Here is a 67,590-nt window from a genome sequence, read left to right as displayed (position 1 = left end):
GCTGGGTATTCATTGGCTTCACACTTTGGGGCCCATTCTTTAGGATTTCTTCAAGTTATCCATGACATTTTGGCAGGATGATCATCAGGTAACCTTGCTGGGCAATCTAGGGAGGTCAAGACATCCGTGTTCTCATAGTATGAATGGTCGCGAACTACTCATTGAATTGCTACAGGAATTTGCAGATTTATTTGAGGAACCTTCGGGTCTTCCCCCAGCTCGCACTTATGACCATCGCATAAACCTTATTCCTGGTATAACAGTAGTAGCCATCCGTCCCTATCGCTACCCGCAGTTTCTCAAAGATGAAATTGAGAGGCAATGTGTAGCAATGCTAACTCAATGCATTATCCGTAAGAGTACCTCAAAATTTTCTTCACTCGTCCTCCTTGTTAAGAAAGCAGACAATTCATGGAGATTCTGTGTTGATTATAAGGCCCTTAAGAGCAAAACCATCAAAGATAAATTTCAAATCCCAGTCGTGGATGAGCTTTTTGACGAGCTCAAAGGCACATGTTTCTTTACCAAATTGGATGTGCGCAGTGGGTATTTCCAAGTCCTAATGCATTGGGATGACGTCAAGAAGACTACTTTTAGGACTCATCATGGTCACTTTGAGTTCTTGGTCATGGCTTTAGGCCTCACTAATGCACCATCTACATTTCAGGCCCTCATGAATGATATATTGGTACCTCTTCTTCGTTCCTTTGTGTTGGTTTTCTTCGATGACATATTAATTTATAGTACTTCATGGGTCGAACACTTGCAACACATTCGTGTTGTCCTCACTGTCCTTCGTCATCATAAGCTGGATTTGAAACAATCTAAGTGCATCTTTGGGTCCCCATCAATCACTTACCTCAGCCATATAGTCTCCACAGAGGGTATCACCATGGATCCCGGCAAGGTTGTTGCTGTGGCCGAGTGGTAGCCCCCCCCCCCCCTACTGTTTGAGCACTGCACGAATTTCTCGGGTTATTCGGATGTTATCAAAAATTTATTCCTACTTATGGTTTAATCGCTCCACCTCTCACCAAGTTGTTGAAAAAATAGGCATTTTCTAGGTCCATCGAAGCTCAAGACACTTTTCTTGTATTGAAACAAGCCCTCATGTCAACCTCTTTCTTGCAGCTCCCTAATTTCTCCAAACCTTTTTTATCGTTAATTGTGATTCTTCAGGTACAGGGTTTGGTGTTGTTCTTCACCAAGTAGGTCCATTGCTTTCTTCAGCAAGGCTGTTGCCCCCTCAACATGCTAAAATTTCAACCTATGAACGCGAATCAATTAGTTTGGTTCAAGCGGTCCATCATTGATACCCTTATGTTTAGGATCATCCTTTCATTATTCGCACAGATCATTATAGCTTACAAATTTTACTGGCTCGGTGCCTCTCAACAATTCCTTAGCATACATCGGTTAATAAAATATTCGGTTATGATTTTGAAGTGGAATTTCGATTGGGCAAACAAAATGTAGTAGCTAATGTCTTATCTCGCTTTCAAGATTTGCCTAATGTTTGTTCAAATTTTTTTAATTTTTTTTAAAAGGAGAAAGACCTCAGCTTATATTGAAAATCAAAAAGAGTTCAGAACCAGAATACAAGGAGCAAAAGAAACAAAATGCAGGGGCACCAGCACAACACAAGAGTACAGGCGCAAAAGAAGACCATAACCAGAAAAGCAGCTGGGAGGGTCAAGACGCCAAAAGATGCAAACCTTGTGAGTCGATCTATCTCTTGTCGTTCTCAGAATAGCTAGAGAAACAGATGCATGAAGGACAGTGGAGAAGGGTAGGGCTTCCTGGGAATACTACTCCTACGAGACCAGCATTAGCGGATGAGCCAAGTGTAATAAATACGGCGAACAATTAATCAAGCATCTTAAATGGAACTGGCTCTTATCCCTTTCATGTAAAAGAATGCAGCTGCGGACACAACTAATCATGGGGCTGATGGCATTTTGTGTTATTCCTAATGAGGGAGAGAGATTTTCCTGTTCTTTATAGGAAGAATGACGGCTCCACACTCCATTTCTTCCACCAATTGGGACCCTCCTCCTGCTCAGACCCTATACAGTGCCTTTCCAATCCTATGAAAGCGACTGAAACCAAAAGAGCTCCCAAAATTCTCGTTAGCTTGTATATTCTACTCATTCATTTCAGTAGCATATACGTGAAGTCATCTACTACATGAACATTCCATCGGCGCATTGACTCATACAACGATGTTAGCAGTATAAAATGGCATGAAGCAGTGTTGTTACCGGTAAAGCAGAGTACGCATGAAAAACCTGCATGTATATGCAGAGAACCTGCATACCAGCCCTTCAATATTTGTGTTTGGTATATATAATATTACTGGCTTGTAGCATGCAACCTTGTATGAACTCTCCATGCATGTTTTGAGATGGCACTAGGATCGTATCTAATACTGTGTCATACACAGACAGCTACAGCGTCGAGCTAGATCAAGGATCTGTCTACTTTCGTCTGTCTGCAAAAATTCGTCGAAGTAGTTAATCTAACTCTTCCCTGCTACCCGGCCGTTTTCTTGTGTAGGATTACACAGGAACACCCACTAGCCCTGGGTGATGTGCAGGCTAGCCATGCATTTCTATAACCAGCAAGCATAATGCTGGTCTCCATCCTTACTTTTTTTTGCTGATTGATCGACGACGAGTGTGCTCCTTTCCCCATACAGAGATGGCTCATGCATGGGCACTGCACTGGCTACTAGTAATTAGGTATGTTAATAGTTCCCTGAGAGCCATTTTCAGCAGAGCTGGCGATTAACGACGCCCGCTGCTGCCACATCATGTCCACTGTGGATTATGCTTAGGACCACAAGTTCGGCTGATCATATGAAAACAACTCAATCCTGTCATGGGGTACTGAGAAAAGGAATATATACATTAGTTAATTTTGTTTGCTCCATCGATCGAGCTGATGAACCGAGCTAGTAGCTAGGTAGCCAGCTGCCAGCTAGCCGGGTCTGCACGCATGGATGGATGCATGGAGGTCGTGGCGTCGTGCTGTTGGTGCGGCACCAGCAGGCAGTGACGTGCGAGGCCGCCGTGGCAGCAGCAGCGGCAGCGGCAGCGGCAATGATTGATCGACTCTACTCCTACTCGTCAGCATATATTCCCTCGGTGACAGCGACCCCCGCTCGCCGCGCACAGATCATCTCGGCGTGGCTGCGGCTGCGCTTCGTACGCGCGCTGGCGGTGGGGGTGGCTTGGCGGGGTGGGAAAACGGTTGTCTGCAAGTAAGCTCCGGTGGCTTGGCGGGCTAGCTGGACACTGACCCCCGGCCGCGCGCAGGCGCAAACACACACATGCACCGTACTCCACACGCGCGTGCGTACGCGCGTCGGACTCTTGCTCCCCGCTCCCTCTCCCTCGTCCGTACGTGCCAAGGCATCCGTGTCCCGTTCCGGATGGGTCATAAATGCCACGTACGCCGCCCACGGGCGATGGATCCATCCACCGGTCGCTTGGAAGACTCAGCTCGCCTCCATCGCCATCAGTTTCCGGCCGCGTCACCGTATTTTCACTTCTCTTCCCGTCCCTCAGCCCCTCAGCGAGCTCCCGCGCGCGTGTCTCGAGGCCTCCCGTCCCGGCACCGGCCGCGCGCTGCGGTGCATGCCTGGCCCAGCAAGGAACCGACCGTGCATCGCCATTGATTTGACTATAGATCATGCTGCTAGAACCATTGCTTATCGGAACAAGAAGATACTATGCACTGTTCCTGGATTGCAATATCACACATGTGATGCAGGATACACGGACACGACGTACATAGGTGGTACTGCTGCCAAAGAGCGGAGATCTAGGGCTCGGATCCGATTCGATCCCATCCCATCCCGGGGGTCCCTGTCCCAGCTTTTCCCCCTGTATTAAATGCGATTTTGCTTTTAAGGAACTCCTAAACTGACACAGCCTTGACGCGAATTAACTGCCGAAGAAAGGCCGGGGAAACGAAACGATCGAGAGGACAACGACGCCAACTGGGATTAAATGGCCGAGGGTGACGGCGCCCGCGGCCGCGCCGATCCACCGGCGCAGCAGCGCGCGGGCGCTCTCGCCGGATCCATTGATGCGTCCGGCCCCAACGCAATCAAGGCGCTGTCGTCCGAGATCCAAATCCGGCGCGGCGCCTCGTCAAGCGAGACAGGGACTGCGCGCCGCGCGGCGATCACACTTGGCCGCGCGTTACTTGGCGCTGCATTAAAATAAACCAAGTGATGAACACTCACAGAGAAGAGTTAAGAGCTATAGCAGCTAGCCTGCAAGATCACACTAGATTGCTGGATAGATACTAGTGGTGTACGTACTAACAATGGTTCACGGGTCGAGTTGTGTTGTGAGGCACCAACAACCGAGCAAGATCACAGTTCGGATAAGGCCAATGCCGTCTCTCATGCACGTAGATGCGGCCAATGCAATGGTGATGGTAGCATCAGTTCGTCACCAGGCGAGCTGCCGGCGTGCAGCGCAACGGGACATACAGTGTACTGTGCAGTACCTGTTTATGACACAGAAATGCGGCAGCAGCTGAGAGCTCGGTTTCAGGAGGGAATTGGGCCAAAGTACAGTCAGGCCTGTTTCGGCGTCACAGGAACAACGGTGGTTCAACTACCTTACAATAATGCTGACAGCAACTCGCAATGGAGAGCGCATCATATCGATCAACAGCGAAGAAGCTGGAAGACGATGCGCTCCTTGGTCCAGCGACAACTACTCCAGCCTTCAAATCAGAATCGCCAATCCTGTCGCACACTGATCCGGCCTTAAAACGTCCAAAAACACTGTGTCCTTCACTTTGGCTGATTTAGTACCAGCCATGAGATCAGTTACAAGCTGAGCCTGAAGAAAAGAATATGTATTTGAAAATTCAGATTCTTTAACAAGTTCTGCATATATAAGCTAATTAACAACTAACAATTACATACAGTAGCAAGTTGTAGTAATTTTTTTTGTTTGTTACAACGAGTTAGACGGAAGAAACTAGCCACCATGCATGTATGCAGTCCATCTCAAGGAGCAGTGCTCACTTCCAGATTGGGAAGCACAATTCTCCACTTCCTGGTGAGTGGACCGCTACAGTGTCGTCAGTAGCGAACTTCAGGGACGAGCACAAATAAAGCTGTCCATTTCTCCGGATAGGATAGCTAGCACAAGCATCCTACTGAGAACGAATGATTTCTGATGCAACTGTTGCAGGTTGAAGATAACTAAAAGGGGAGTGCATGCAGGTGAGATGAGCTCTGGGGAGAAAGAGACCAGAGGGAATATATATAAAGGTAGATTCTCTAAGGTACACCATCTTTCCTGGGAGCTGTTGGTTTTTTTTATCCAATGGCTAGGATGATATATTATTTTGTAGGGGTAAGAGGTGACTTTGACCTTCTAAAGGTTAGTGCAGTAATTGCACCTATTGCTCCACGTTAATGGGACAGGATCATATGGAAACAATCGGCACATAAATGGAATGGTAGTCATTATAGCTTTTTTTTTTAGGAATTGTCATTATTATTAAATATTGCCCTTTAAGAAACTTCCTTTCTAGTAAAAAATTATGCATGAACGACATTAAATCGTGAGACTGGATGTGATACGACTTGTACAAACAAAAATAAAAAAGTACATAATTTAGTTCAAAATTCACTTAATATGCACACCAAATCATTATTATGCTGGAAAGTTTAAGATACTTCTAAAAATAAATTTGATAGACCATGTGATCTAAACGTATATCACTTCCCACTACTTATTTTGTAATTTGAATATATGACTTTGCTCCAACCTATTCCAAAATTTTAATTTAGATATACAGATACTAATTTAGGAATATGTATAATCTCGAATTCCAAATTAGGATGGAAAGAAATCCCAAACTTAAAAAGGTATCTGTTACACACATTTCTTTTGAGAATATGAACTGATTTGCGCATGATCCAGATCCAAACATCAATTTCAACATTTTTTATCGTACGTGGTTGCTATGGAAGATTCACGCCATTACTACTTCACATGTATTTGATTGACTGCTGATTTCCTTACTACTTGCATTACATATGGTCAAAACTACCCTCTATCAATCAACGGTTTAGATTAAAATTTCCTCTCGCCTCTCAAAGAGGTAAGAGGAGCACCGTAAAAGAGCCCATATCTGAAAGGACACGAGCCCACTGTTTTCTGAAAGTTCCTGAAACTTGCAATCTGAAGTGGGTGGCACTTGGGCACCCCACTTTCAGAGCGCAAATGTGATGCGAATACATCGGATGTGTTTGCAAGCAAATGCCTAAGAATGGACAAAAGATTCTGTTCTATAGAGGAATGAGGAATGAAGATATCTACGCCTCAGTGGGCTGCACCAAGATGGTGCGTTGTCAGTATTGGCAATGGAGAAGATAATCCGGCAGGGAGTTACTCACCTGGGGAAAGTTTCTCTCTTGTCAGCAAACATGTTGCTTGTCATCGACATCCGTACATGCTCATCATGCAAGGCAAGATCGTGCAAGTAGTTGCCTGTCAACTGAAATAAAAAAGTGGATGATCTTTATCGAAACTAGCGTTTTGTTTACACTTCTGTTCTGTCCAGATCAAGAAGCCCCTACGTTACGAGCTGGCTGGTTTTGATGCAAGTTCTGTCGACGGGAACCGAAGAATAAGGACATCCCCGTGAGTACTCCTGAAACACACAAATGTACGAACGACTGAAATTAGTGCGCAAAAGGGTTGCTACAAAGGCCTGTAGACAAAAGAGATTGAGAAAATTGCTAGAGTCAGTTACAAGTCTCAGCCAATGTAAAGCTGTTGCTCCTGCACGGGCGGTGAAATGAGCCATGAAATGTTTCTTGTTTTTTCCTTAAAAAAGAGCTTTATTAAATCTTACCGTTAGATTGGACATTTGCTTCTGGAAACCTCCCGAGCTCCCGAGCGGAGGAGTCAGAGGCAAAGAAGGTGATCTAGAGGCGATTCGACTGGCCCTCTCTCCTCCGACAGCCTCTCGTCGTCGGAGCTGAAGGGTGGTTGCCCCCCTGGTGTTTAGGTTAGTACTAGAGCAGTTTAGTAGCTGTTTAGGATGTAGATTAGTTGTTTTATGCCTGTAGTTTAGTGTAGGGTTTGGTTCCGAGAAGTGTCACCAGTGGTGAAGTCTCGTCGGGGTTTGGTTTCCTGCTGGCTGGTGGCCATGGCAGGCTTTTGTCAAGGTTTGGTGTTTGTGTTGTTTAGGTGCGCTTCTGTCGGAGTGCTGGTGTTGCAGCTGGTGCTGATGGTGGTTTTGGTTTTCGGGTCGTCGACTTGGGTGTCGACGACCACGGAGGATGCTGTTGGATGCTCATCGATGGTGGAGTTCACACCGAGGTTGAAGCTGGTAGCGTCGATTCTCCTCTTGTCTGACAAGGTAATTGTCGATGATCATTGTGCGGAGGTCGTGCGTTCAGCGTTTCTAAGGCCCATCTTTGGCGAGTTGTCTCATGTGGTGAAAAAAAATTACGCTTCCTTGTCGGTCGACGGAACGGCTCTCATCTTCATCTTTGGTGTGCTTCGTCCACCGCTGGCGAGGCGATATAATATGCGGGTGTTTCGGTAGAAGGTGAGTCAAAAATCTAGGTTGTGTAACCGGTGGTCTATAAAGTTCGTGTTATATCAATGAAAGTCATCCCGGTTACTCTAAAAAAATCTCTTATAGTTAGATCAATCTGGTACAATTTTACAAGAGTTTACTCTCACCTTTGCATAAGAACAATGCACGGTCGTGGAATTTAGTTCATATAATCTATCTAGGGGTCAATTTTGGAACACCATTGCCACCAGTTGGTGACTTGAACGGTTGAACCATATGGGCTAGTTGTGCTTTACAGTTTCAGATTGCTTTCGGTAAAAAAAAAAGTTTCAGATTGCAGACTGATGCCGGTGGAGTGATCAGATGTCCACCATATCGCGGTTGCGGAAAATAAAGATGGCAAGTAGGTACGCTAACACGTTTTGGAGGATGACTGGATGACGGATGAGGAGGCCTAGCTAGATTGGGTTCGTGAACGAGTGAATAATTTGTCATCGCGAATGGGGTGACCGGATGGATACCTTGCCAACAACGAGCGAGGCGGTGCAGCAGCTGGATGTGCTGCGTCGAGCTGTACAGGGAAATTCCCCGGCGTCTGGACGTTAGCGGGCGGCGGCGGCCGAGGAGAGCCGCGGCGCGGGCAATGAGCTCGTCCGCTCCGTTCGGCGGAGGCAGAGGCGTGCGGAACCGACAGCTGCACGGGCCCAAGAGCTGGGAGGGTGGAAGGTGATTTTATTCGATTAGTAATAAGCAAAGTACAATCACAAACTTGAAAAGCCACAGCAATACAAATACAATTCCTAATCAGCATCATCCCGAATCTTCTCCGAACACCGCTGCAAAGCTGGATCGAAGGAGCCGCTAATTAAAGACCATTAGATTTTTTGAGCCAGCGACGCAAAGCGCTACACCGCTGAACGAACTGCTTGCTGCTGGAGGAGGGTTGGGGCTCCTGGAAGACTGACCACATGGCCGCTCGGCCCACCCGCCGGCCCGCTACGGAAGTTGGAAGAGTTGCCGCCTTGCCGGGAAGCCGGCGGGGTGGAAGCGACGCTGAGCGGCCCACATGGTAGGCCCAGCTGTCCAAGATTCCACGCGAGAGTTGGGCAGCAATTGTCATGCGACGAACGGCCTGTAAAGGTGAAGGACAAGAAGGGCCTATTTGCCCAGTGTACTGTTTCACCAGTCTCCTCTCAGATGTTTAGGTGACAAGGCCACGAGCTATGATGGCGATGGAGGAGACGCCATAACTATAATTCTTCTCAATATGTATGGGAAGAAATTACCAGTATACATCCGTTTTGAAATAAAAAAATTGCAAATATATGTATTTTTAAATGTAAATTTTGCAAATATATACAAAAAATTACGAGTATACACTTGATAACACGTGCTAAACATACAGACGGGCCTTTTGTATCCTCCGCCTGGCTGGTTGTGCCACTCTACGTTACACGAGCATCTAAAAACAATCGGAAGACCCGGCCCAAAACAATGTAAAAGAAGAACAGAAAAGAGAAAAAGGCCCAAATCTCTCCAATCTCCAGAGAACCAAACAAAAACCAAATTCAAATTTGAAGAAAGACTTCCTCCATATATACTAGGCCAGTCGAGCTCGAACCCCAACGGCGCGCGAGCAGCGAAGCGGAGCAGGTAGTAATGCCAGCCACACCACACAGAGACTTCCTCCACCTCAGTAGCCGTTGCGGTCGTCCTCCGCCACCGGCGCCGCCGCCGTGTCCGAGGCGGGGCCGCACCCTGCGCCACCGGACGACGACTTCGACCGCCCACCCGACGCCCGCGGCTTCCTCCGCCGCTGTTTCGGCGCTGCATCCCCCTCGCCGCCCTCCGCCTCCGCTTTCCCCACCCGCTGATCGCGCCGCAACCCCTCGCCCGCGCAGTCGCGCCGCTTCGCCTCGCTGCCCCGCGACCCCTTCCCCTTCGTCCGCCGCGGCCGCTCCGCCTGCTCCGCCCTTCCGCCTGCTCCTCCTCCACCGGCCTGCGACGGCTGCTCCTCTCCGCACCCTCCCGCTCCTCCCCCTCCTCCCCCTGGCTGCGAGGGCTCCGGCTCGCCGCCTCTGGGCGCCCCTGGCGTAGCCTTGAACTCGTTCATCTGCAACAAGCGGATCGGAGCCGTTAGATGAAGATTTGGCGGCTGAGGAGCACGCGAATGGCGCGCTCGGAGTGGAAGCGATTACCCAGCTGGGCGCTGTGACGGAGGCGTTATCCCAGCCGATGTGCGCGACGTGCTTGACGTCCGTCGGGTTCCCGATCTGCATCTCCGGCTCCTTAGCATCTGCAACACCCAACAGGCAAGTTACACATCTTACAACACCATCCTATTTCATGAGTATTGCATTGTGTTTTGCATTGATTTGAAGTATGCTATATTGCTATGAGCACCATTGAGGTGGGTGACTGGTGTTCCTTGTGGATGGTATTAGAAATTCGCATCTCCTATTAATCAGGCGACTTAGAAATTAGATTTTGAAATGGCATTTTTAGTGTAGAATCCTTGTGCTTACCGAAAATTTGCGAGATGTATCGGAGGCCCTTGAGAAGCCCCTTCATCTTAGCAGGTTCCACAGGCGGCTGCCCGCCCGCGGTGCCCCCAGAGGAATCCACCACTTAAGTATTTGCGTTCCACACCTCTTGAACTAGCCTTCAAAAAGTATATCAAATCGTAAGGATGAACAGTTCCCTGTATAGTTTGAACTGTGAAGAACACGTTCGTTCAATTTTTTTTAAAAAAAAAGGTTCGTTCAAAAACTGTGAAGAACACGGTATGGTGTAATTGTCAGAAGTTTGTTTGTAAAAATCTTCGCAAACAACATTCGGGAACAAATCTTAGAAGTGATCAATTGTTACCCTGAATGTTCTGTGTAGAATAGAGCCATGCAACGAGGCTAATCATTACAAACACACCAGATGATCTACCAGAGAATTATCATCCGAATGAATCAGACTCACATACCTATGGAAGGGAACAATTTGCAGGGAGCGACAAAGTCCAATCTGACAGAATTTCATCTTCCTGGTTGCATCCTCATTGTGGTTGCGAGAATTCTCTTGACCTCCTATTCCTGCATGATCTGACACAAATTAGCTGAATTCCAGTCCCCTCCAGAGCTCCAAGAGAGGCAGGCCTAGATTTCCTCCTAGTTGGAGAAATGGAAGGGCAGAAAGTTTGTTGCATTGACACTATTTATAGTGTACTATTTTTGGTGAAGGTTCCCTTGTTTTCAGTTCATCTCGACGTAGTCCTGTTTGAGAGGCCCTGGTTCTGTTTACTGGTCTGCAACGCAAATGGTGGGAATAGGTAGTACAGAAGAATCAGGAGGGGTCTGTTAGGTGGAAAGCCCTGCAGGCTCTTGTTTTACCATTTTGCATGTATCTCAAGTTACAACTGTTAAAAGCCTCATTGATAGTTTTTGCTGAAAATTTATTACTCAATTGCACGAAAACAATACCTGTTATCAATTGGATGCACTGCACCAAGGTGATCTAGGCTTGCTGCTCGCAGAGGCCCATGGTCCCTGCTGATAAACACAAATGGGAACGAACTAGATAAACCATTTCTGTGAACGTTTTGGTATTTACATAGGTAATACAATAATTCTATGGTTCTTCATTTTCCAATGTTCTCATTTGACATCAAGACCGTAGGGACCTGACTAAAATTTTCAGCGTAGCTTCAGCCCAACTGATTGTCGTTTCACTTGCTGATTTCTAGTTCACTAGTCCATACACTTGGAAGCTACAGAATCAGGCGAAGTTTCGACTAAAAAAATGCAAATATAGATCTGTAAAAGGAAATAATCGTGGTTGCACACTGGCTGGAACCCAACAATTCAGAAACCAAATACACCCACAGACAGTGACTCATCTTCAAAGTACAACATATTGTTCAATCAAGGTGAACAAAATCTGTTGCGCAGTTGCAGTATGAAAACGACTGCGGCTAGCAAAAAGAATCACGACGAATTTATTTCAGTATAAAGATTTTGTACCGTATCTTTACAAGATTGGCGTTCTTTCTTTCCTTTCCTTTTTTTTTCTTTTGCAAATGCAATATTACAATTGGGTCAAAGAAATACAGAATACACCTATAAAGAATGAAAATTTTCGGTGATACAGCTGCTTCTCCAATCCACAAAAAAAGCCCAACCGAAGCTGTACATGATGCTATGACGCTTTTACCTGCAATCAGGAAAGTACAAAGTTATTTTAATTTCGACTTTTGAGCGTGTAATGTCTAAGTTTTATGAATTAAAAGAGGACTCACTATGTTTAGGTACTTCTCATGAATCTGCAGTGCTCCTCTGCATGCCTTTTTTGCATCCAGACTACCAGTGATGTCGTTTAAGATCTGATGCATATAAAAACATAAATTTCAATCATCATCATCACGAGAGAGAGAGAGAGGGGGGGGGGGGGGGGGTAAGGGAGGGAGGGAGACCTTGACAACATCGTCTAGACCTTTTGCCTCACTCAGTAACAGCTTGTTTTTAGCCTCTAGAACACTAGCTACAACAAAGACGGATAGGGGGATCTCATCTTTCTTAGTTGCTTGCAATTTTTTCCGTTCAAACTTTCCACACTGTCTTAGGACATTTTCATCCTTTGTGTTCGTGCTAGATGTGCCAGTGTCACTCTCCAACATTGAGAAGAGACTTGGATTGTACTCCATAGACCACATGAGCTGCAAATCATGAGTATCTTTGTAAATACATTATGCTTGATTTGGATATTGGTAGATGTCATTATGCTTGATTTGGATATTAGTGATGTCTAGATTGAATTTTTAAGAAAGCTACCTTACTGTATAGGCAATTAAAATATCTAGAATTTTGTTGCAAAATTTTGTCCTGGCAGCTTACCTCCCAAAGGTACATTGTGTCTACAAAAGAGAACTCCCTACGGAAAAGAACCATCAGCATACGGAAGGCAAATAAGTATTCCCCTCCATCAAGATTCTCTGCATAAATAATCATTTTATCAGGGCGTACAAACATGCACCTTTATTGTGCCATAAAACAAAATTTAGATATTGCTTTCTGTGAGCTGTTCAGTAAACATGTAGCTCCATATGACTGTACCTAAATGCTCATGTAGCTTTGGATCAACAGCTTTCATTATGGATGACAAGGTGGTCAGCTGAGATCGAACTCCAATGGAAGTAGAAGTACTCTTGAAATTTCCTCTCTGCATATTCCAGAAACATTAAATAAGACAGATACCACATGCAACCAGGTAGACCATAGTTTTTCCCAAGTATTAGGTTGATATCAATATCAAATAGCTATGTGGCATGGTTTTATCCCCCATGTCTTTTATTGACATCTATATCACATAAATGTTGTTAGGTGCAGGAATTACTGTTCGCGCGCACTGTTCACATATGTGAACAATAACCACGGTGCTGTAGCGCGTGGTCAGTTTGTTAGTTTGAATCAGGTTCACTTTACGAGATAAGATAGAGTTTGGTTAGTTTAAATCAGGAGAGAATTAGAGATAAGATTAAGAGATAGAGTTGGATATAACCTAGAGATAAGATTAGAGATAGAGTTAGTTTGAATGGAGTCTTTGTATGCCGGCTGTATATACACGGCGCCAGCTGTGATTAATGAATGAAGAAAGAGAGATCAAGCTAGTTTCCAGTCCCCTTCTCCTATGTCTCCCTCAATATTCTAAGTCTCTTCAATCTATAGTCCAATCCCTCCTCTAGCAGTCGACGTCTCCTAGCTATTCGGCGGGTGTTTACCCTAACACATGTCCTTGCCAATTCTTTGGCCAAAATTCCAGATGACCAATTCCGAGATCCAACACAAAATGGTAGGGCAAAGTTTGGAACAAACCAAATTACGCCCATAGGCTCTACACAGCAATGCAAAACCAACACATTACAAACATGATGAAAGATTATGCCAAGTTGAAGTCATTAAAACTCTAGTAGTTCCTAGATTTAGTTTACACAAAAAATGGTTCCTTTTAGTTTGTCATACCATTAAACATTTGTGCTAAGTGAAAATCAGCCAATTAGGTGAGCTAAAAATAACAAATAGAAACCTCAAACTCAGAGTTCACACCCACAAGGTTCTTATATTATGCAAGCACGTATGTGAAAAAGAATTACTACCATGCTAATTGGTGTACCATACAGCGACTATCTTGACTTTTTGTGTTAACTGCAAGGTTGAACTGCAGTTCTGTACAGAGTCTTTATAACTTTACAATTATATAATACTATATCATATATACAGAAGTTTCAATCAAAATTTTATTCTAAAATACATATCTTAGCAGAAGGTGATCAAGGAAGGATCTGTACATTTGTTCAAGGAAGGATCTGTACATTTGTTCAGTGAATAAAAAAGGTTAAGTATCTATGGGTGCTTACCACCCTGCGCATCAGACGTTCAAAGCACCAAAAAGCATCTGCTTCATGTTCCAGAAGGATTGATATTGGTGAACAAAGATCACTCATTCCTGCTTATACATTAGAGGACGTAACAAATTTGCACAGCGTGGCGTTTAGCAAACTAACATGGTAAAGCCTTTTCTTTTCTTTTAACTAAGACTGGATTAACAAAAATATCTGTTTCAACAACTCACCCTGACAATAACCAATGTCCTTATCAATCCATGAGTACACTGCAAGAATGTCCCACAGCCTTGCCAAATTTTCTTGTCTCTCATAATAAACTAGTTGACGATCAGTACGATTAACATCAAGACCTATAATTGAATAATGTAAAAAAATCAGATAAATGGAAATTAAAGATGCCATTTTTTTCTTTTATATAAATGATAGATATAGCAGATGCTGAAACAGAGACAACAGTGCTTACCAATTTGATGCAGAGTAAGCTTCCATTGAATAACTTCTTTTGGGAGTGGTGCACCATTGGTTTGCTGTTCAGAGCCCACCAAAGAAAGCCGTGCCCCTCCATTTGAATTAGGGTCTTCGACAGGCTGGCCATCTTCTGTTATTACAGGCATAGTAACTACCCTTCCACTACCAACTGTTGTGTCCATTTCTCGGCACTTAGTTTTTAGTTTCTCATACTCTAACCTATCAAAACACGCAAACCGATGAGTATATTCCTTATCTCGTCCATATGATGTGTGAATAACTTCTTTATAAGATACATAAAGCAATGCTGAACTTCCTGTGAGAATAAAATAGTGTGCCATGGTGCAGAATAGCATATGCCAGAGTTTTAATATTTCATAACCCAGTCTTTCAACTTGCAACAACAACAACAAAGCCTTTTAATCCCAAGCAAGTTGAGATAGGCTAGAGATGAAACCCAACCAAGAGCCACCAACAAAGAGAATATAAAAAGTAAAAGAGCCACCAACGGCCTTGATAGAAATAAAATTGTTCCAATGTGTATAGCCTTTTTCACACTACTTTCAGTTTCCTAAAAATCTCTGTATCTCAAAACCACTTAAAAATTATTTGAACAGTTCCATCATACTGTTAGTAAGCACGTGAAAGCATATGTTTAAACTATTTAGGGTCTGCTTAAACTACCATATTGTATCAACCTTGCAGCAAAAGGGACTACAGAAAAAAGGGCAATGCCTTTTCTAGGCTATATAGAAATAATGTGCTGCAATGAAAACTTGCATTTTATATTGAGACATAAAAAAGAACAAACATGATCAAAGAAAAAAATTGTGCAAATGCAGAAAAACCTTCGCTGCTGTCGCAATTGGTTCCGTTGTTCAGTAGTACTTTTAGGGTCATAACATCCCAACAAAAACTCCCAAACTTCTCCTTTGATGGTTGGGTGGACGCCCTGTTTGCACAACCAAAATAAAGAACATATAATGGCTGAATGAATCTGAGTCACAACACGTAGTATCAATTTCTGGTATAAAAAAAAACATGTGGTAGCAATAAAGGCCATAAAAGGGACACCATGCTGCAAGATCATCATTGAGAAGACGAAGAAGAAATGTATAAAGGACTGCATTTAGCCTATTCGAATGCGTGGAGTAGCAATGCCTTTTCTTGGAGAGGTAATGAGGTATAGTTAAATAACTAGAATAAGAAACAATGGATGGGAAATTGAGCATGATAAGAACAAATTTACCAAGGAGACTGCGAAAAGGTTACTGCGATTAGAATACACAGAGTAGCCTCTTGTAGAGGTCAGAGGGTATTGATAAGGTTGTTTCGTAAAAGAGGGTGTAGCCGTGTAGGTAAGGTTGCTTTTGCTTAAAGCGTTAAACAACTATGATCTAGATTTTTTCCATCAAATCTTTTGTTAACTTACAAGGACAAGTTAAGCAAGTCAAAATATTAAAGTGCATTCAATAGAAATTCCTAAACTTCATTTTGTGTGAACAATTCTTGACCATATATACAGCTGGGAAGAAGTGTCCTGAATAAGAGTTTTATACTTTTTGTATGCTACTTACACAAAAATACATGCAATTTCTCAGTGTGAGATATACATATCACTGAAATAGGCTCTTGGTCACGAATCTGGAGAAAATATAGCTTACCCCACGTTGTACTCTTTTGAGCATTCCAGCTATGTCCAGGCAACCTCCCTCATTGAGGAGCAGTTTCCATCTCTTTGGACTTAACGTCAGGCCAGGCTGCCAATAGGGACAGAAAACAAAAATGCAACGAATAATTCAGTCAATGCACCTCATGATCAGTACATGGCATCCACTAATATCTCTAATCAGCATTCCTCGATGACTCCGCCCAGCAATTCGATTTGAGATTAAAGGTAAAAGAGAAAGTTTTTTTATTGAAAATATCAATCTTTGAGATTTGATATTCATCCAGAATCCATCGATTGGCCTTAGGCTTCTGTTATGCTCACTAGTTCTTACTCATTCACTTGCATTTGCACCTTCAATCTGACTGAATACTCACGCATCATCTCACTAGATTAATTCATCATTTGAGTCTAGCTATCTCACAGTTTCACTTCATTCAGTAAGACTACCAGTCCATAATTAGATCTCACCTACTAAACATGGAAACGGGAGAGCAGGAGGTCAAAAAATTAGATTAGATTTAAGAATCAGGAGAATCACGTACCCGGGGCTTGAAGCGCGTCTTGGGGGCGTCTGCGCGGCACTCGGGGCGGATGGGGTAGACGGTGTCCGGATCGATCAGCATCTCCGGATCGTTGTAGCAGCACGCCATGAACATCATCTTGTTCATCTTGATTGCCCAAATGGAACTGCCAGATGGAATCAAGAATCCAGTTGCTGGTCAGCCGGAACAAGTGAAGCTCCTCGCGCTCGCGTAGGAAGAATCGCAGCCAAGAACGATTTGGGAAATGTTATCCCTCTCCTCCTTTCCCTCTCGATGTGTGCGTGTTCTCAGAGAGAGAGAGAGAGAGAGAGAAGGTATAACGGCTAAATTTGGCCTGGGCAGGGAGGAGGATGAGAGAGGGAGGGGGCAAGACGAGAGAGGAGAGAGACAGAGAAGCACAGATGCTTAGTTTTACCAGCTTGACAGAATGTGTCGTGAGCTTTCTAAGAAGGTAACTTCGATGGATGGACTCAGTTAGTCGTATCTCTTTTCCTATCGGTCCTCCCAATGGAATTGTTCCAACTCAGTAGAGAGGGCTCGTTCGTATTGTTCTTGGTCAGCTTTCCTGTTGGCAGATGGGAGAGTTTACTGTTAAGGCTGCACCATTTAGAGATTTTGTTAGTTTCTTCGTTTGCAAATCGTTGGTCGGTTCGTTAGAGGGGAAATCCGGAGTTTGTTTATCTTTTATTTCCCCCATTAAATAGTAGGCACAACTACTTCTTGATTCTGGAATATCTGCTCCTTTTATTCTAAATAGGATATTTGGCGACGTGCGTGCCAGATTAGTGTAGCTACGCGGCGGCACCTTCAGTTTTACTAACAGAAATATATTGTATGATCCAATAAGCAATAAGGCCATTACCACAAAGAAATAACACGATATAAAATAGATCTCAGTAGACCAATGTCATTACAAGCTTCAGTACGGGCCAATAAGACCCAGTGTATTGTGTATAGAAATGTAGCGTAGTATCACATGATCATGGTATACTTATCCTGCCAAGCCTAAAGAAAATGATTAACCGTTGTCCAACTGACAACTAATAGACCGCCGGCTATTCTGGCACAAATTTTGCATGCCCCAGACACCCCAAAGAAGAGCTGCATTCCATTCCAGCAAATCGCAGCAACCAATCTGGAAGGCTGTACAGGATAGGGTTTGACTTAAACTATGGAAGCCAATAACTCGAATGTTAGTATATCGTTCATACATGCTGAGCGACCTGATCCAGATACCGGCACAATGTTATAAGGAGGAACCCCATCAATTTGTAACGAACTATTGTTTTCTGCGAGCACGGTGAAGGCCACAGAAAACGCATGGGACATCACATCCGCTGCCACTGAGTGCTCTACCGAATAGTAGAACCTCAACATCTGCAGATTTTTTTTTCAGCAATGTTGATTAGGAAAAACAAGTGAAGCTGCAATGTAATTAGAGCACACAGACGTACCTTTATGCTGTCCCAGGAAAATTTGTTATCCACCAGGATCTTTGCGAGCTGGAAAACACAAAATCTAGCAAGAACTTTCAAATGCTCCTCACTGTAGTCTAGCTGTTTGGCTGTGGAACAGATCTTTGATGCGATCTCGCTTGTGATCGAGACCACAGCAGAACAAATTCTCCCACCAATTATGTGGATCTGGCAGCATGAGTCATGCAAGTCAGAGTATTGTGCACCCCAGTCACTCCAAGCTTTGCTCAGTGCTGGCTGCGGCACTCCACTCTCCATCTCTCTGGTTGCAACTTCGTCATTATTGGTGGGGACATACAATATAGGTTTTATCTCCACAAGTGCTCTGAAAAACGTGAAAAAAATTCCTTCTTATGAAGTTCAGAATAACATTTTATTGCATATTTAAAATATGTCAGTCAAAACTACATCGCTTTCTTGCCGATATATAAAAGGGAAGATATACATACCCTTTTGGGAGATCTGGTGCAAATACATATAGAACAGTGGGATATGATCCAGTTTTTGAGCAATCCAAGCGAGTAATGTAAGAACTTTGCAGTGTTTGTTCGACTTCTTCCCTCTCATCGGATGTCAAGTGTGAAGAGCAGTACACCAGAAAGTGTATTGCTGAATAATAGATAGAGCAGCTAAAGGCACTAGCCACAGCTTCACTATTTTGTAATGCTAATTCTAGTTCAGCCATTGGACCACCAGGACAGAGCTTCATCGTAGGGGGGTCAAGCCCCAGCTGACCAGCCATATAAAGAATCTCTCCATAAAGTGTTGCCTAAAAGAAAGTAGAGGAAACATATTATGTTGCAGCATTAACATCTGCCAAAAAAATCTGGAGGATATAGGTTCAATTGACCAGCAACTAATCTACATGCAGCACCTTATATATTGTGAAACGACCATCCCCAAGAGAATGACTGATATCGCAAATCAGCAGGAATGAATGTAAAATTGTAGAAAAACGAACAACTTAAAACATGAATTCATGGCATTATCAATGAGTGTATCTTGCACCTGGCTGTAAGGTCCAATGCAGCTAGGAGCCCAACAGGAGATGCTTTGCACGTGTAGAACTCTCTTGACCAGCTCATTTGAAACTAGAACTTCCACATATGCTTTGCCCAACCCAGCCTGAACTAGTGGCAATTCAATTGTACTGCGAGAAGGTACACCCAGGTAGCATTTCTTTTCTGTAATGAAGCTGACATAAACTTCATTGGCCAATCCAAATTCCTTCATGCTTGAAATGTAGAGGTGAACATATAAAACGTTCACCCAACCTAACCCTTCTTCCTTGAGCTGATTATCAATTCTGCTCAAAACTGCTACAAGGTCTTCCTTCAGGCCTACTGATGCAATAGAACATTAAATGGATGTTTCACAAAGTGAGAAACATGGAACGTAATGAAGTATTCCTGTCAGGTGGAATAAAGAACAGATCAATTTTACGCGGAATGATGTAGAATGAGAGAATGCACCTTCTGAAGCATTAGAAGGATCCTGAATCCAACAGCCAATGGAAAGCAAATTTTTCCCTGTCTTTGAAATGCATAGGTCTATATTTGTGTAAGCATCAACAGTTGGTGCTGGACTCAAGGTTTGTTTTTCTTCCACATCAGTGTGCGCAATACCTTCATCTACTTCATACAATAAACTAGAACTCTCTTGGGAATCAGCACTAACCCTGATTCTATCAGATGAATCTGGCTTGTGCTCAAGATGAAACGCTAGTGGATGAAGAATTCCAACGGAAGCGATAGAGTCAGCAGAGTGGAGTATCACTTCAGAATCATCAAGAATAATTCTAGCATTCTGTAGACATATACATGTTATGGACTTATGGTAAAAGAAATTTGACAGTTGACAGTTGATAACAAAAAAACTTTAATGCATGTATTACAAAGTTAAATAAATGCCTTTAAAATTTGATGAATGTGTTTAGAGTATAGATAGTAAAAACATGTCATGCAACATGATTTGATGGTCAGAATCAGCTCAGCATTCTAAAACAAGTGGCGTCCGGTTTTCAGTTAGCTACTCAAACTTACACGAAACAGAGGGCAGTCAAGTGTTAGTGTTTCATATTCTCCACCTTCACCACAGACATTGATTCCATAACTCCTAATAGGGCATAAAAAACAGAGAAATTAAAATCTGCTTACAGATGCAAGCAAGAATTAAGTATTACTTAGAACAATCATGAGATCAAACTTAAAAGATCATGACAGTAAACATGCAGAGAGGACTTAACCGAGAACTAGGATCTATTGTATGGAAACTACTCAGTCATTGATCACTACAGGAAACTAAAAAAACTAGACCAACCTGGGAGGAATTAGGTGGCTTTTTATTAAGAAGAAATAGGCACCCAAATTCACGTTGAAGAGAACAAGAATTTAGGTGGTTTAGGCATACATCCACACCCTCAACTAACTGGCTCAGATCCTCACTACAGGAAACTAGTACCTTCGCTTAACCAAGGCATAAGTTCTTTTTCTTACCAGAACCAAGGCATATGTTTTGACAAGGGACAAAAACCAGCTACTTCTGACATGAATTCTCTTAAGTCTAGGAAAAGACTACAGCACAAATATGGTAGGCACCAGGCGGCGAGACACATACTCATTCATTTGGAGCAGATGACACTTAAGTTCAGCCAGTTCTTTACCTAAGTGAGAAGAAGGTTTCAGCCCCATAGCAGCAACCTACAGAGCTCAAGAAACCAGACATTAATTGTGAATCTGTTGTTACAAAGAGATAGGTACTTGAGTGCAAGAAGAGTTAAATTTATTATACATACGAGACTATGAGTACACTATGTACCTTAACTGTTATTGCCACGATTCCCCTTCTCATCTGTAAGCATTAAAGTCCAGAGCAACAATTACAATGTGAGTGAACTTTTTTGTGTGTGTGTGTGTGTGTGCAAGTTGAGACAATTAAAGAAAGAAAACGTGAACTTCCAAGCTACCATTTCCTCTAGGAGCAAAGTCTGATCCTGCTTCCACAAATACGCCAGCGAGACCAGGCCCAGCCTTGAGCAAACACTCTCAACCCGAAGCCTCTGGTAATCAGATGCGATGGCACCCGAGGACACTGCACTGATGGATGGAATTTGTCGTTTAACCTCGCTCAAGAGAGCAAACATATCCTCTACTTCATCTCCTGCGGTAACATTATATTTAAGACCCTGGTCCCTACAAGCAATAGTCGGATCAATGAAATTGTGTCATCTGCAAAACATACATCAATCATATGGCACGATCTTTGCTGAGACAGCTTGCCTTGTGGATCCGCGAATGCGCCTCCGAAAGAGAGGCAGACCCATGCATTTCGCGTAGCTCACCACAATCTGGTGCCCAACCTACAGCATCCCCGATCACAGCAGCACACACGGCAATCAGCTAATAGCTACCAGCAACTAATGGCCAAACTAAATAGCGCCAGAAACAGCAGTCCCCGGTGAGGGGGTGAAGAGATGGAGGCCTGGAGCATACAGTTTGGTACATGTAGCTGTCGAGCTCGTCGACGGCGTCGTCGAGGGGGATGAGATTAGCCAAAGCAACAACCTGCGAGCAACAGCAAAGCTCAACAAGGACTCGTCGATAAGATACGAATGAAGTGGGGTGAGAATCGGTCGATGGATGGAGCTGCGTAGACTTGCCTTGTGGCCGTAATCCAGGCATCGCATCATGGCGAAGCAGCTATCCTTGCCGCCGCTCACCAGCGCCACCACCTCCATCGCCGCCTCCGCCTCCACCTAGCACCTCTCTCTCTCTCTAGGGTTAGGTGAGAGTCCCTTCCCCGGTCGCCGGCTGCGGAGATGGGTTCGCTACCTTCGCTCCTCTGTGCGGCTGTGCCTGCGGCGGCCCCTGCGCCAGTTCGCAATGCCTGACAGCTTCATGGGCTCAGGCAGGCCATACACGCTCGTCTGCGGCCCATCGTCGCTAGCGTATGGCCCAGGGGTGTAGAGGCAACAATGGCTGAGGCAACGATGGCGAGCTCCGCCGTGGGAACCAGCGCACGATTTGCAGAGTGGCCCTGTTGGTTGTTAATCCATCCAATTGCAGCTCTGCCAGCTGCAAGCATCGCACGGCAAATTTGTTGGGAGGGGGCTGCAACTGAAGTTCTCACTTTTACTCTCTCCTGAGCATTTTGCTTTGGTTCTTCCCTATAGTTCTTTCCCAACCAAAATCACTGCCTTAATTCCTGCTTGGTAACCCCCCTCTGTTGTATCCATGGTTAAAAAACCGATAGTAACCGAGCAAAAATCGCTATAACCGACCATCTCAATTCGGTTCGGTTTCAGAAACCGAACGGTAACCGAATTTAAATTCAAAAAATTCAAAAAAAAATCTTTAAAAAAAACTAGACATAATTCTAAGACCTTCTGTGAAAAAATATTTCAAAAATAATATCGTTTGCATCATATTCTATAGGGAGGAAGTTTAAAAAAATGAAAAAAAATTGAAAAGTGCGGCTCAGTTATTAACTCATGTTAAGGAAATATTTAACATGCAAACACATATTTTTCTTGTGTAAAACGTATCTTAAGAGGATCTTTAAAATTGATTTCACTTTATTTAGAATTTTATTAATTTCTCTATGATTTTTACAAAGTTCACAAGCATAAAGTGAATATGTTAAGAAACAACACTGTAATTAACTTTTTCATATCTACTATTATTTTTACTACGTCAATCATAGTATAAATAAACTAATAAAAGAGGTTTCACTAATTTTTTAGGTGTGATGGGTCAGTTATGAATTAATCTAGTTGCAACACATTTACACAATCCTGCATGTTACAATAAGTAATTCATGAGTTCATGTATTTTTAAAAGACATAGGATCATGTAAGAAGACTAAAAAATTAGTTTCATGATTTTTGGATTAGCAAAGAGTAAACTATGCATTTAACTTGGTTTAACAAATACATTTTCTCACAGAAAATTTTGAACTTTTTTATGAGTATAAATACTTTTATCATGTAGATTATGTTACAAAGAAATCAACAAAATTCGTTTCATTTGATTTGAAACTCAGATGAATTAGTTATTGATTTTACAAGATTAAGATAATTTTTAGTTTTTTTGTTAAACTTCACTTAAAATCGAGAAACCGTTTGATAAATCGAGAAAACCGAACGGTTATCGATAATACGGAAAATTTGAGAAAATCGCTCGATAAATCGCAAAAATCGCTCAGTAACCGGTCCCCGAGCGGCTAAAATCGCGATTTTTTCCCCAAATTTCAAAATTTGCCAAATAAATTTTATCCGATTTTTTTTTTAATTTTCGACCGGTTACCGTGGTAATCACGACTTTTCGGTTACCGAGCTCTGGTCGGTAAGCCGAACCATGGTTGTATCTTCCGGAAAAGAGAAGAAAATAAGGCAAGTAATCCGGGCATATCTGCGGATTTTGCTCGCTCTCCAGAGAAGTTGGTTCGAATCTTATGATGTGCCATAGGCTATTGAGCTTAGGAATGAAAAAAGAAGCCTTCGCCCTTCGGCATCACATAATAGGTCGTGCAATCCCGTGAGACCTTGCATGTCATTTTGTCACAACTGCCGGCATGCCATGACACCGTGACAACATGCAAGCAAAGAGAGAGATTGATACATGAAGTCCCCCTTTATCAACTTGTGTCGAATAAGCAGGTTCAGAGGCCAACAAGAAACGCACGAGTACTAAGTCCAGCAAAGGACGAAGAAACATAAATATGTGAATCTTGAGTTCTTGACCCCTAAATTAATCATCACAAAGCTAGGACTTGGCCCTAACGCAACAGCAACACACGCATTAACAAGAAATTATTGCTATCTATGAAGCAATGATACAACAGGCTGGAGCACTACGAAATTATGGGATGCTCCGGTGGGACTGTTGACAAATAGGTGATATCCTGTCATTTACAGAGTTGCAAACAGCGTTGTTGCCTTTCGCATTCAGATACCTTCTTCTTCCCTTTATTTCCTTTTACCACCGCCAAGGGACAGTAGCTCCAGGCTGCGGTGGAGGGGGTCATCACGGGAACCTCTCGCAACAGCTGCCCGCGAAAGGGAGGTGGCCCTTGACTCGCCTGCTGATGGATTAACTCTCTGGGTGCTAGATGGACGACTGCCGCTGTTGCTAGAGAACAACCTGCTTGTCCGGTTATACTGCTGCTCACTTGGTTCCGTTGTTAAGGCTGGCCTGCTGCTTGATGCGGTAGCTCTCCGTGATGCACTTCCTGTACGAGAGGATGTCCGAGGTCTCTCCACAGTCCTTTCCCCAGACCGGTCTGTGCTATGCATCTGAGAAAATGAGTCGTGCACAGTTCAGTTCATGAGAAGTGAGGGACTACATAGGGAGAAAATAAAGGCACTACCGGCAGTGAATCTCCTCAAGTTTCATAGATCGTGCCTAAAGGGAAGGAGAGTTAACTTACAATTTCCTTCAATGACATTGATACAGTCTCTCGTGGTCGCTGTGCATAATTGTCACTCTGATTCACAGAACCGGTAGGATTCCTTCTACCGGATGCTTCACCTGTTCAAAAAGGTGCTTCCATATTGTAACATGTGCGTGATTTGTGTGATAGCTTTGTTATAAAAATAAAATGAGCAGAAGGTCAAACCTGGGGCCTTCTCGACCTTATCGACAGAAGGTCCTCCAGCGACTCCAGTTCTTTCACTTGCCTTAACAAAACAAAAGGATGGAATAAATCCTACAAACTACAGAATATGTATCAAACAGAAACAGCAAAGATTGCATACCCTCATCCGCGTATTAGAGCTTATCTGGGGGTATTTCAAAATGGTCCAGTCAAATACATAATCAAATTGGTATCCTGCATCAGTAATGCCATTAGGAATGGGGAATGCGGCATGCCCTTTGTAGAGGACAACACTAAGGAAGATGGCAAAAGAAGAACAAGTACAAAAGAAACATTATTTCCAAAAGCATACCTTCCCGAATAAAGAGATCACGGAACAGTCTTTTTAGATAAGAATAATCTGGCTTGTCTTCAAACCGCAACGAACGGCAGTAGTGGAAGTACGATATAAACTCTGACGGGTATGATTTGCAGAGTACCTAACCCATAATGAATGGCATATGAATGTCTGTTTACTGCAGTTTTTCGCACTAAATGGACTATTGAGTGTTTATTTATAAGTTACCTCTACAGGAGTAAGCATCTTTTTCTCACTTATTTTGTCATACTTCTGCTTCTTGGTGCCTGCTTTCAGCCCCTGCCATGGTAAGCTGTTCGACACCAAACGATCAATGACACGTTAATACTATTTGCAGAATCATGTGTGCGACCATTATAGCAGATGGTGAAAAGATGGATGACATAAACTAACCTGCCCCTAAGGAAGTACATAAGGACATAACCGAGAGATTCTAAATCATCTCTCCTGCTTTGCTCTGCATTTAAGTAAAATCTTAGATTAGGAAAAAATCTACTTGATTAATCAGCCAAACAATGTGAAAAACTCACCAACGCCAAGGTGGGTATTGACACTTGCATATCGTGCAGTTCCAGTGAGGTTCTTGTTCTCTCTGCGTATTGAAATGAGCATCACATCATCATAAAACTACAAGTACAGTGTACTGAGACCATTATCATTGCGCATACAAGTTCATACATTTTTCTGGAAAATCAGGGAAATATATCGCATATGCATTAGTTTGTAATAGTGGTCATTAACTCAGATGAGCAATTTTGACGAACCTGTAGGGGATGTGCTTGTGAGTCTGAAGGTCTCTATACTTCTTTGCAAGTCCATAGTCTATTATATATACCTGCATGGGATGCCAGTAAGTTCAACACTAATTGGACCAAGAATTCTCTTGTTCCAAAAAACGTTTTTTTCTCAATCAGAAGATATTTAGCTATATAGCTACGGGACTATATAGCCTTTAGATAAACAAATGAATGATTCGTGTTGCGGAAGCAATACTGCCCAGACTATGTTTCGCTATTGTAGCATCTTTTGGGCCTTCACAAGAAAAAATAATCATACAAAGAACTAATGGCATTAAAGCAACATAATCAGGAAGATCCCAAAGGTGCAGCACAAGAGAAGCATTTAAGAGGCAAAATGCATATGGTTCACACAAAGAGCTGAACAGTAAGAACTAAGTGCAGATATAAAAACAAACCTGATTAGCTTTCCTACCAAGCCCCATAAGGAAATTATCAGGCTTTATATCACGGTGAAGAAATCCCTTTTGATGCATGTACTCAACTCGATTAATCTGGAACAGAAATCAACAACTTATAAGGTAAGACAGCCATGACAAAATCGATATCGGTAACTGAGAAGATGTAATTTAACGTATGAATGGAAAAGTTTCAAAACAAAGCGATGGTGTTCTCACCATCTGATCAGCGAGCATGAGCACAGTCTTCAACGAGAACTTTCTACTGCAATAGTTGAACAAGTCCTCAAGGCTGGGCCCGAGAAGATCAATTACCATCACGTTATACTCCCCCTCAACACCGAACCACTTCAAGTGTGGAATGCCAGCTGTAACCAAGGGGCGAAAGAAAGGCCAACTCAACTCATCGTCGTAGTAGCAGCTAATCACGAAGTACCATTCCATAATTCTAACAGCATGGATAGGCTCTATGACATTAACTTACTTCCTCCTTGGAGAAGCATGTATAGCTTCGACTCATAATGAAGCTGCGGGTGCTTTGTCTTCACATTTTCCTGTCAAATCAAAGCAACACTAATGGCAAAAGTTTCCACCAACCCAAACAACTAACCGTATTGACAAAGCACCAAGGGTCCATCATCCGACAGACATTTCACTGCATTCTACTCGTGTGATCTTATCATAAACTTAACTAGCCGACGCAGCAAAAATCATCAAACTATACTAAAAGGTGCATAGCAAAGCAGAGAGAATTAAGTACCAATTTGACGGCGACCTCCTCTCCAGTCTGCACATTCACAGCTACGAGCGAGAGAAAACAAGGACAGCATCAAAGTTAGCATATTTCTCCATTAAACGCACAACCAAAAAAAAGGTTTTTTTTCAAGATAATAAAAGGGAGTGGATAGAGAACTCACCGAGGAAGAGCTCTCCGAACGATCCGCTCCCGATCTTCTTGCCGAGCTTGAACTTGCCGCCGACCACATGATCCATATCCTCACGACAAGAATCGATTAGTCTCCCCTAATCCGACGAGATCCGAACACGCCGAGGCGGAACGGCACCGGGCCGAGCCGAATCGAATCGGGATTCGGGGCAGACGGGACTCAGCGAGACCAGATCCAGACAGAGCAGCAAGAAATCCGGGCGGCGCTTAACTCCAATCGAACGAACAAGGGAACAGGAAGAACGAATAGGAATGAATCTAAATCGAGCAAAACGGGCGAACGAATTAACAGCGGGGTGCGGATCCAGAGAAACAGGTACAAAAAAATTCCTTTCTCCAAGTGAAATTTCTGGTCGGCGAATTCGCCGGGAGACGGAGATGGAGACGGGGGAGAGAGAGAGAAGGAAGCGGCGGATAGAGTGGAAGAGGAGAGAACAAGATGAAGACGGATGAGACCTGGAAGGGAAAAGAGGGGGGAGCGGATGATGATGATTAAGAAATAGCAACAGCCGGTTAAAGAAACTGATTAACGGGGAGCAGGTTCGCGCAAGTTAATTGACAGGTGCGGCCATCTTGTTCTGTTGCTCTTTTTCTTTTTCCAGCCCTTTATTTTTTTTATTTTTTACTCGCACTCATTGAGCAGTTTTTTTTTTCTATACCACTTGCCCCTAGAATGGAGAAATACATCTTGTTCGTTTGCTTCAAGAATGAGGTAGAAAAAGGAAACTGCTGCTAAAAAGACATTTTGCATGTAAACATTTTTCGCGAGGTAAAATCCCATGGGACACTTTTGCGTTTGACGGTTTCCTGAAAGGAACATACCCGCATTGTCAATGCCAGGTTTTTCGTAAGTATTTTTTTTTAATAGTATTAATGAATGCTTAAACGGTTAAATAATGAAGGAATGAAAACAAAATATCAAGAATTGAGCAAGCTCGACTAAATAAAATTAGGGGAGAAGTCTTATGTTATATATGGTAATGGTCTTATCTGCAGTACACGAATTATATCTCGAACTTTCATATATACTCTCTAAAATGCTTAAAATTACATGTATACTCTCTAAAACGGTTATTCTCTTTTAAACTTTTCATTAACAGGTTTGGACATATTGTCTATTAATGATCATTAAAGTTGTGCAAGCATTGCTTCAAAATATGTAAATCGATTCATCCATCAAGAAACAGTTGCTTTCACCAAAATAACAATCGAAAATGCGGAACACACGAGTTTGTGGAATCCAACTTCAATGATCATCTTGAAACCCAACTTAGTGGTTATTACATAATTTTTTTATGTTACAAAGAAAAACACATCTTCATATAAATGGCACCATACCGTTCTAATTTATCTTACGTCTCTTCACAAGAGCATAAACAATTTCAACGATAGTAAAGCAATTATATATAGAGAGAGAGGGAGAGAGAGACGATTGTTAGGAATTGAGTGCATGCCGTTGAGCTAACTTAAATTAGAAAAACCAACCGTTGACAGATTCCCATTTCTTATATGACAGCTATCTTGTGCTTTTAGTTTTATTTTCCAAAACGTGTTGTCCATGTCCACTACTGGTGTCCAATCCTCTGCCTTTATCAAGGGATCGAGCTCGGTTGAGCAAGACTATGAATCTTTTAATTCATAGTCTGATTAGAATTTTATGCATGGTTTTTTACAGAAAACCATATGACCGACAATTGCATATTGCAATACGTACGGTTGGAAAATAGTACCACGTTAAACTTTTTTGACTTCAACCAATCTCAATTAACCTCAAGACAATAAACAATCAATAAGGGTAGTTGCGACCACGGTGGGTCTCATCTATCGAAGATAGTCATAGGATATAAGTGTAAAATCTTATATTTACATGGTTTATATCAATATAATAACTGTAATATTTCTTGAAGATATTTAAAAAATATTTTAACATAAGGGTAACAATGTAATGTAAACTTATGAAATTGAAAGAACTGGTATAATAACTATAACATCTCTTGAGGATATTTAAAGAATATTCTAATACAGAAGTAACAATGTAATGTAAACTTATGGAACTAAGAGATTTATGACTACAAATATTCAGTCCCTTTGGTGTAATGGGAGGATGAATTTTAGTTCCATCGTGTACTTATTTACTGTGCTGTGATCCTGATTTACACGGTCACCACACGCACAGTTTGTTTCTATCTGCCGGGTGGGTAATGTGCATTGTTTGCTGATTGAATCGAGGGACAAAAGTTGTTTGTAGCAAGTATAAATGCTCAAAATATTTCCTCTTTCTGTAAAAGAGGAAAAGGGACCCCTACCAGGCAACTACTACTAGTACTAGACTAAAGAAATAAGATGAAATGACGTGGCCATTTTTTTCTTCATAAAATGGTAGTCACTGCAAGTGGTAGCAGTGTCCATCTCTTTTCCAGCCTTTACCGGTAAAACGCAGCCTCGTGGTGGGGCCCAGCTGGTTAGGTAGGGGCCGACACGTTCCGCGCGCTTCCCCCGCAGCTCCGCAATTCCGCATGCGCGGTTGCCCGCACGGGAATATCTGAGCGGTCGGACCACAGAAGCCGTCCATCCGCATGATCCTACGGATCAGATCGAGTACGGACGCCACATCAGTTGGGGCGCTGTTCCCGGTGGGCTCACAGCAGAGCAGCGTTTGGGTAATGTCCGCGACATCTGGGCCGTCCGTGCCTGTGGACTCGCGGCCTCCGTAACGGACGGACGGTTCAGGACGGCGCTGGGACCGGAGAGTTGACCGTTGACGTGACGTGGCCTGTAAAAAAGCAGCGGCGACTCTGCACGGAAACTGGGATGGCAAAATGACCCAGCACGGCAATGGTAACTTCCACGAAAAAACCGTTCTTCTCGTTGTTGTTCTGCTCTGCTTTATCTACACGCGAAATCAAAGCATTTTCCTCGTGACATTTGGACAAAGGAATCAAAGAACCTGCACTTACACAGAGCCGTTCGAATCCGATGCAAAGGTACCATGTGACTTTCTCAGCAACACTAAGCAACTAATGAACGTCATTAGAAGTTAGTTTTGCATAGAAAGTCGTTACATATTCCTCCAAAACAATAACTGATTATTCAAGAATAACTGCATTGGATTATGAGATGTTTCCTAAGTGCAAGCGTAAGTTGAAATTATCTGCGAAGTGCTGCACTGATTTCGGCAATCAGTAAACAGGCCGGTGAGGCGGTGATCAGGTCAATGGTTGTCAGCATGAGATGGATGCAGGCGCGAAGTACTGCCCAGATGGGCACCAGCCAGGCATGGACGGCAGTACGGCAAAATCGACAGAGACAACGCCTCCATGTCGACTTGTTTCCGTGTCATCGTGTGGAACACATTTTAGATAAGATTAACAAGGATAAACAGAAACCAGGCCGGCGGTGGAGCCACGACCAGACAATCAAGGCGGCGCCCGGGACTCACGCGGCATCATTCCAGCGGGACTCACGCACATGTAATGGAGTCAAAGAAAAGCATCAAAGCGTTGGTAGCTGTTAGGCAAAGTTGACCAGGTAACAATGACAGGGTTACTTGAAAAGTATAATTTATGCAACCCACAGACCTACACAGTTATCCGATTACTACATACAAAATGCCAGCATCAGAAAACAGCTACAATCCGCTGGATGCTCGAAGAAATTGATGCTATACGGCGCCGATTCCTCTGGGCTGGTTCCGAGGCGTCGGTAAGGGGCAAGTGCGCGGTCGCATGGGGCTCGGTTTGCAGGCCTTTGAAGTATGGCGGCCTCGGCGTCCTTGACCTCAAGCTCGCTGGTTTCGCTCTACGCCTTCGTTGGCTTTGGCCACAAAAGATCGACTCAGATCGCGCCTGGTCCGCGCTGCAGGTGCAAGTGGAGCCGGAGGTTCGTGCCTTTTTCAATGCTTCTGTCTCGGTACGACTTGGAAATGGAGGGCGTGCTCTCTATCCAAGCGCTTGCGCCAGCGCTGTTCCCTCTGGTCATCAGCCGCGTTGCCCACGGCCGGACGGTTGCTCAAGCCCTACATGATCAACAGTGGACTCGCGACATTCAAGGGGCTCTTTCGATGCAGGCCCTGCTTGAGTACGTCGTCCTCTGGTCGCGTCTCACTTAGGTGCATCTGAATGAGCATAGGGAGGATGTTTTTGTTTGGCGTTGGACGGCGGACGGTCGATATTCGGCACGATCTGCCTATGATGCTCTTCACCTTGGTGCTGTCCTCTTCCAAGGTGCTGATCCAATTTGAAAATCCTGGGCACCTCTAAAAGTTAAGTCTTTCATCTGGCTTGCGTCTAGTCAACGCATCTGGACGGCGGACCAAGAATGAGACACGGGTCTTGATGCACATTCTTTGTGCTGGCTCTGCGATCAGGCTTCCGAGACTACGGATCGTATCTTAGGCCCTATTTGTTTCCACTTAAAATTATAATAAACAGTTTATAGATAGTGGATTATAATAAGTTAAATTATGATAAGTTTGAGGAAAATAAGCTGTGAGCTGTTTGACAATTTAGATTATTGGAGTCTGGATTGTTAGCAAAAGTCTACAATGACCTCAATAGGGAGCGGATGATTCGGGTGTGGGGTGGGAGGAGTGGCATTGATAGGTAATTTCCTCTAAATTCAATAGGCAGTATAGTAAAAAGTCGAAATAAGCTGAAATAAGCTTCTCCTTCACAGCTTACGAGATTATTATAATCTGGACTTCAGCTTATAATAATCTGAACAAATAATCTATTTGTTTGTTTCCACTTAAAAGTGGAAACAAACAGGGCCTTAGTCAAGTGCTCCTTCGCCAAGTCCATTTGGTGAGAATCCCTTTTGTGGGCTCGACGTCCGTGCAATTTCCTTCAAGATTCATCTTGGCAAAAGTGGTGAACGCATATCTCCTCCTTGCAGCCAACGGCGATGAGGAAAGGAACTAATAGTCTCGTTATGCTCGTTGCTCACCTATGAAAGGAGCGTAATGCCAAACTCTTCGACTGTCGCACCTCTTCGGTGCCTGAGGTGATTGACCGCATCAAGGCGGAGGTGGATCTTTGGATCGCGACAGGAGCTCGTCACTTAGGTCGTTTATTTTGTGAGTAATCTATTTTGTATAGCGGCTTCGTGTCCGCAGGGCGGGAGTGACCTCCTGTGCAGTAACTGTATTCATAACTTTTCTTCTCCTCCTTAATACAATGATACACACTCCTCCTGCGCATTCACGAAAAAAAAAACAGCTACACATTACTTCTGAATACATCAAGCATCCTTAGACAGACAGGGGCTGAATTCTTGTAGCACAAGATTATCTGAAAGCAGTACAGTAACGAACGTGGTGAGCACCCGTTGCTCATCAACACAGGAGCAAGCTAACTTTATTCTACAGATTTATTTATTGCTGTATACAAGGGTGTGAAGCAGAAATGACGATAAATTTCACAACTATACGACTAAATGGCACAGAACTAGGTGTAAAGGGGCACGATCATCAACGGTAGTAGGCCATGTGGCGCGACGAACGGAAAGGGGAAGCATCCAACGGTGAGGAGCGTCTGGGCTGTGTCTCAGAACGTGGAGGTTCCTTCTTTGGGAGTTTGGTCTCAGATCGGAGCCAGGACTCAACTACTGACAGCAAGTTTTTGGCACTCTTCAGCTCTTCAATGTCCGAGTATTTTGCAGATTTTCTCAATTCGCCTTCCTGGATGTATGCAACGTCAGTAGCCCATGTCTCCAGTCCATCGAATATATGAGTGGCGTACACAATGGTGGCTTCTCTCTGTGATGAACATCCCATGTTATGCAACGAGGAAGGCATGACAAACAAGATAGTACAAACTAAAACTGTACCTGTTCACACTCTTCCTTAAAGAAGTCAAGGAGATCCATTCTGGTCACAACATCCAGATCAACGGTGATTTCATCAAGTAGGAGCACCTGCAATGGTTTCAGATGTCTTAATGCCAAGACAAACTTGTGTATATAGGGTGTGTATCGATCTCTGGCTAGGAAAGATCTTGCCTTGCTTGGCCAGGTTTTGCATTTGGAACTGCTAAAAATTCTTAGCTTTTAGGGGCAAGGTAGCGTGCATGGGCTAGAAAAATCTTGCCCAGCGAGGCGAGCCAAAACGGCTCACTCTCATCCGCAAGAGCCACGGCTGGCTTAGGGATCGATGCATAACTGCCTCCATAGCTCGACGGAACCAAACACCACAATACAGCAAGCCTGGGTTACCTCAAACAGCTAGTTTGCCCAGCCAAGCTAAGCTAGACTAGGCTAAAGATCCAAACACACCCATAGTAACCCAAAGTTAAACCACGTGAGCACCTCTCACCAAACAAATGTCCAAACGATCACCAATGAGAAATTAATATGAAATACCTAATATTGAGATTTGCCCTCTCTATTATCATACAAACGTGGGGGAACTTCCCATATGCTCACCCAAACATCTCCCGTACACAATAACTTGGATTCCAATACTACCTTCGTACATATTCTATCTCTTTTTCTTTGGCATGAACAACACAGCTATCTAATCAGGCTCACTCAGTAGTGCCCATAGCATGTATAAGCATTCAAGAATACAAAGCAAAAAAAAAAAAAAAAGAACTATTACTACTTTGTCAGAGATTAACAAAAAACTTATGCCTGAGTGTTCCCTTTAAATGATAATTCCTCGATTCTGGTTCTTCTATCCTACCACATAAGCTCGCATTCAACATTAACTTAAGTATCATGCTGTGTAAATGACAGAATCCGCACAAAAATATGAACAAAATATCACCTTGTATGGATGAAGAAGACCCATGCAGATTTGTACCCTGCGGCGCTGTCCATCTGAAACTTTATGCATGCGCCATTGCAGATCAATGTCCAGCAGATCAATTAGCTTCTCTCGCCTAACAGGATCAACCCCGTCAACTGCTCATATTTCAGGGTAGATAAGAAAGACATGATTACATGTACTCGCACCAGCATCGAATGCAAAAAGACTTTCTACTAACAGTAATGCTGAGTTTAGTGCCTATCTTTTAGCTGCAGGCCTTATTAAACTAGGGAAAAGTAAACCACGAATGTGGAAGAAGCGTTTATTTAATCGAAAACCCATGCCAGCAGGAGGTCATGTACAAGAGATGATTGAAGCAATCAGGAATTTCAATTCAAGGATAATGGAGTATGTGAGACACATGATTACTTCTGTCGATAAGTATGGGATGTGTTGAAGTGATGTGTTGAAATGATGAGCATTATTGTGTGATAGAATACCTCCAAAAATCATGTGCTCAGCAGAGAAGTCACCTTGCAGTGGAACATCACCCTGAGAAAGTTGCTTGCATGTGAGACACAGAGAAATTGCTCTAAGAAATCATGCACTTGGACAACATGATCTGTCAACGTGCAAACCTTTGGTTACTATGCATTCATGATTATCAAACTCGGCATAGAACAGCAATTGCCTATATCAACTTTTAACCAATGAAGTAGGTAAACAGGAATCTTCTAGGGATTTATCTTTTAAATGGCAAAAAATCTATGTGGCAAAATCCCATTTGCAAAGAAGAGCACACTTACTCAAACATTGATCATAAAGGAATCAGAACCAGCATGAACTGTGTATCTAATTTCTAAAGCAAGTAATCAGCAAGGGAACTTACAGCTGAACCAATAGTCCGACTCCAAGAACCACCCAAGTATGAAAGGTCACCATTGCACACGAGCTGTGTATCATGAAAAGCTGAACCATTGAGAACACGGACAACATCCCTTCCTCCAACCATATGCTTTCCTGCAAGAATCTTCAAGAGTGTGGTCTTGCCTGTGTATTGGCATAAGTCGGCGTATAAGGTGATGTACAGAAAAATACTCAGAAAAAGTGAGAACTGAACCATATCAGAACCACAAAGCACTGCATATAATATTATAATCTAAAAGATCGTGTCATTGCACACATCACACAAGATTTATCTGAAAAAGATAAGGAATTCTCCCCTTTGGTGAGGACAATATACCAGAGCCACACAATTAATGAGACAAGCTCTAGCAGTAGTAATGGATCCCCAATTAAAAGTTCTTTTACAGCTTTAGATCTCCATGGGAAAGGAAAGGAAGGCAAGATGGCACACCTTGATGCAATGCACACGAGTCGTATGGTGAAAACAACGTGCAGGTAGCACTAAATAGATCATATAAATATGTCACTACTCTGTACTCCGATTCACTTATTTTCAGCAACTATAGTATAATTAGCTATATTGTGTATGCCATTGTCATTCAGATTGTGCAGCACAAGTTTGAGACAATGTTGCCTTCAAGATCACAAAAACAGACTGTAATTCAACAATTTCAAAGATACCACTATGAACAGAACCATTTCCTTCGTCAGGCTATCAGAGGGTTCACTGAATGAGGAGCTCGGGGTTCCCCATCGTGAACCAAATTACACGCCAGCTACTTCAAGGCATCATGAAAAATTGAGGCACTGGAAAGTAGTAGTTCGCAATAGGAGCCTACATCGCAAACATAACCCACTAATCACACATCATCACGAAACTCCTGCATACTTGACAGACAAAATTTATCAAACAGGAGGTAGATGATATTTTGATGGCCAATCCCAAGTTCCCAAAACACGCCTATCGATGAGAAGAACCGTGGCTGATGGCAGGGATTAGGGTTAGGTATTACCTGATCCATTGGCGCCGACGAGGAGGCAGCGGGAGCCGGGGGCGATGCGGAGGTTGAAGCGCGCGAAGAGCGGCGGCTGCCCGTCGTAGCCGAACTGGAGGGCGCTCACCTCGATGCCACTCCTCCGCCACCCTTCGTCTCCGTTTCCCTCGCCGCCGGCCATCTCCCCCGCCGCCGGTTGGTGATCCAAACAACCCCCGCACTCTCTCTGGATCGATCGATCGATCTCTTCTTCTCGCTTTCCTTTTATGGAGGCTTTCGGAGTTGTTGGGAACGTTTGGTTACTGGCTGTGTGCTCGCCGCGTCAGCTCCTACCCTTTTATATTATATATTTTTTAAATCCGCCTCGGTTGATCATCCGGAAATTGAAAATATACATGATCATTTTGAAATTTTGTAACTATGTAATTATCGCATTTTCAACAGACGGTATGTTTAAAAATAAATAAAAATGCAGTGTTTCAATACTCTTAATATTCTAAATATTTTTAAAATAGTTATAAAAATTCTAAAAATATAAAAATAAAAGACAAAAGAGTTATCTTTTTTGTTTTTTTATTTCTCATTGTACATTGTAAAAAAAGATAAAGTACTACAATTTTTTAAAAAAAATTTAATGATCATTTCGATAATATTTTGAATTTTAAGTATAGAGTGGAGAATTTCAAAATAAAAACATATATTTGCAACTTTTGGATTTATAAAATACAAAAGTAAAAAAAATCTGTCAGGTCCCTTAGCATTCAGCATAGCCCACGATACCAACCTACTGGTGTCAGTGATATGGGATCCAGGGGTTTTCGAGTCCCGAGGCTAGGACAGCGTAGTGCCACATGGTGTTTTCCCTCGAGGACCATCTCCCTGAGGGCCCAAGGAAAGTAAGGTCTGGGGGTGAGTGCTTGGAGACAAGAACAGTTGGTCATCGAGTACTCAGAGAGCCCCGAGGACTCAAGAGAAACCAGGTCCAGGAGTAGGTGCTCGGGGCCAAGAACAGTTGGTCCCCGAGTACCTAGAGAGCCTTAAGGACCCGAGGAAAATAAGGTTCGAGAGTGGGCACTCGGAGCCAAGAACAGTTGGTCCCCGAGCACCCAGAGAGCCCCATGCCGGTGGACCCCGCAGGGACTCCACGATGAGGTGTCGGTCGATGGGAGGTCCGATGCCGTATTTAATGGGGAGCATGGACGGTCACATCCAGCCACTTTTCCCCCACTCCTACCGTACTGAATACGCCAGTCCCTGCCGCCGTCTGGTAGGAAGGCGTGGACATAATTAATGCGATAGATCACATCGCATGTCCCCTCGCGGGACCCATGAAGAAAGGCGGTTTGAAAATATCTTTGATGGGCACGAGGCTTATCACCTTGTCACATCGGACCACGGTGGATCTTCTCTGCCCAAACGAGTATGAGAGAGTACTCAGAGGCTGATCGGTGGGCGCCCCTATGCCTGCTAAAGTTAGAATGCGAAGACCAATGAAACCATCTGAGAGATATTTTTTCAAACCTCTGTAGCATCAATTGTAGACCAATGATGATCACTTTTCATTTATTGTTTACGGGAACTTATGCCCTCGTTCTGGGTACTTCCTGAAGGGGGGAGCACCTTGTAAGAGAGATCGGTTAGAGATAGAAAAAAGGATCCGGAGATCAATAGAGATCCAGAGAAAGACATCCAAAGAGCATTGATAACATACTAGACACACAGGAGTAGGGTATTATGCCTCCGTGCAGCCTGAACCTGTCTAAATCCTTAGTGCATTCATTACTACTAGCTGACGAAGATCTATCCTGCCTAAGTCTCACACGCATTAACTCCACGTACGAGGTAGTTCCAGGACCAGCCCCCCGGCTGAATCCCGAAGGTGTTCATCCACCGACAGTTGGCGCGCTAGGTAGGGGGTTTGTATTCCTGAATCCACCTCAATTTTTTCAAAAAAATGGTGGGTGGACATCGTCTTCAACGCCCTGATTCGGACTCGAACGAGGAAATGGAAAACATGGCCCAGGGCCCCCAGTTCCAGCTAGTCCTCAGCGGTGTCAACAGTCGGCTTATACGGTACCTTCTCGCGTCGGGGACAATGGCGCTAGGCCCAGTAGGGTCGCGACTGCCGCGGGCGGGCTGCCGAACCCGCATCAAGCAGCAATCATCTCTACCGCAAGATCAGCATCCGGACAACATCGAGCGCTGATACGACGCAAACTCAACTTTGGTGACGCTAGCCCTGGGAGTGCCTTACTTGCGGCGCAAGCACTCCTTAGGCACCCGTCTGTCCAGGCAGTGGGAGAAACGCCAGAGGGTCGTTGGCTACGGGAGGTAGCCGACTTGGTGGGCATGGCTCATCGGCAAGTACTTGTCCAGAGTTTTCGTACCACCTCCCTCCACGATACAACTAAAGCCGGAGCATCTTCGGGTGGCGGCATAGCCGGCCGGGGGGCTCCAAACGAAGTGTCGTCCCCCTTGTTTACACCTTTTCGTGCAGTCTAAACCTGTCTAAATTCTTGGTGCATTCATTACTACTAGCTGATGAAGATCCATCCTACCTAAGTCTCCACACGCATTAACTCCACGTACGAGGTAGTTTCAGGACCAACACCCCGACCAAATCTCGAAGGAGATCCCTACTCGCGGTGTTCATCTACCGACAACTAGTCTTGAGTTTCTCTTTGAGGCCTAGTTCGTAGTTTCTAGGCCCATTATCATCTCCTTGAAATCTCGAATGGAAAAGGATGTCATGAGCACGGGACGAAGCTACAACCAATGTGATAGTGGTGCACGCTGGTCTTGACTGACAGCTTTTTGATGCACATAACTAGATTTGGATGGTGCACAAAAGGTGAAAATATGATCAAATCGTTAAGACACTAATGCCGGTGCAATCAGGTGAGCTCACCTAGCTTTGCCCCTTTGTCACCAGTGATATTGATCTCCTTTCTTTTACCCGATGAACTTTGGTCAATAGAGGCCGCAGGAAAGCCAATATCCAAAAAAATACAATTAACCTTATCAGTCAGTACTGCATAAAAAATCAGTAGCTGATGCAATGGGTTTGTTAAAACAAACAAAGCATATTAAAAACGAATTGATCTATTCATAAACGCATCTCGGTGGCCACAGATGTATGGCCACAGTTCCAACAACGCCCAGCGGTTGAAAACGCTTCGTCCTGCCGACCGTGTCACAATAATATGGTTACATCGGTAGTTCCGGCTGCGAAGCCAGACTAGAAATCTTACAGAAACAATAGGTCATCATCATACAGAGAAGAATACATCAAACAGTGTCGCCACGAACGACGAGCAACAAAAGTGACCTGCTATTATACTCTACTGGAGCTCAAGCTCTCAACTCCCGGATGTAGCTGGGGCTCATCTGGTTGACCTTCGGCGAGAGCACGCCGGCGCGGTGCGCCTCGTTGACGACCTCGTTGACGACCGAGTTCAGCTTGCTATCCAACGGGTGGAACGGCATGTGATCCACGGTTGGCTTCTTGGCCGCGCGCAGGCAGGCCAGGTAGCTGTTCGGCTGGTTGTTCCAGTGAGGCAGCTTGCTTATTTGAAGTGACGCCTCCTTCTCCCTCGACACCGGAGCCCCGGAAGGATCCTGCACCAATCAGAGATCCCCAAGTTTTTATTTGCCATTGTCAGTGCTCTTCCTGATCAATGAAATGAGCGGCTATTTTTTCTTCTGTCGCAGACAGTGGCATGTTTGAAGAAGAATTGGTAATAAGTTTCTATTTTCCAAGATGGGATGTGGTGATAGATGAACGACATTGCGATGAGAAATAGGTAGCACAGAGCACTGGGACGAAAGCATGACATAGATAGAGCTGAATGACGTACCCCGAGGAGGAGGAAGGTGAACTGATGTTGCTGTTTGCTGCCTGCTTCTTCGAAGTGAGCTTCTATGAGCTTCCTTAAATCTGAAAGGCGAGAGTTCTGCAGTAATTTCAGCCCTTTGATCAGATTGCCGGACTCCCACTTGATGTAGACTTCCAGCAAGCCCTCTTGCTCCTTTTGCACAGCAACGCTGTTCTCCTTGTTCCGATCACTTTCTTCCTGTTTATTGCATGATGTCAGCTGCTCCAACAATGGCTCGTCCACGACTTGGCACACAATTGGTGAAAGTTGTGAAGATACCGGGCTGTCGGTCACTTTGACGTCGCACGTGGGGGCTCCCCATGCTGACGGCTCCTTGTTCTCATCTCCAAAAACTTGATTTGCTGGCTCGTTTTCGTCGTATCTGAACCCTTGCTTTGTCGGTGACTTGTTCTCATCACCAAATGCTTGTTTTGCCGGTGACTGAACCTTTGGTTTCTTAGCTAACTCACGATGGTTCCCACAGAGCCTGAATATGTTATGAATCCGATGCTGCCTTGTGGCAGGATCATCTGGCTCAGCAAGCACATGTTCTGTGAAGTCCACCTTAAAGCTCTCCTCTACAACCTCTTTGCACACCTCCTCTTCAAAACCATTGTCCCCCTCTCCATCTTCTTCACCCCCCTCCTCAAATACAGTGCTCAAGACCACCTTTTCTGGATACCCGGATAGTCTGACATCATTATCTTGCTCCACAGCACCGGTGCAAGTGCCTGCTGTGGCTGTGTGATTCCATATTTGACCCTGCTGGCGAGTATCCTCCTTTATTACCTTCACATCTTGCATGACCGGCTGATCTCCCATATCTAACTCCATGGACATGACCATGGACATTGATTGATCAAGTCCTGCAGGCATCTCTGATAGCCGTGCCAACAATCTACTTCCAATGAGATCCTGCTGCACAGATTGACGAGCGTCCACCTTTTCACGCTCAACCTCCTGCAGCCGCTGTTTTAGTGCAGTGAGTTCCTGCTGCTGCCTTAGCATCACCTCTTCCATCTTCATGACCTCACTCCTCAATATCTGGGTCTTCTCCATAACTTTTGAGTTAATCTCTTCTTCCTTAGCAGCTTTTTCCTTCCCTTCTATCAGCTTGAGCTTTGCTCTCAGTTGTGCAAGTTCCTCTTCCTTCAACCGTAGCAAATTCTGGGCCTCATTGCGTTCTTTCTCTCTCAGTTTGTTCTCCTTTTGGAGCTTGTAAATGAACTGGTTCATCGCAACAATTCTTGAATTGAGCGTTGTAGATGACTCCTCGGAGCTCATTTTGTCCCTCGGTGTTGCGGCATGAGCAGCACGTATAATACATTTTGCCTTAGCACCATACTCCAAAGTAGAAACTGTCTTGTGCAGTTCCTTTGGGTCAGGACTAGCGCAGAGAATCATCAGGATTTTCGATTTGTCATCCTCAAATGAATCCTGAAATCCCATGAAGGAACATAATCTTTAAATCATCGTTGGAAAATAAAGAGGAGAGGCTGTATCAAGAAATGTAATTTTCCAGAGTAGTGTACCTGTAGTAGCATTGTGAGCTTGCTGTCTCTAAATGGAACGTGAGAATCACCATTAGCAATAGACTCGACCACTCGTTTTAAAGCAGTGTTCCCTTGGTTAATCTTTGCTGTCTGTGGGAAAGTAGCTGATGTTATAGACCAGAGTTAAATAAAAAAGAGCATTATAAGGCTCTTTTTAACACATTGCACTAAGTTGGAGGGGGGGGGGGGGGGGATAAGCAGGGGAAGTATTCAAGGTGTGGTCAGATGAGCGAATAATAGTGATACAATTCACGTGGCAAGATCAGTGTGAAAACTTAATCGCAAGTTACAAGCCATTAACAGGTAAATTCATTATGGCAAGCAAGTCATTGTTCAAAGGGCAACAGGAACACATAAATGCTACAGAAGTACAAAGGACAAGAATTGGTAACAACTGCACCTGCATTTTGGCTTCAAATCCTGTTTGGCCTGCTGCTTCTATGTTCTCAGATCCAGCCATGTCAACAAGCATTAACCTTCCTCCCACCGATGGAACATCCAGGATAATCTAGAGAAATAAAGTACAGCTCATAAATAACTTGGTGTTTGAAAAATAATGTTCTAAGTGGCCGAATGCAACCTACCATGCAATGACTCCGCGAACTCCTCTCGTTACAAAGTGTGCTCTTGACAGTTCGCCTCTTCTCCACCTTGGCAACTTCTCTAGATATCTTTCCAGCTTCATTTCCACATATGTATGTCGCATTTTTGGCTTTCTTTCCCATTACTTCTAACCTCACCTGTGCATAGATAGAGAATTGTGAAACTTCAACAAAATGACAGTGGCACAGAGCAAATCAATGTCAACTTATTTGTTATTATCAGTTCTACTACCACAGTACATGTTATGACCTATGAACAATGCATGATGAATCCCTGGCCTTTATCAGCCATGATATGTCCCTAGAAAACATTATAATTCTGCACAATGAAAATCACAATTTTGATGCCTAATAACGATTTGTTCTAGGTGGATTACAATTCTACATTACTTGTTTCAGCTTACAAATCACCATATCACACTGAAAATCACAAATCCTTTATTTTTCGAGCTTCAAATTAAACTCATCTAACGGACAAGCAATCCAGCACAGAACAAAATTTCCAAGTATCATAAGAAACAACCCACCATTTTTAATAATACATAACCTCGGACCTAAAATACTGTTCACATAAGAATTCACATTTGCAGCTGCGTAACCAACAGACTAAATTATGGCATGCTAAAAGTATCAGCAAAGAAGTGTCGTTATCTTTGTCATTTAAGTTCTTCTATGGCTGTTGTTCATGTTCTGGTTTATCAACAATGCATGATCGATCCATGGGCCCTACAGTTAAGTCCAAAAAACATTACAATTGTAGTACGCATTAACAAATAATTTGTTTTAGGTGGTTACAATTCTACAATACTTGTTTCAGCTTAGAATCATCATCTCACACTTAAAATCACAAATTCCTTATTATGGAGTAAAGCTCCTAAGAAACTACCAAGCCTTTTTTTTAACACAAACACGTAATCTCAGACTGTAACAATGATATAAAGTAGTCACATCAGAAACCACAGTTGCAAGTGAAAATTGCAACTACAGGACCAGCAGAGTAAACCGTGGCATGTGAAAATCATCAGCGTATATCACCTTGGGTGCGTTCCCTTTAGCATTAGCTCCGCTCCCCACGAGCAAATCGTAGATCTCCTCGTTGTAGATCTCAAGCACAGCGACCTGAACGAAGAGCCCGACCCCGAACCCGGCGTCATCCTCCCCGGCGCCGGCGCCTTCACCCCCTCCTCCCTCCAGAATGTCCCTGAGCGCGCGGTACACGATCCCGGGCTGCTTGGCGCATCCGAACATGGTGTGGCTCTTCCCCGATCCCGTGGGCCCGTACACCATGACGGTGCACTTGGCCCCGACCCTCACGCCCTCGATCCGCGAGCGCACGAAGCGGCGGTAGAACCCCTCGAGGCCCTCCTCCTCGGAGACGGAGACGCCGTCGAGGGTGAAGTCACGGCACCCGCCCCCGTCACCGCGCACGCGCACGGCCGTCCCTCCCCCCGCGATCTCCAGCGCCGACGCGCCGCCCGAGGAGAGGTTCCGGATGCGGCCGATCACCTCGACCGGGTGCTCCGTGGCAGCGCCGCCGCCGCCGTGGTTGTTCTTCGGGGTGGTGGGCGGGAAGCAGAGGCGGTGCTTGGAGGCGGGTGTCCGGAGGGGCGTTGCCAGGGTTCCATGCGGCGTCGGCGGAGGCGCCGGCCGCGGAGAGGGCGTGGGCGGAGCCATCGGTGGTGGATTAGCCGATTAGGGTTTCGTGATGTGTGAGGTGGCGTTGGGTCAGTGGATCTGGAGACGAACGAGGTTAGGGTTCACGGAAATCCGTGGAGAGGCGAGAGAGATCGAGTCGAGGGAGGTGTGAAGTGGAAGAGCAGGGGATGGGGATTTGAAATGGAATTGAGCCGTTGGGGTTGCAACGGTTGTGTGTGTCTGTTTTGTTTTGAAGACAAGGAGCGAGAAGAAGAGAGTGTACTGCTCGGTCGTTAGATCATCCTATTCGTGAGTCTTATTTTATCTGCAAATGGATTTTTATTTTTTTAGCATTCTAAAGTATCTCTAACTATATTTCTTTTATTTTGTTATTTTTTTATTCTCTTTTTTTTATTTTTTTATTTTCTCTCATCTTCAATAATTTTTTTAAGTAAATCGTGAAGGTGAAATAGAGAGAATCTCGAGATAAAATAAATAGGAAAGAAAATACATTTGTGAAGAAAATTATGAAGGACGTTAAAGGGTAAAAATACCTTCATGAAGGAAAATACCCTCTCGAAGGGAGTATAACTCGCGAAGAGAAAACATGAAGATGTTCTAACGGCTTCCCTTCATGTTCGAAAGGAAGCTGTTGCAGATGATGAAAAATAAATAATATGTAAATAGAAAAAGGAATTAGAAAGAAAACGAAATAAAAGAATATGATTGGAGAGGATATTATAGATCTGTCACCCTCTTCGGCTGTGCACATGAGATTTACGGTAGAAAAAAAAGGTGAAGTCGGAAACGGTGGAGCTGGACTGCTCAAATTGAATTTGACCGTGCACCCAAATTGAATTGGATTTGGGTTAGTACTACTATTAATTACTACTAAATCTGTAACGTTACATGTTCCCATAAATCTCATTATATCTGCGGTTCGGTGTTATGAGTATTGTGACAGAAAAGCCAATCGAATGGTCACCGAGTTTGATCAGAGTGGAACTAGCTTTCACAGTAAAAATGCCGTTTGATCGAGCTGAGTTATCTTCTAGCATTAATACACTGTTTTGCCGATTAAACATGCAATTGAAATCTCATCTTCATTGCATCCGGTGTGGAGCATGTGATTAACTGTTTGGACGGTTTTAACTACGCTTACTCGAAACTCAGACCGATATATTGATGGGCGAAATGGCAATTAATGAATTAATACTGCAATTGAATATGGGCCAATCGGAGAGCACTATAGGGGTGGCCCATGAGAGAGGGAACGTTCCTATCCAGGCCCGTATGAACGCTCACATGGGCTTTTCCAGTTCGGCCCTATCTACAGGAATAATTGCTCAGTTACTATTTTAAAGAAGTGACAATTGCTACTGAGTATGATATGTGGCTGCTTTGAGTCTATATATGTGGGATAGAGTATTAAGTGAGCGATTATCAATTCCTCATAGTGAAAAAAAGAATACCCCCTATCCATATCATTGGATCTTAAGGCTTTGTCCAGCCTTTTCAGAGTGTTTTTTTTAGATAAAGCAATAAAATAATATACTAGCAGTTACACTTAAAGACGTACGAAAGGTGTTACTTACGACCATCTCTAACGGTTTCCCTTCAGGGGCCAGAATTCCTTCACGACGGGATTTTCGTTCCCTTCAGCGCTCCAACGGTTTCCCTTCACGGTTCCCGTCACGACGGGATTCCCAGGGTCATTCCCTTCAGGACGGTATTCTCTCTCCATTCCCTTCACGATTCTCCTCGAGGGGAAGCTGTTGGAGATGAGAGGAAATAAAGGGAATGAGAACGGGGAAGGGAATCGGGAAGGGAACGAAATGAAGGGAATATGGTTGGAGATGGTCTAATGTTTTGCTATAATGTAGACTCGTCTAGCCAAAAATCACTAGTTAAGTAAATGAGATTTAACAAATAGATAATGCTCATTGTTAAATATATATTTTATTGCTAAAACTCCACTCATGATTGATGAAAATATCCATGATGGTTGCCTTCAAAAGGTGGCATGATGTTCAAAGTGCTTAGCCAGCGAATAAAGTGGCACGCTCTTCCCCATAATTAGCACGTAATCCTTCCTAAGACATCACGACATACATCTGTTAATATCATCATCACGCATCAACCTTTTCCAGATAAGAAGAAAAATGCCGCACAATCTCATAAACTAAACCGACAAACAACTCATCACCATTTGTTTACTGCACGATCCCAGCCAAACAAGACAGCCTCCGAAGCCTTAGGTCACTCACTGTCCGCTAACACAAGGCATGGTCTCGGCGCTGCAAGCTTGGCCCAGCCTCAGCTCCCTGCCTGCTTATCATGGAGGGAGGAGGGGGAGGTGTCGCTCTGGGAAGGCATGGTCACATGAGAGAGATGAGAGGAGGGGACCAGCTCACATGAGAGAGATGAGTCGCCATGCACTGGACTGGGTCCAGTTCACGCGCACACCTGTCGCCGATCTTATTTGTATCTTGCCACTGCTTTGCCCATCTCAAATCTAGTAGACCAGGAGGCAGAATCACTGAATCAGCAGCTCAGTTCAGCAGCACTAGCAACAAAAGTATTCGATCCATTGGGTGAGCCTGCAGGATATGGAACAGATGGATAGGCCGTTGTTACTCAACGAGTTTGGAAGTATAAATCCCTGGCTCTACTTCAGCCTGTTTATATAGTGAATACTTACATTTTTGCAGATTGTTACTTTGCAGCTTCTGAACTTTTTTCAGATAGGGAATGCACAGACGGCATAGTTCTTCTTCAGAGTTTTTTTTAAAAAAATCTTCAGAGTTCAGTGCAGTAAAAAAATCCCTTCACTCTAGTAAATGCAGGATCTTTGGCGAATTTTACTTTTGAAACTCTGTAACTGATTTTCGTTCAGAAAAGAAAAACTCTGTGAGGGGTCTGGATGCACAGAGCAACATGGGAACAGTGAGACATAGCTAATGGCGCCATTTCTCTCCAGCTGTGCCCTGTAGCAAGAGATCAAACCTATGCACCTACTTGCAGTGCAGCTTAATAATACTCCAGCTGCTAATAGCGACAGGCATGTTGTTTAGTGGCAGTTTTTTTTTGAAATAATATTATTTTATCAGAAAATACAAAAATAATATTTAAAATAAGAAAATCGTACTGGAAGAAAACCGAAGCGGTCGAGTTAACAAATCACCATTCATCGCCGGTCGAGCTGAGCAGGCAAGAAGAAATCTTGCTGGGTTGGTGCCTGACGATGACGAGCTGAGTTGCCAACTGCAGAGAGCATGTACCCGTGCTGAGTGCTGCAGCACAGGTCTAGTCCATAAAATCCCATGAATTTTCATATAGTATTCAACCTAAATTAACCCATATAACTTCAAATCAATCCAAATATCTTCATATCAACTCAATGTACAGTGACCTAGTCTCGGCACAGCTTCATTCCTGGGTCCGCCATAGCTTGCAAATCTCGCCATGGACAGAAGCATTCGATCTCTGATCCAGTGCAACTAAATGCACAGGTACAGGCTCTCTGCAGTTGGCAACTAGGCTCGTCATCGTCAGGCACCAACCCAGCAAGATTTTTTCTTGCCTGCTCAGCTCGACCGGTGACGAATGGTGATTTGTTGACTCAACCGCTTCGGTTTTATTCTAGTGTGAATTTGTCTGTCAACACGGCAACAGCAGACGGCCGAGCAACCAGCGACTTCAACGCCTCTCTCTCGTCGTCTTGGCTGATCGCATGGTTTGTGCAAGCTGCTAATAGCGACAGGCATGTTGTTTAGTGGCAATTTTTTTGAAATAATATTACTTTCTTAGAAAATACAAAAATAATATTTAAAATAAGAAAATCATATAAATAGGTGCGGGTCGGTACTCCAATTGTCGACTAGCTATCTATGGGCAATCGGAGTACCGACAAGTCTCTTGTCGGCAACCGAATAGCCAGCATATAATTCCTCAGGAAACGTGTCAGCACTCCGATTGTAGACAGATCTTGTGTCATGTAGATTATATTAAAAAAATTATAACTTTATTATACGATCTCGAATGAAGATAATTTTTATATAAAAATTATGCATATCGACGATATTTACAACTTTGTAGTTAAAGATTTTTCCATTTGAATCCATTTAGATGTAAAAAGGTGACTAAAATTTTCAGATATAGTGTTTTTAGATCTACAATTTATAACTATTTTTGGCATCTAAACGGATTCAAATGAAAAAGTATTCGATTGTAAAGTTATAGATATTGTTGATGTGTATAATTTTATATAAAGATTATCTTCATCTAAGACTATATGAAAAATTATAAAATTTTCTTTGAACATTGTCTGTGCACGGCTAGTCGGTATTGTAGTGCCGATTAGCACATATTTCTGTAAATTTCTCATTTGAATAATATTTTTACAATTTTCCAATATAACATTATTATTTTAAAAAATCGTTTGGTAGCTCCGTTTCTTTTTCATTTCGTTTTTCTGACGGATGAGGAGAACGCAAGATAGATTAGTATGTAACCCTGTAGGTTCCCAAGTAGATTCTGGATCAGTCTTATTCTTCGTAGCCTTAGAAATTAAATTATATATCACGGTAAAAGGCATGTTTGACAGGAACCTTTCGAGGGTTCGACAGTTTTTAATGCAGAACAATAGGATGATTCTGGGATGATACATGTATGATATTTTATTTAACTATATATATGAATATATATATATTTGTTTGGTTGTTTATATGGAATAAGTACGACTCGTACATCATCATGTTTGGTTGATTGAGTGTATGTTGCTATGGTTACCTCCTCCATGGGTATGATAGCTTTACCTCCCAAGCAAATGTCCGTCCAAAATTGACAAAGTGTGAATCAGATCAAACAAAGTTTGTCAATTTATTAAGGTTAATGGTTGCATTGGGGCCTAACACACAATACGACTTGTGAAGCTCTCACGGAGTTTCTGCAGCTGCCAGTATCTCTCAGAATAATAATATGAAATTTGCAAGTCCTATGATCCTAATCTTTGCTCTCACTGTCAAAACCTGAACATTGTAATTTGAGGAAACAATCTTCACAAGAAAGATCAATCTGATAACAAGCTCACTGATTCTCAGCAAATTGCAGTGTCAAAATATTTACCGTGATGAACCATTGAACCTCACAACAGCCGCCCTCTGTCTACCTCTTATCTCCAAGCCAAACCACCAGAGATCCTCACAAACTCAATCCAAACTCCAGAGTACAAAGGGAAAAATCATCTAGAAGTCATCAAACGAGACCACCATCCAATTCCTATCCATAGCACGAGTTTATCTCTATCCAATCTGATTCAAGTTTCCCCAATCAAATTGGATAAGTATGAGTGAAAGGATCGATGACGTCTTAAGAGTAGAATAAATTAGGATATTTAAAACTATTTTAACTTAAAAAATTATACAAGATAAATCTATATTAAATTATATCTAAATATGTTCTAACTTTATCTAACGAATCTATATTAACAATCAAACTGCTCGCAATCTATCTAATAAGTTAAATTATAAAAATATAAATAAGACAAAAAGAGCAAACTCAGTAAAAAGATATTTATCCCGTGGTATCGATGGCATGAATACCACCCCTAGTCCGTGTTAAAGCTTCACAAAGGATATGCTTCCGGTCGACACCCAGGCATAACTCTTGATGCATCAAGTCACAAAGACAAAGCCTTCACCCGAATGAGTCAACAAGCCACTAAGGTAATGTCTTACCACTATCATCTCTTCCGATTACTTACCGCCGTGATCATTTCGGAGCTTAAGCCACCAAGATAAGGGTCTTCGTGTCCCCGTATACGCTTCTTATCACCGCTCCATACCAAGTCGGAGTATCAACAAGTTTGCCGATGAATCACCAAGACTCTAAGGTACCGGTATATCACTTGGTACAAGATTGGATCACTTCTTGATCCACTCTCTAGGCATCGATCACTTAGCAATACTCTCTCTAAGCCTATAAGTACTAATTATTTTCTAATGGTGTGCTTAATCGCCTTGAATGATCACTTTAAGCATTTTGTTAGTTTAAATGTCTTCTCAGGTGAATATTAACTTCTCTTGACTCTAGTTGTATGTCACACATTCAAATGACTAAGTGGAGATGTATTTATAATCTTAAATCAACGCACTAGCTGTTAACCCAACAGCTAAAAAATTTCTTGACTCTAGTTAGTGTTTTCACCGGACCATCTGGTGAATACACTGTCACAAACTAGCCATTGGAACCCCACTCAAGCCTCTGTGAACACCAGATATTTTGGTATATATTTTATCTCAATCACCGGACTATCCGGTGAATTATCCTAAGCTATCCAAGCTAACTGCATTCTCTCTGTGTAAATTGCTCCGATAAAAACATCCGATACACACTACTTCATCACCGGACTATACGATGAGTTGACTTTAGCCAACCGAGCTAATGCAACTCTCTCTAGAAATAATACTCCGGTGTACACAACATCCATCACCGAACCATCTTGTGCCTTAAACTTCGTTCTTCAATACTTGGCACCCTGTGTAAATTAGTCCGGTGTTAAGCCTTCGGTGTGTACAATACATACACCGGACCTTCTGGTGTGTTGAACTATTTCTGTCTATTTATACTGTTTATTATCTGATGTGTGCAACACATTGATCATCAGATCATCCTGTGTTTTGATCTTTAATTTCAATGGCTGCAAATTTTTCTAAACAAAATGCTTCGATATATATCTTCTCTGATCACCGGACCTTCCGATGAGTTCTTCGAACCGTTCTCCCTTTTATCAACATTGGTACCCACACCAAGATTTGGTAAAATCATAGTCAGGTGCTACATATCAATATAGCATCAATGACAGTGTTAGCGACATTGTACAGCACATCCAAATCGGTCGTGTTTTCGTCTTGCCGCTCCTATGCCGTGTTCGATTCTAGTTAACCACGGCCCATCAAGACCACTCTAAAGCAGATTTTGTGTGGCAAACAAACATGTTTGGTCCAAATTAGCAGATTGCAAGCATAATAATGCATCGAGAATATGTAAGAGTGAAGATCACTCATCGTTTCATCAATGGTGGCTTACCTTACTTGGTTCACAATTGTTCTCATGGAAGCTGATCAAACCACTCGATGATGTCCATCAAATCATCAATACTCCACGGTAGTAGTTGGTTTTTGCTCCATACACAACAAGAGGCGCTGAAGGAAAGAGAAACAACTATTTCACTTTTCATACTTACCATTATTAAAAAAAAAGAACATATCCAATCTAAACTCGAATTTTCAAATCTAGTCCTATCTTAAAAATACTGAACACAAAACCACCCACCCCTAAGCTCGACGAGGAGCTAAGACCAACAAGGCAACCCGAAACAGCCACCACGGTTGGTCAGCGCCCTCGGCACGGCCCAGCTCCACGACACCGGGGAGGGTGGCGTGGGCACACGCCGAGGCTCGCCTGGGAGGGCAGCGCTAGCGCCGTAGAGAACGGCGCTGGGGAGAGCGATGCGGGGTTGCGGCAGGGCTCGCCAGGGGCACCGGGAAGGGTTCGCTAGAAAGCCGAGCGCGCTAGGCTGGGCAATGTGCCGGAGGAGTGGGCTAGGCCATGAATTCGGGTGGGCTGGGCAATGAGATCCACACCTGGATCTCGGGACCCCAACCCGATAGCCATGTAAGTCCATTTTCCCACCAAACCCGTCTTCGCTGAGTCTTAAAACCCGCACAGACCCGCGACCCGCCGGGGCAAACTGCCGTCCCTACAACCTCCGTCCGTCTCCTACCCGCGAGGCCGCGAGAGAGAGGGAGAAGGGGGGAAATAACTGAGACACGGAGTCCCAGAATAGGAGGACCACTTCGCCCTACGGTCCCCCCCCCCTTCCCACCGCTCGGCTCGTCCACCCTCTCTCGCCCGCCCGCCCCTCCCCGTCGGCGCCGCCGGAGCGCGGCCGCGTGCGGCGATCCCGACCGTCCTCCCCCGCCGCGCCAGATCTGACCCTCCACCCCCATGTGCCTTCCTCCGTCCCAGATCCGACCGACCTAGCGAGGAGCGCGCCGCGGGCGGACCCACGGCTTCTCGGGTGGGGAGGCTTCCCGTCCCGGGCCATGGACGACGTGTCCAAGTACGCGCACAGCCCGGCGCACCTCGCCGTGGCGCGGCGGGACCACGCCGCGCTTCGGAGGCTGGTCGCCAGCCTCCCCCGCTTGCCGCGCGCCGGCGAGGTGGCCACCGAGGAGGAGTCCATCGCGGGCGAGGCCTTGGCCGATGCCGTCTCCTCCGTCATCGACCGCCGCGACGTGCCGCGGAGGGAGACCCCACTCCACCTCGCCGTCCGCCTCCGCGACCCCGTCGCCGCCGACATCCTCATGTCCGCGGGCGCTGACTGGTCGCTCCAGAACGCCGATGGATGGTCCGCGCTTCAGGAGGCTGTCTGCACCCACGAGGAGGCCATCGCCACCATCATCGCGCGCCACTACCAGCCGCTCGCCTGGGCCAAGTGGGGCCGCCGCCTCCCGCGCATCCTTGCCTCCATCAACCGCATCCGCGACTTCTACATGGAGATCTCCTTCCACTTCGAGTCCTCCGTCATACCATTCATTGGCCGCATTGCCCCGTCCGACACCTACCGCATTTGGAAGCGTGGGGCTGCACTGCGGGCCGACATGACGCTTGCTGGCTTTGACGGTTTCCGCATCCAGCGCTCGGATCAGACGTTCCTGTTTCTGGGTGATGGTGCAAGTCCCGAGGATGCTGGGGGTAAGGAGTTGCAGCCGGGTTCCCTCATCGTGCTGGCTCATAAGGATAAGGAGATTACAGATGCGTTGGAGGGAGCAGGTGTGCAGCCAACGGAGTCGGAGGTGGCGCATGAGGTGGCATTGATGTCGAAGACGAATATGTACCGTCCTGGGATCGACGTGACGCAGGCGGAGCTCGTGCCACACTTGAATTGGCGCCGGCAAGAGAGGACGGAAGCCGTGGGGCATTGGAAAGCCAAGGTGTATGACATGTTAAACGTTCTGGTGACCGTGAAGTCTAGGCGGGTGCCAGGGGCAATGACAGATGAGGAGCTGTTTGCGATGGATGGGGAGGAGAAGAACGGGAGGGGTGCAGAGCTTGATGCTGAGTTAGATGAAGTGTTGACAGCTGAGGAGAGGAGGCAGCTTGATTCTGCGTTGAGGATGGGGAACCAAGAAGAGGAATTTGAGGAAAGGGGCGACGATGGTGACAGTGGGGCCGGTCATATGGATGCAAATGGTGTGGCGAAAGATAAGAAGGGATGGTTTGGTTGGGGCGGCAAGAAAGGTCCCAAGAGTGATGAGAAGCCATCAAAGGCGGGGAGTAAGGATGAATTGGGTGATCCAGGGAAGCAAAAGGAGAAGGGCAGTGGGAAGAAGAAGAAGGGTGGTTCATCAGGCGATTCTAATAAACATGAAAGCGAGTACAAGAAGGGGTTAAGACCAGTGTTGTGGCTGACACCGGATTTCCCTCTGAAGACAGATGAACTGATCCCTCTGCTTGATGTCTTAGCAAATAAAGTAAAGGCTGTCAGGAGGCTTAGGGAACTCCTGACAACCAAGCTTCCTACAGGCACATTTCCAGTCAAGGTAATCATCTAGCAACTTGCCATGCCATCTCAGTTAAAATTTCCAACTGATTGCATCTTGCCGTTTATTCCAATCAATTTGCATGCCTACAATTTCTCAATCATCTTGATGGACAACTATGGCTTTTTGCTACTCAATATATTCTGTCATATCAGTTTTTGTACCACAACCGACAACTGTTTGCACACTGTAAGGGCAACAAGTTTAGTCTAAAACTCCACGCTGGTTGCTTGAAAAGCTGTTGTCAGATGCATCCGTTGTGCCATATCCTTGCCCTTATCCTTGTTGACTTCTGCTATATGTTGTTCATCGTATTTTTGGATCTCTATTGTGAATAGTTCAATCTATTCCTACACTGATGTTTGGCTATTCATGTTTTTTCCCCGGGACTGATATTTTTTGTTTTTCCCTGGGACTGGTATTTTTTTTTATAAGTATTGTTTTTAAAAACTGTTAGTAAGTATTGTTCATGTATAAAACTGGTGCATCTTATGTGTGTCTTCCTGGTAATCAATTATTTGCACTAACAAGGACACAATCATAAGATGTGGTGTCCACTCCTGCCTGCTTGAAAGAAAATACAATGGCACTTGTACCACACAACTTTTCTCTCATAAGATCAATAGTGAACTGACAACCGAGTAAGCAAAAACTTTGCTTTTAAGCTACTAAATACTGTTAGCTCATGCCTTTTGGAATAAGTGGAGGCTGACAACGGATATGTTTTCAAATGGATATGATAAACGTGTGGTATACAGTTTATAACATGCAACATATAGCACTATTATTGAGATTAGATTTATGCATCCATTCTTTCATTATTTTATGCAAATTCCCATGGATATGGTACAATATTGAGTTGTAGAATCTAGTGCGAACTATCTTTTTTTTCATCTGTTTGTCACATCTTTACTGTTTTGTCAATCAACTTTAAATCCTTTAACAATGGCTAGTGGGTTGCTGCTCCCACCACCCAGTTCAATAGTCTCGCAGATTTCAGAAGCTGCCAAAAGTATATCTATTTCATCTTGTTATCTTCAAAACTTCCTTATGCTCCTCAACCACTCATCCACTTTGTCTCTTCCTCCATTCAAGTCTTGATTAGTTGGGTCCTACTCCAAGCCACCAGAAAACTAATTCCCCACTGCTCCATACTGACCTTAGAGCTCAAAAGGTAGTTGATAATACGTCCTACTCCTCCATCGACATTTCCTGACCACTCTTCCCTGTCAAATGTTACTGCATGAGATATCTTATTATCCAGGCTGAGCTAGAACACTGATCTTTGTTTGTCATCTATACTGATGGAATGTGAAATTTCTTTGCAATTCGTCTGCTCTTTTAGCATTTTGATGTGTACCAAGTTTTATTTCCCATTAGCCCATCAAGTACTGTTTTTGTCTTTCCATTGCTTGATAGCTTGTCTGAAAAGGCTACTAGATCAGATGATGCATTTATTTATTTATTTGAGGCATATGAAAGGATAGAGTATGTTTCATCATTGATTGAAGTAAGCATGGATTGGTGGAAAGAACCATAGGCATTAGTGTGCCTTGAAGGGTTTTGTGGAATGGTGGAAGTATGGTTTACCTTGTAGGAGTGTCCCTTTCTGCTGTGTATGTTTCCTTAAGGAATCAGTCACTGTTCACTGTGTAAATTACATGGTGATATCATGAAAAGCTCCACACGGACATAGCAAGTTGATATTTGTGTTATTCTGCTTGAAGGGCATTCTGAGTGGTATTTTCTTCTGATTACCACAGAAGAGAATAACCACAGATGACAGCAACTTAATGCATTAAGCTCAATTTTGGCAGAGTGATCTCTGACTTTGTGTAGCATCTTATTTCAGATTGCCATCCCCATTGTTCCAACTATACGAGTCATTGTGACGTTCACAAAGTTTGAAGAACTACAGCCTTTAGACGAGTTTGCCACCCCACCTTCAAGCCCAACACAATTTCAGGATGCAAAGGCCAAAGAATCAGAAGGATCAGGTTCATGGTATTCCTGGGTAAAAGGGGGCCGAGGTGCGCAGTCCAGTGACAGCGGTGATAGTCGGAACTGGAAAGATGAGGTTGATCCATTCCACATACCATCTGACTACACCTGGGTTGATGCCAACGAGAAGAAGCGGAGGATGAAGGCAAAGAAAGCCAAGAGCAGGCGGAATTCAGCCCGAAAACAGTCATCGAAAAACACTTCGGAAGGAGGCCATCACCCCATGATGGATGGCTTCGAGTAAACACATTTTCACCAGCATAGTAAGTTGTCTTTGCATTCTTAAGACGTTAGTTGCTGATGGCAGCTGGACGCCTGACGCAGATTGATAATGTACCTGCACCATTCACGCAGCGTGGTGGTGGTGGTGGTGGTGATTAATCGGAGTCGGATCTCCTTGAGAACGTACAGGATGGCTTATACCCCCCTAATCTGTAATTCAATGCTATTTTTGCCCCCCTCCTTTTTTCACCTTGCTGGATGTATCTTTGATGATGATATGGCCCTGTTGTTGAAAAATGTGTTGGAGGGGGCTGTAGTGCCCCGCTCCCCCTGTTGTATGGAAGACTACGAATATGCAGCGATTTTCTCGCAAAGAGGAAGCTCAATGCACATGCTTGTTTGTTCCACTCCGTTTGCTGCTGTTGATGGCTTCCATTCCTTCTCCTTAGTCTTCTAGTTCTACTGCATGCTCAATTCACAGTGTATTTCAGCAGACTTTGTTTCCAAGGGAAACTTTACTGTTGCATAACACTACAGCCTACTGCATTGCATTGCTTGTGTTTTCCAAACCGACTAAATGATTAGCGCGTTGTTCCGGTTAAGCAGATCGTATGCAGTTGACAGCGACCCAGCGAATAGAAATGTAACGGTTAAGGTCGAGTGGTAGAGAGGCCATCATCTATATAATCTTTGTTCGATTGACTGATGACGATGGACACTGGACACCATCCTAGTTTACTCTCGGATCTCGGTTTACACACATGTTACTGCAGTCAGCCCACTTCACCGGTTTTGACCGCCAAAATTATGCTATGCGGTCTGTTCGCTGAAAATGTTTGTATTGGTTCTTCAAATTCTCTCTTCTCCCATATGCCTCCCACTTCTGCTCATTTATTTATGCCTTCCTTTTGTTCTGTTTTCAGGGATTTTTATTTATCCATTTCTTATGGCTAATCAACAATGTTCTATTTCATTCCTTAGTAACTAAGCCTAAGTTGGTGGGAGGTGTGAGTGCACACCTCTATCACTCAATTCGAGTCCTCTTCAATTCAAATTTAGATATCTATTTCTTTTTAATATAACGCCCCTTAATTCCTTCTAGACTGGTCAACGTTTTTTGATAGCATATAAATTACTAGAATATATTCATTTCTTTATTTTTCAGTTTCATTTATTGACTACCTACAGTACAATTTATGCTCGTTTTGTATAAGAATTCAACAATTTAATTTTTTGAGAGGTGATTAACAATTAATGTTCAGCCACTCGGAATGCTGAGGCCGAGAAATTGGTCTTCTATTACTTCCATGTGGGCCTACCTTCGAGGCCAACGTGGCACCACGGGGCCCACATCCAGCCTCCCGCCCAAACAATTTCGAAATCTGAAACAATCCCAAATCAATCAGCCATTCCCAAATCTCAAATCAAAGCGACCATTCCTCTCGTCTCCCCAAACCCTAACCCTGCATCGCCGCCCCGCCATGTCCTCCCGCCTCAAGGACCGCGGCGGCGGTGGCAAGGTCACGGCCACGGCCGCGGCGTCCCGCCCGCTCACCCCGAAGCCCTTCTCCATCACCTCGTCCGCGCGGCGCCCGACCGCCGCCGGCAAGGAGAACTCCGCGTCCAAGCCCACCTCCGCCGTGCGGCGGTCCACGTCGTCGATCCCGCGGGCCAGCAGGATCCCGAGCTCGGTGGAGTCATCGAAGCTCGTCTCCAGCCTCAGGGCTTCCTTGCTGCCGGGGAGGGCTTCCATCGGGAGGGACCCCGTGGCGGAGGCGGGCTTGCGGCGGAGTGCGAGTGGTGGGATCAGGGCTTCTTCTGTAGAGAAAGGGAGGAGGTCGGTGAGTGCTGTTGGATCCAGGGCTTCAGAGGCCAGGAGAGGGAGTGGTGGTGCTGGCGGTGATGTCATTGACAGAAGAAGGGAGGGATTTGATGCGAAAGCCAAGGGTTTCGAGGAGGTCAGCAGAAAAAGAGATGGCTTTGATGCCAAGGCGAAGCAAACTGATGAGATTGGCAGGAAAAGGGAGAGCTTTGATGCAAAGGCCAAGCAGATCATTGGGAAAAGAGATAGCTTTGGTGTGAATGTGGCAAAGCAATGTGATGAGATCAAAGGGAAAACAGAGATCTTTGATGCTGATGTGAAGAAGCAAACTGAAGAGATTGGTGGGAGAATAGAGGGCTTTGATTCGAAGGCAAAGGCAGGTGATGAAATCAGTAGGAAGAAAGAGGGGCTCGATAGGAAATTGGTGAGGGAGATCCAACCAAAAAAGGCTGATTCAGTAGAAGCTTCTTCCAAAGCTGCAGCTTCTTCTGCTACCCAGAAGGATGGTGAGGTAGGCAACGGTTCTGCCATCCCAGTGTTCACTGTCCATGTGGTGGACTCAAATGATGCCCCTATCGGAGTGAGAGAACAACAGAAGAGTAATGATCAGTATAACAAACAGGAAGAAAAGGAGAAATTGGCGGACAAGATTAGAGTTTTTGAGAAAGCTGCAGCAAGTGGGGAGGGAAGGCCAGCTAAAGTTGTGTCTGCTGTGAACAAGTACCCAAGCAAGCTGCATGAGAAACTAGCTGCATTGGAAGGGAGGGTTCAGAAGATTGCTACTGAGATCAAGAAAACCAAAGAAATGCTGGATGAGAACAACCCAGATGAGCCAAAGCAGATATTGTCTAATATCCAGAAGGAAATAACTGCCATTGAGAAGGCAATTTCTCATGTCAAGGTTGATAATAAGATTCAGCTAGGTACTGCAGATAGCAGTGACTGTGAGAGTTCTCAGGTTAAAAGGGCTGCAAAATGCACTGTTGTGAAGCCAGTTGATCCGAAGCATGCTGGAAAAGGGGTGAATACCGATGAACTGGAGGCGAGGTTCTTTCCACATCACAAATTGCTGAGGGATCGCAGATCTTCTACTTGTACTCAACAGGAGTCATCCATGGATATGAAGAAAGATTCTAATGGAAAAACAGGACCTTCTGCCTCTGACCCTGATGATGATGAGAACAGTATAGCCATGGAGTTTCTGGCTTCTTTAGATGGTGAAGAGAATGGCTTCTTTAAGGACCGCCGGGCTAAGAACTTGGAAAATAAAATGATATCTGAAGTAGCAGATGCTACCAGCAAGACATCAAGCCAAGGTAGTTCAAAGAATCCAGTTGGTCCCAATCATGAGGAAATTGAATTGCTTGCTACTGAGAAGCCAGAAGAATTTGATGAGCAGGAAAACAAGTCCTCAATGATGGTACAGGAGGAAACTGAGGAGTCTTCCAATGATCAGTTATCAGGAATAGGAAATAAGTCTTCAACAGGAGGATGGTTTGTTTCTGAGGGTGAAGCTGTTCTTCTTGCTCATGGAGATGGCACATGCTCTTATTATGATATTGCAAACCATGAGGTATTTGGTTATTTACTGCCTATGTTGCTCTGTTAACATTTTTTATGCAACGTTAATTAGATATTCCTAGTGCTGACTGCAACTAAATGTACTGATGCAGTTCAAATCTGAGTACAAGCCTCCCAGCATGATATCAAATAATATGTGGGGTGATTGCTGGTTGATTCGCGCCCCAGGTGTAGATGGATGTTCCGGTAGATATGTTGTTGCTGCATCAGCTGGCAATGCGTTGGAGACTGGATTTTGCAGCTGGGATTACTATACCAGAGAAGTAAAAGCATTTCATATTGATGAGGGGGCTTCTCATGCTTCTGCTCCATCCAGGGCTGTTCTTGGGCCTCTCTCTAATGTAGGTTCATCAAGATCTATCTCTGTGTTGCCAAATGTAGAAAGACAGCAGTGGTGGTATAAACCTTGTGGACCTCTCCTGCTTTCCACTGCTAGCAAGCAAAAGATGGTCACAGCCTATGATATCCGTGATGGCGATGTAGTGATGCAATGGGAAGTGAGCAATCCAGTAATGGAAATGGAATACTCCAGCCCGCTACAATGGCGTAGCAGGGGAAAAGTAGTGATTGCTGACAGCGAATCAATTGGGTTGTGGGATGTGAATTCGCTTAACCCAGAACCCTTGTTGTCTGTTGCTTCTTCCGGTAAGAAAGTGTACTGCCTTCATGTGAATAACACCGATGCTGAGGTGGGCGGCGGAGTGCGTCAAAGGTAAATAGCAAATCTCACCTCAAATGCAGTTCAGTGTCCCATTCTAGTGGTATTTAAGATCCTGTTAAGGTTACATCAACTTATGCTATTGAAACCAGAATATAGTTTTTTTTCCCCTTCTGTTTCTTTAGTTATCAACAGCAGCAAATATCTTGTCCTGCTGTTGAGGAAGTATCTGAAGGAGAAGTACTAAAATCTGCTTTTTAGCATATACCTTGGTCGCATTATCTAAAACCTGTTTGTGGTTTTATTTTGCAGGGTTAGTTCATCTGAGGTGGAGGGAAATGATGGTGTTTTCAGCACGCAGGAAAATGTTAATGTATTTGATTTCCGTGTACCTGCTGGCATCGGTCTTAAAATTGCAAGACACGGCGGTACAGCAAACTCAATCTTCTCACGTGGAGACTCGGTATTTATTGGCAGCACAGAAAGCAGGCTGCAAATAAAAGGGAGGCTGAGATCACGAGTCCAGCAATACTCACTAAGAAAGGGGAAGCTTGTTGCAACCTATGAGTTACCAGAGTTCAATGCTCATTTCCACCACTCCTCGATAACTCAAGTATGGGGCAACTCGAACCTTGTTTTGGCTGCATGCGGTATGGGGCTGTTTGCCTTTGACACCTTTAAGGAAGACATGCAGCCAACTTACATCTTTGGCCGTGGAAACACCATTGGAGTAAGAGAAGTAATTGGCCCTGATGATTTATACTGTCCTACATTTGATTACTCATCATCAAGGGTTCTTCTTGTCTCAAGAGACCGTCGAGCACATTGGAGGTACTTGTCGTAGCTATCTATGTATCGAGTGTTCTATCAATTTGTCGTGTGTTTGTGTGCATCATGTGTCATGTAATATATGTACTTCAGTTATGTTTCACTTCTGCTGTCATCTGCTGTGTCAAGCATCTTGCTTTCACCGTGCTAGCAGAAATTATCTAGTTTTTACCCCTGCAATTATTTTCTATCTGCTGTATCTTGTTTTTATCTTGTGCCTTTCATGTTTTTACATTCTTCCTCAGCACTTGGTTGTTACTTGTCTTTACAGAATCATTGCTCAAAGTCAGTATGATGCCCTGGAGCATACGACTTCATGCAATATTTTTCTGGCATCAATTCCTAGATACATACATAACTTAGTCATCGAAGTTAAGATCTTGTTAGTTGATTAACATGCAGCAATCTTCAACCGACCAATAAGGAATCCATCCCATATTTCCTGACCAGAATGCCTCATTTAGCTGTGCTCTGGTCCCTCCATGCGATGGACCGTCTGAGCTTATTCCATCTTAGAATGTGCAACACCATGATCTTGTCTAGTTATGCTCTCTGATTACTTTATTACCACTTAGACACCAAATCTAGCGCAAGCATTAGCAGGGTCTGTGTATCCGTTCCTGGAACTCTGGCCCTAAATTCCCTTGATATTGGGAAGCCCTTGTCTCTATCAATCAGTTTCAAGTTCGCGGAATGGTAATGGGACAGTCTTCACTGCCCTGAACTTTCCAGCATTATTTAAATGTTCATTCTCCAGCCTGCAAGCCGATCAAGCATACATCAGGTTATAACTAAACATACTAAGTAGGAACTAATGTTTGCAGCTTTATACTAGTATTTTCTGTTACCTGTAGAAGTTCCAATGTCCTCGTCGGATAATTTCTAGTGAAGCGAGTGAGAAATCCAGCAAGCGAGACTCCACCTTACCAAGACGGACCTTCATTACACTCTGTGTCCAGGCTAGACGCAGAGCAAGGTTGAGCATCTGCGTTGTAAAGGCATTAGGGTTACTGAACTTGCTATTTCCTGTGTCAATCCTAGCATTGAAAATAAGGTAAACAAGGAATAATACCATGGACACATAGTAGATCGACTTATTCTTCAAGACGAGTTCATCTCGGAGCCATAAGTTCTTAGATTTGGGGTTTAAAAGGCCCCAGTCCATGACAAAGTCCCAGTAGAGCTGGTAAATGGTGGCCGCTGAGGATGAAATGATGACCATACACACCCAGAATGGTGTTTGTGTTGCAGCGTACTTGAACCTAACAGCAGCTGCAACCATTGCTGATACGTACTTGCCGGCATTAGCAAGTTGGTTGATATCATGTCCTTCCTCCAGGTACCTCCTCAAACACTAACAAACATGGGCACAACATTTAGTCTGAATTAATCCAAACAAATTGCCAAAAGTTACATCGTTCATATGTAGATTTAATTTATAATTTTATACCTGCATTGCTCTCCAGTAGTAAGGCAGGAAGGAAATCACATAGGCTAGGTGTTTGTATTGTTGGCTGTTGGTACATGTCGCATATGCGTGAGTCTGAAAAGTTCCAGCCATGAAGTAGCACGCTGCGAACTCCATGTGTCTTAATAGTGGGATCTGGAAGAAACAAGTAAAAAATAGTTAACTCATAAGAACCTGCATGGCAAGGGCTCCATAAAGTCCTAGTATACAAGACTTAGTGTTACCTGGCTAGTTAGTTGGTCAGCCATGAAGAAATCAGCCATCAGAACCTGCATTGCAAGGCAGTCTGCTCATCAGATGGATGTTGATGTTCCCAACGGTCTGTGGAGTGAAAAACAAAATCCGTGGCCCCTTACCTTGTAGAATGGCGAGAATACGATGTTTCGCATAACACGCAGGAAGCAGTAGCGCGTAGAGCGGTAGAAGATGTTAAATGGGCAGAACAGAGCTCCTGTTGACAGCTGAAACAGTTGCAGGGTTGAGAACTGAAATCAGTACATGTCTACTGCAGCACAACATTTTTTTTTCCATGGATTGTGTTTCTTACAAGTAGGAGTGCACCGGGCAATGCATTGGCGTAGGTTGCGCTGGCGTTCCTGAGGAACAGATTGATGACCAGTGCAGCGACGACGGTGCACATGATCGATGCAGACATGAGGAAGGCATCCCTGTGCGTCAGGGCGGTGCTTGACGAGAAATCAAATATGAAGTTGTGGCTAATCCTGGTGCTCTTCCACATGAAGAGATTGCACCCATACAGGAAGACGTGCAGGCTGATGAGTGCAAACACGCTGCAGAAGCAAGGCCAAAACTATGTTACTCTGAGCTACAATTGCATCCTCGATCATCCAAAACTAACCGGTACTATATCAGGATTTGCAATATTCTTTCTGCACTAGAATTCACAACTATGGCCAGAAAAGCCAAGGACCTTAGCTTCAGGGATTACCTGAAAACATGGTAAACTATTTCCATATAGGCTGTGTTTCCAGTAGAAGAGAAGATGCCAGCGACATGGGCTAAAATTGCATATATGACGAATAACGACACGAATGTGCCTGTGAACAGGCCTGAAAACAAACACACACAAAAACGAGGTCAGAATATAGATTAAGAATCTGGGGTGTGAAATTAAGATGACGATTGATTTTATCGCAAGGCTACTCGCCTACGAGGAAGGTGATCATGTGGGTGTTCCTGGGCTGCTGCGGCTTGAGGTACTTCATGGCCACCTTCCTGTCGTTGCCTGCAAAATGCCTCAAGAAGACGTACTCCACCTCGTCTGCGAGCTGAAGCACCTGCTTAGGGTTTAGTTTTTATCGCCCGTTAATCCTTCTTCAGATAGTTTTCTTCAGAGAAGTGTAGCGTGTTCGTCGGATAGGAAGTAGACGATGATACCTTGTCGGAGCTGCTGAATGGAGACCTCTTCACCTTCTCTGAAAACAAGTCCGTGCCTCGCTGCTGCTCTGAAACCTGGAATGCAGAGAATTTCTTGTCACTTGCGGACATCGGAATACATCAGCGTGTGTCTATCTCAATTCTTCGCACAAAATTATCAGGATCTATGCAGTGCGTCTATTTGCCATGTTGCTAATATATGATAATTTTATGTTCTAAACAAAAGGTTTGTGTTTATACAGTTGCAAACCTGCACTAGTTTTTATGCCACTTCTTTGGTTACTTGATCGATTATAATACATGAGGACCTATATTCCTCTATAGAGTTTAGTGCACAAGTTCTCTTTATTATGGTGTATTGTTTAGCCTCTTCCCTCTTCTTGTCCGTCCATTTCAAAAGAACAGATATATGCCTAGTTGGTTAGGACACAGTACCTTGACGAATTTCTTCAATATTTTAGTGAAAGCCTTTACGTTGAGAGAGCTGCATCCATCCAATCCACACATGACACAGAACAGAAAAAGGAGTCAATCCATCACTACACAACAAAAGTCTCACGATTAACAACAAAAGAAAACGACATGTTTAATAAGCTAAACTACTGCATGCGTGGCTCCTACGTGATTCACTTCATGGATGGTTTGAGTTGCCTCCATCCATGCAAACTGACTGGAATTTCACAAACTTTGTCTAAGACTAAACCGTGTGCACATACAGATACATATATACGTGTCGATGAATCAAGTCGAAAGGGAAAATTTCGCTAAGGAATGCGAACATATGATTTATCAGAACCGTTTATTTGCATCAATAGATGTATAAGCATCATGTGAGATAGATGAACGGTTGAGATAAACCGTGCGTGTGCAGCAGAATGTGGAGTTGCATTTCCCAATCAGATCAGATGCAGGTTTATACTAGCTAAGGAACATAGCTAAGTCTAAATTTGTGTGATCGGATTGAGTGCCGTAGCAAGTTTGAACATGCAACGGACGTGATGACACACCCAATTGGTAGCATGACGGCAATATAAACGGCGTGGCGTACCTGAACTTCTTGAGGAGCTCGAGGCCGCGGTAGAGCGCCATGAAGGCGTCGCGGATGTTCTTCTCGGCGTGCTGGACCTTCTTGCGGTGGACGAAGGCGGCAGCCGGGTCGGCGCCGTCCTTGCGGAGCACGTTCACCAGTTCCTCCCACACCTTGAGCGCCGCCCTCCCCGGGCTCGTCGGCGGGATGTCGATCCTCACCGTCGCCGGCAGCTGCAGCAGCGCGCCCCTCCCCATCAGCAGCTTGCCGCTGCCGTCCTTCTTCGCCTTGGCCAGCCCCCCGCCCACGAAGCTCACGCCATTCCGCTCCAGCGCCGCCATCACCTCCTCCGCCACCGCCGCGCCCTCCGCCACCCGCGCCTGCTGCGCCTCCACGCTCCCATCTGCGTACATCATGCACGGGACGGCACGGCACGGCACGTCCACCGGTCCACGTCAGTCACATCACGTGCGCGCGCCACGCGGCCATGCATGCAAAAGCGGTGAGCCGATCAAGCAAGGCAGTGGGGTTCATGTGCTCGCTTTGGTTCACCCGTGGAGACGTGACGCGGTTGCGGTTACACCTACCAGCTGACATGGACTGCGGCGAGGCCAGGCCGGAGAGGAGGTGCCGGCCGCTGGACCCGTTCACGGACGGCGAGTGCGAGGGGGGCTCCGAGGCGGCCCGGCTCAGGCGACCGCGGACGCGGCGGTATGACGCGGCGTGGTCAGCGAGGATGCGCTTGACGTCGGCGAGGATGCGGAGCTGCTCGGTGAGTGCCTCGCCGCGCGCCAGCAGCTCCGCCTCCTGCGACGCGTAGAACTTGTTCACCTTCTCCAGCTCCTCGTCCGCCTTCTCCAGGAACTCACGCTCCTGCACACGCAGTCAATCAATCATCCACTCACTCGCTCGTGCAACTACACTACCTAATTACTTGTTAAATTTAAAAATAATCCGCTCATGCTGCTTAATTGATTACATGCTTGTCCGTGGATCGCACGAGCTCCCCTGAATCAGATTCCGAGCTCTCCTCCTCCTGCCAAGCGTATCCACGTACGTATACTCGTCAGAAATACTGAGCATCGTACGTGGTTACACCGTATTTCTATACGGTCCAAGGGGGCGACAACACACATGACAAAACGAACGTACTGGTGAAGCTGCATGAGCCTGAGCCAGAGCCGGCTTCGCGGCGAAGCGGGTGGCGAGGGCGCGGACGGGATCAAGAACCGAGAAGCCATAGCCGCTGCTGCCACTCTCCTTGCAGACGAGCGACGTCGGTGGTGGAAGGTGGTGTCCGGCGTCCCGGCGGCCGATCTTGATCCTCTTGATGAGCTTCTTGAGGCACTTGTAGTCGACGAAGGCGGCCTTCCACTCGGGGATGATGCTGGCCTCGTACTCCCGCGAGAACTTCACCATCCTCACCAACCCGCGGCAGCTGCCGCCCCTGCCCTATATTTAGGGCCTAGCTCCACGGCTCTGCTGACTGCTCCCGGATTGCTTCTCGGAATCGGTGGTGTTTATATGTGGAGAAGGGGACATGGACAGGCAGGAGTGATGGCACATGCAATTTTGCTTATATATATATAGAGAGAGAGAGAGGGCCAAGAGGGATGAAGTGTGACAAGAAGTGGAAGGTGCCGCTGGCCTTGACCGCGATGATCAAGGGAGGCTCGTCGCTGATGTGGGCTCGTGATGCGAGGGGGGGGGGGGGGGCTCTGGTGAGCAGCCCCAACAGACCCCCCCTTCCCCTCGCCATTGCCGTCTAGATTACTATCCCTGGCTCCGTATACCTATGTGGCCAGCCTGTGCCCGATCCGCTGCCCTCACGAAGAGGGCGGCGAGATCCCAGTTGGGATGGCGGGAGGCACGTAGATGGCAGGGACGACCGCTGCTAGGCACCTCGTGTTGGTGCTCGAGGCTCAGATGGCTGCGGGACCGATGTTCCAGGGACCCTTCTGCCCTATCGTGCAAAGCCATCATTCAAGGTGATGAGCACGTCTATGTAGTGTCTCTACTCTACTTGCCCGATCTAAGAGATGTTCTTCGACAGTTGAGGGAGGGGTCTATGGAGACTCTGGCGAAACCATGGTGGTTGGCGGAGGAGGAACGCGTGCATCTTGTTAAGGTAATTAAACATCATCTTTTTCATTCACCATCGCTCTCTAGGGAAAACATCGATTTGGGTTGCGTGTCACATGATTTAGATTTAGCGGAGGCGGAGGGGCAAGGGAGGCTCAGCCATGAACTATGACTGGCGATCTCGCTAGCAGTCTCCGTGGCACCGTCGCCATCATTGGGGACAAAATCTAGGGTGATTCACCCTGGACCGGTGATTACGGGCTCAGTCATTGCAATCAGAGGCCCCGAGCGGTCCAATAGTCATCCAGCCCTGTTTTGGGTACTCTCATCATGATATTTACGCTCACTCTCATCAACGAATTCCGCACCCTTGGATCTAGATCCACAAGAGTTCCTCATGTCTTGAGCTAGGGTTCCCAGCCTCTAGAGAGAATGTCCAGTGATTCGGCGCAGGTGCGAGGAAGGTGAGGCCTCTGGATCTCCCCTTGCCGTTGGTTGCCTCCTTTCCTCAACTGGTGAAGGATAGCGGCAGGACCAAGATCAAGGGAGATCTTGGGGGAAGAGAAGGCAAGAGGAGGTCTGGATGGACGAAGATGATCTCTTGGCAGGAGATCTTCACAGAAAGCGCTATCTTTTACACAAGCTTCAACAGAGCTTCAATTTCCAGAACGAGCAAGGAAGCTCGTGAAGCCACTCGAGGGATGACCTCCACTCCCGAGGCCGGGGTGGCCGAGAGGGTGGATCAGGTGATCCAAGACCCCAGGCTGGCCATGGAGGCCGAGGATCTAGTTCTGACCACAGATCTAAGATGGGTTTTGCGAACAGGAGGGGGAAATAAGAGGGTCACCAGGAACGAAGGCCTGCAGACTGGCAATAGGGAGGGCAACAACAATGGGTTCATAATCTCTAGGGCTTCAAAGGTAAACAACCAAAACCACCTAAGGCCACTAAGAAGATTAGATGCTTTAGATGCCAACAAGATGGACATCATCAAGTAGATTGCACAAATGACCTAGTCTTCTACAAATGCAAGCAGACTAGCCACTTGGCTATGGATTGTGCAACCGGCTTTGGCAAAAGCAGAAAAATCCAGATGTTTGGTTTCGTCACCCCAAATCTTGGGTTCTACTCTATCCACATCCCAGTGGAGAAGGCCCAGCTTTTTCAAACTATTGGCCTGCTCTCTGTCCTCATGGGTGAGGCCACAGTCCAGAAAATTGAAGCTGAGCTCAAACATCTTATTGACCCTAATTGGGATTGGAAAGTGAGACAGTTTGATGAGAATGAGTTTATGGTAGTGTTCCCCACCAAAGAGTCCCTCAAAACCTTCACTAGGTTTAACTCTGTTGAGCTGACTCTGCACAATCTGAAAGTCAAAAT

The 67,590-nt window shown here is 44.7% G+C and overlaps 9 protein-coding genes across 12 annotated transcripts; 2 read left to right on the top strand and 7 right to left on the bottom strand.

Annotated features, from left to right (window-relative positions):
- Positions 1-8,993: 8,993 nt before the first annotated feature.
- On the bottom strand, positions 8,994-9,845 carry LOC133920327 (CRIB domain-containing protein RIC7-like). Its single transcript, XM_062364937.1, has 2 exons — positions 9,765-9,845; positions 8,994-9,679 (listed from the first exon to the last, which is right to left on the bottom strand). Exons 1-2 carry the CDS (start codon positions 9,843-9,845, stop codon positions 9,260-9,262), a joined length of 501 nt encoding a protein of 166 aa, XP_062220921.1. The 3' UTR covers positions 8,994-9,259.
- A 1,683-nt stretch (positions 9,846-11,528) lies between these two features.
- LOC133920965 (rab GTPase-activating protein 22-like) lies at positions 11,529-17,369 on the bottom strand. Its single transcript, XM_062365632.1, has 11 exons — positions 16,637-17,369; positions 16,087-16,182; positions 15,271-15,374; positions 14,418-14,641; positions 14,182-14,304; positions 13,967-14,055; positions 12,666-12,771; positions 12,447-12,544; positions 12,026-12,268; positions 11,852-11,935; positions 11,529-11,766 (listed from the first exon to the last, which is right to left on the bottom strand). The coding sequence occupies exons 1-11, from the start codon at positions 16,760-16,762 to the stop codon at positions 11,752-11,754; spliced, it is 1,308 nt and encodes a 435-aa protein (XP_062221616.1). The 5' UTR covers positions 16,763-17,369; the 3' UTR covers positions 11,529-11,751.
- A 125-nt stretch (positions 17,370-17,494) lies between these two features.
- LOC133920964 (diphthine--ammonia ligase) lies at positions 17,495-22,007 on the bottom strand. 3 transcript variants are annotated; one of them, XM_062365628.1, is made up of 12 exons: positions 21,770-22,007; positions 21,603-21,674; positions 21,390-21,469; positions 21,077-21,302; positions 20,929-20,961; positions 20,728-20,810; positions 20,154-20,226; positions 19,584-19,917; positions 19,120-19,454; positions 18,561-18,880; positions 18,091-18,436; positions 17,495-18,013 (listed from the first exon to the last, which is right to left on the bottom strand). In XM_062365628.1, exons 1-12 carry the CDS (start codon positions 21,845-21,847, stop codon positions 17,801-17,803), a joined length of 2,193 nt encoding a protein of 730 aa, XP_062221612.1. In that variant the 5' UTR covers positions 21,848-22,007; the 3' UTR covers positions 17,495-17,800. The 3 variants fall into 3 exon arrangements, with proteins under 3 accessions (XP_062221612.1, XP_062221614.1, XP_062221615.1); XM_062365630.1 differs by having other exon boundaries at positions 19,120-19,451; positions 21,770-22,006; XM_062365631.1 differs by lacking the exon at positions 20,154-20,226 and having other exon boundaries at positions 19,584-19,832; positions 20,774-20,810.
- Positions 22,008-23,798: 1,791 nt separating this feature from the next.
- On the bottom strand, positions 23,799-27,723 carry LOC133920963 (uncharacterized). Its single transcript, XM_062365627.1, has 14 exons — positions 27,176-27,723; positions 27,019-27,059; positions 26,743-26,812; positions 26,478-26,626; positions 26,259-26,354; positions 25,828-25,898; positions 25,594-25,655; positions 25,457-25,520; positions 25,271-25,355; positions 25,058-25,184; positions 24,866-24,939; positions 24,727-24,787; positions 24,538-24,638; positions 23,799-24,403 (listed from the first exon to the last, which is right to left on the bottom strand). The coding sequence occupies exons 1-14, from the start codon at positions 27,249-27,251 to the stop codon at positions 24,077-24,079; spliced, it is 1,404 nt and encodes a 467-aa protein (XP_062221611.1). The 5' UTR covers positions 27,252-27,723; the 3' UTR covers positions 23,799-24,076.
- A 4,683-nt stretch (positions 27,724-32,406) lies between these two features.
- Positions 32,407-36,141, bottom strand: LOC133920962 (ABC transporter I family member 19-like). Its single transcript, XM_062365626.1, has 6 exons — positions 35,869-36,141; positions 34,839-34,999; positions 34,450-34,501; positions 33,968-34,104; positions 33,031-33,117; positions 32,407-32,959 (listed from the first exon to the last, which is right to left on the bottom strand). The coding sequence occupies exons 1-6, from the start codon at positions 36,029-36,031 to the stop codon at positions 32,672-32,674; spliced, it is 888 nt and encodes a 295-aa protein (XP_062221610.1). The 5' UTR covers positions 36,032-36,141; the 3' UTR covers positions 32,407-32,671.
- Positions 36,142-38,938: 2,797 nt separating this feature from the next.
- LOC133920960 (kinesin-like protein KIN-10A) lies at positions 38,939-43,795 on the bottom strand. The gene is made up of 6 exons (XM_062365624.1): positions 42,916-43,795; positions 41,863-42,018; positions 41,679-41,786; positions 41,258-41,368; positions 39,708-41,162; positions 38,939-39,468 (listed from the first exon to the last, which is right to left on the bottom strand). The coding sequence occupies exons 1-6, from the start codon at positions 43,552-43,554 to the stop codon at positions 39,202-39,204; spliced, it is 2,736 nt and encodes a 911-aa protein (XP_062221608.1). The 5' UTR covers positions 43,555-43,795; the 3' UTR covers positions 38,939-39,201.
- A 7,480-nt stretch (positions 43,796-51,275) lies between these two features.
- LOC133920959 (uncharacterized) lies at positions 51,276-55,753 on the top strand. The gene is made up of 2 exons (XM_062365623.1): positions 51,276-53,123; positions 54,976-55,753. The coding sequence occupies exons 1-2, from the start codon at positions 51,624-51,626 to the stop codon at positions 55,366-55,368; spliced, it is 1,893 nt and encodes a 630-aa protein (XP_062221607.1). The 5' UTR covers positions 51,276-51,623; the 3' UTR covers positions 55,369-55,753.
- A 936-nt stretch (positions 55,754-56,689) lies between these two features.
- Positions 56,690-60,377, top strand: LOC133920957 (KIN14B-interacting protein At4g14310-like). Its single transcript, XM_062365620.1, has 3 exons — positions 56,690-58,741; positions 58,842-59,461; positions 59,720-60,377. Exons 1-3 carry the CDS (start codon positions 56,828-56,830, stop codon positions 60,249-60,251), a joined length of 3,066 nt encoding a protein of 1,021 aa, XP_062221604.1. The 5' UTR covers positions 56,690-56,827; the 3' UTR covers positions 60,252-60,377.
- Positions 60,378-60,530: 153 nt separating this feature from the next.
- On the bottom strand, positions 60,531-65,678 carry LOC133920958 (phosphate transporter PHO1-2-like). 2 transcript variants are annotated; one of them, XM_062365621.1, is made up of 15 exons: positions 65,281-65,678; positions 65,108-65,164; positions 64,716-65,001; positions 64,150-64,531; positions 63,537-63,585; positions 63,102-63,176; positions 62,872-63,001; positions 62,653-62,773; positions 62,251-62,494; positions 62,060-62,164; positions 61,928-61,972; positions 61,686-61,838; positions 61,308-61,589; positions 61,084-61,220; positions 60,531-60,993 (listed from the first exon to the last, which is right to left on the bottom strand). In XM_062365621.1, the coding sequence occupies exons 1-15, from the start codon at positions 65,545-65,547 to the stop codon at positions 60,906-60,908; spliced, it is 2,421 nt and encodes an 806-aa protein (XP_062221605.1). In that variant the 5' UTR covers positions 65,548-65,678; the 3' UTR covers positions 60,531-60,905. The 2 variants fall into 2 exon arrangements, with proteins under 2 accessions (XP_062221605.1, XP_062221606.1); XM_062365622.1 differs by lacking the exon at positions 65,108-65,164.
- Positions 65,679-67,590: the final 1,912 nt, after the last annotated feature.

The sequence above is a fragment of the Phragmites australis genome, chromosome 6 (genome assembly GCF_958298935.1).
Source record: "Phragmites australis chromosome 6, lpPhrAust1.1, whole genome shotgun sequence".
NCBI classification, from domain to species: Eukaryota; Viridiplantae; Streptophyta; class Magnoliopsida; order Poales; family Poaceae; genus Phragmites; species Phragmites australis.
Note: the sequence above shows the minus strand (reverse complement) of the source record. Positions and strands in the feature narration are given on the sequence as shown.

Excerpts from the sequence above, each read along its gene's own strand:
- LOC133920327 (XM_062364937.1), bottom strand. The coding sequence starts at position 9,845 with ATGCAGATCGGGAACCCGACGGACGTCAAGCACGTCGCGCACATCGGC. Across the intron at positions 9,680-9,764 it reads CCGTCACAGCGCCCAGCTGG|ATGAACGAGTTCAAGGCTAC; the intron begins GTAATCGCTTCC and ends CGCTTGTTGCAG.
- LOC133920965 (XM_062365632.1), bottom strand. The coding sequence starts at position 16,762 with ATGAACAAGATGATGTTCATGGCGTGCTGCTACAACGATCCGGAGATG. Across the intron at positions 12,545-12,665 it reads AAAGCTACATGAGCATTTAG|AGAATCTTGATGGAGGGGAA; the intron begins GTACAGTCATAT and ends TTATTTATGCAG. Across the intron at positions 11,936-12,025 it reads GTCTAGACGATGTTGTCAAG|ATCTTAAACGACATCACTGG; the intron begins GTCTCCCTCCCT and ends TATATGCATCAG.
- LOC133920964 (XM_062365628.1), bottom strand. The coding sequence starts at position 21,847 with ATGGAGGTGGTGGCGCTGGTGAGCGGCGGCAAGGATAGCTGCTTCGCC. Across the intron at positions 20,811-20,928 it reads TCGTGGCAATAACAGTTAAG|GTTGCTGCTATGGGGCTGAA; the intron begins GTACATAGTGTA and ends TGAGCTCTGTAG. Across the intron at positions 18,014-18,090 it reads TTTCCTGGGACAGCATAAAG|ATGTTGAGGTTCTACTATTC; the intron begins GTACGTCTGTGT and ends AAAAATCTGCAG.
- LOC133920963 (XM_062365627.1), bottom strand. The coding sequence starts at position 27,251 with ATGGATCATGTGGTCGGCGGCAAGTTCAAGCTCGGCAAGAAGATCGGG. Across the intron at positions 24,788-24,865 it reads GCTCTAATACGCGGATGAGG|GCAAGTGAAAGAACTGGAGT; the intron begins GTATGCAATCTT and ends TGTTTTGTTAAG. Across the intron at positions 24,404-24,537 it reads CAATGTCATTGAAGGAAATT|ATGCATAGCACAGACCGGTC; the intron begins GTAAGTTAACTC and ends TCATTTTCTCAG.
- LOC133920962 (XM_062365626.1), bottom strand. The coding sequence starts at position 36,031 with ATGGCCGGCGGCGAGGGAAACGGAGACGAAGGGTGGCGGAGGAGTGGC. Across the intron at positions 35,000-35,868 it reads CGTCGGCGCCAATGGATCAG|GCAAGACCACACTCTTGAAG; the intron begins GTAATACCTAAC and ends GCCAATACACAG. Across the intron at positions 34,105-34,449 it reads TGAGCACATGATTTTTGGAG|TTGACGGGGTTGATCCTGTT; the intron begins GTATTCTATCAC and ends AAATATGAGCAG.
- LOC133920960 (XM_062365624.1), bottom strand. The coding sequence starts at position 43,554 with ATGGCTCCGCCCACGCCCTCTCCGCGGCCGGCGCCTCCGCCGACGCCG. Across the intron at positions 42,019-42,915 it reads CTAAAGGGAACGCACCCAAG|GTGAGGTTAGAAGTAATGGG; the intron begins GTGATATACGCT and ends ATCTATGCACAG. Across the intron at positions 41,163-41,257 it reads AGCTCACAATGCTACTACAG|GATTCATTTGAGGATGACAA; the intron begins GTACACTACTCT and ends ATGGGATTTCAG.
- LOC133920959 (XM_062365623.1), top strand. The coding sequence starts at position 51,624 with ATGGACGACGTGTCCAAGTACGCGCACAGCCCGGCGCACCTCGCCGTG. Across the intron at positions 53,124-54,975 it reads CAGGCACATTTCCAGTCAAG|ATTGCCATCCCCATTGTTCC; the intron begins GTAATCATCTAG and ends ATCTTATTTCAG.
- LOC133920957 (XM_062365620.1), top strand. The coding sequence starts at position 56,828 with ATGTCCTCCCGCCTCAAGGACCGCGGCGGCGGTGGCAAGGTCACGGCC. Across the intron at positions 58,742-58,841 it reads ATGATATTGCAAACCATGAG|TTCAAATCTGAGTACAAGCC; the intron begins GTATTTGGTTAT and ends GTACTGATGCAG. Across the intron at positions 59,462-59,719 it reads GGCGGCGGAGTGCGTCAAAG|GGTTAGTTCATCTGAGGTGG; the intron begins GTAAATAGCAAA and ends TTTATTTTGCAG.
- LOC133920958 (XM_062365621.1), bottom strand. The coding sequence starts at position 65,547 with ATGGTGAAGTTCTCGCGGGAGTACGAGGCCAGCATCATCCCCGAGTGG. Across the intron at positions 61,973-62,059 it reads TATTCTCGCCATTCTACAAG|GTTCTGATGGCTGATTTCTT; the intron begins GTAAGGGGCCAC and ends CTTGCAATGCAG. Across the intron at positions 61,590-61,685 it reads ACTACTGGAGAGCAATGCAG|TGTTTGAGGAGGTACCTGGA; the intron begins GTATAAAATTAT and ends CATGTTTGTTAG.